Source organism: Engraulis encrasicolus, chromosome 15, assembly GCF_034702125.1.
Source record: "Engraulis encrasicolus isolate BLACKSEA-1 chromosome 15, IST_EnEncr_1.0, whole genome shotgun sequence".
Taxonomy (NCBI): Eukaryota; Metazoa; Chordata; class Actinopteri; order Clupeiformes; family Engraulidae; genus Engraulis; species Engraulis encrasicolus.
The window spans coordinates 20,271,344-20,342,604 of record NC_085871.1 but is presented as its reverse complement, the minus strand read 5'-3'; the positions used below and the strand labels follow the sequence as shown (position 1 = coordinate 20,342,604).

At 43.1% G+C, this 71,261-nt stretch overlaps 4 protein-coding genes and 1 long non-coding RNA gene across 10 annotated transcripts in view; 2 read left to right on the top strand and 3 right to left on the bottom strand.

Moving 5' to 3' along the window:
• Positions 1-6,692: 6,692 nt before the first annotated feature.
• LOC134464492 (uncharacterized) lies at positions 6,693-8,793 on the bottom strand. The gene is made up of 3 exons (XR_010037911.1): positions 8,506-8,793; positions 6,872-6,982; positions 6,693-6,780 (listed from the first exon to the last, which is right to left on the bottom strand). It is a non-coding gene; the product is annotated as an uncharacterized LOC134464492 (long non-coding RNA).
• A 5,004-nt stretch (positions 8,794-13,797) lies between these two features.
• LOC134464491 (uncharacterized) lies at positions 13,798-17,236 on the top strand. 5 transcript variants are annotated; one of them, XM_063217934.1, is made up of 5 exons: positions 13,798-13,884; positions 14,629-14,989; positions 15,357-15,623; positions 16,359-16,508; positions 16,885-17,236. In XM_063217934.1, the coding sequence occupies exons 2-5, from the start codon at positions 14,665-14,667 to the stop codon at positions 17,043-17,045; spliced, it is 903 nt and encodes a 300-aa protein (XP_063074004.1). In that variant the 5' UTR covers positions 13,798-13,884; positions 14,629-14,664; the 3' UTR covers positions 17,046-17,236. The 5 variants fall into 5 exon arrangements, with proteins under 5 accessions (XP_063074004.1, XP_063074000.1, XP_063074005.1 ...); XM_063217930.1 differs by having other exon boundaries at positions 13,804-13,910; XM_063217935.1 differs by having other exon boundaries at positions 13,811-13,910; positions 14,632-14,989.
• A 723-nt stretch (positions 17,237-17,959) lies between these two features.
• Positions 17,960-42,539, top strand: LOC134463876 (protein SON). 2 transcript variants are annotated; one of them, XM_063217204.1, is made up of 13 exons: positions 17,960-18,080; positions 21,864-21,985; positions 22,262-22,424; positions 22,610-24,438; positions 24,991-25,622; positions 25,812-25,946; positions 27,857-28,177; positions 28,580-28,690; positions 31,017-31,133; positions 36,844-36,991; positions 37,414-37,479; positions 38,271-38,386; positions 41,481-42,539. In XM_063217204.1, exons 1-13 carry the CDS (start codon positions 17,998-18,000, stop codon positions 41,637-41,639), a joined length of 4,002 nt encoding a protein of 1,333 aa, XP_063073274.1. In that variant the 5' UTR covers positions 17,960-17,997; the 3' UTR covers positions 41,640-42,539. The 2 variants fall into 2 exon arrangements, with proteins under 2 accessions (XP_063073274.1, XP_063073275.1); XM_063217205.1 differs by lacking the exons at positions 36,844-36,991; positions 37,414-37,479; positions 38,271-38,386; positions 41,481-42,539 and adding an exon at positions 34,829-34,935 and having other exon boundaries at positions 17,968-18,080.
• Positions 42,540-46,761: 4,222 nt separating this feature from the next.
• LOC134463877 (uncharacterized) lies at positions 46,762-60,463 on the bottom strand. The gene is made up of 8 exons (XM_063217206.1): positions 60,395-60,463; positions 59,288-59,454; positions 55,064-55,134; positions 53,409-53,729; positions 51,874-52,230; positions 49,132-49,287; positions 47,563-47,688; positions 46,762-47,360 (listed from the first exon to the last, which is right to left on the bottom strand). The coding sequence occupies exons 3-8, from the start codon at positions 55,107-55,109 to the stop codon at positions 47,239-47,241; spliced, it is 1,128 nt and encodes a 375-aa protein (XP_063073276.1). The 5' UTR covers positions 55,110-55,134; positions 59,288-59,454; positions 60,395-60,463; the 3' UTR covers positions 46,762-47,238.
• Positions 60,464-65,829: 5,366 nt separating this feature from the next.
• Positions 65,830-71,261, bottom strand: part of LOC134464490 (protein downstream neighbor of son homolog) — a 9,164-nt gene continuing 3,732 nt past the window's right edge. The window contains exons 5-10 of the mRNA XM_063217929.1: positions 70,397-70,575; positions 69,983-70,082; positions 69,536-69,682; positions 68,934-69,132; positions 68,029-68,238; positions 65,830-67,106 (exon numbers count right to left, since the gene is read on the bottom strand). Of these exons, the coding sequence (XP_063073999.1) occupies positions 66,954-67,106; positions 68,029-68,238; positions 68,934-69,132; positions 69,536-69,682; positions 69,983-70,082; positions 70,397-70,575 (988 nt within the window). The 3' untranslated portion in view covers positions 65,830-66,953. The remainder of the gene's footprint in view (positions 67,107-68,028; positions 68,239-68,933; positions 69,133-69,535; positions 69,683-69,982; positions 70,083-70,396; positions 70,576-71,261) is intronic.

Sequence of the window (71,261 nt, the reverse complement as noted above, 5' to 3'; positions counted from 1 at the left end):
GCATACAAAATGGCAAATGGCAGGTTTTCTAAGCCAAAAAAAGAAAAGAAACATGGCCCCATGTCCATATTTCACCTACAATGGCCAAAAACTGCACTCTCAACATGTACCATCCATGATAGACTAAAGCTCAGTTTATTTTTAGGCCAGTATGACAAGGGATGATTGCCTAACGCCTGATTCACATACACACACATATCACATAGCCTATCAACAATTTCCAAAGTCACTGTCGCCCACCGTGCTGTCTCTTTCCATGCATGCATTCATAACTTTTCCACGCATATGGCAGACAAAAACGCTTCTGAACCAGCACAGAACTTCGGTGTGAATTTCCCGTAAGGGTTGCAGTTTGATGTTCAGTTACACTCTACAGCAGTGTTTCTCAAACTTGTTCAGACCGAAGACCACTTTGTCCCCCCAAAAATGAATTGACAGCTGAGCTGATTTGACACTGCTAATTTGGATACAGACCACTTCAAATAACAAGCCTGTCTTATTGTGGTGAAAATAAGACTTCAGCTATGTTTAGCTTTGTAATAATGTTACAAATATAGCATACAGCTAGCTTGTCTTGGAAAAGTAGAAATCCGCTCGCAGACCACAAGTGATCCTCGGACCACACTTTGAGAACCACTGCTCTACAGTATGTGCAAGTTAGTTTCATAATGATAATAACATGATCCAGATCAATGAGAATCCTCATCCTCGTACTCTTATTAATCAAGTCATCAATGCTTTTTTTTCATATATGGAAAAGTTTTATCCTTGACTGGCACGTCACCCACCAACATCCTTGAGACCCTTTGATGAAGATGAGTGAAGTTCCACCATCGAGACATGTGTGAGGTAAAGGATAACATTTTTACATGTCTGAAATAAAAGAAAACGAATGACTTGAGAATCCTCAGATGAAAAAACTGGGATAACAGTTCCATAAGCCCCCCACCCCTTCCCCCTGGGTACGCAATAACTGACCTATAGCAGTGTTTATTTTTCAAAATAAACGCCCCCTGGAACTCCCAACGCCACCCCTTTAAAAAATGAAAATGCAAATTACAATGCAGTAGCCCCCGTCACAAAAACGTATGCCTATTTTTACTACAGTGTTTTCTTTTTCCACCTTCTCTTGTCTGTTGTCAGTGAACAGTGGGTATAGCTGAGTGAAACTGAGAAATGTGAACACATATAAAAGCTCTGTGCCTCTGGGTTCTTGTGCTGACCTCTGAGTCAAAAGATTTGTTCTCACCAATCGGTTGGTGTGGAGCCTCCTTAGGACTTCCGCACACCGGCTCCGACAAAGTGCTGAGCACTGCTCAGCTAAAATTCGATTCCATTGTTTTCAATAGAACCACGCACACTGGCGCCGATGTCCGTGGACATTGGCCGATGTCGGATAGCAATTAGAGACAAGTTCTATTTTGTCGGCGCCGCCCATTGACTATCAATGCAATGTTCGTGTGAAATTGGGTTTGGGGGTCCGAATTCTGTCGGAAGCAAAAGTGCGCCGCACTTTGTCGGAGCCGGTGTGCAGAAGCCCTTAAAGTGTTGGTGTCCATGGGGAGCTCCACTCTCTCACCTGCATCTATTTCAGTCTGTCTTTTCTGTATCACCCATCTACATGTATCTAAAATAATATGGACATTAACATAGGCCTACAACTTTTAAACATATAGCCTACTGTATGAATGTACACTCTTAAAAAGGCTGGGTCAAAAACAACCCAAATTGGGTTATTTTCTGACCCAGGCCCTGGTTCAGTATTGGGCCTACCCTTTGCCTGGGTTAAAATATTTTAACCCTCAGATTGGGTCATTCCTCTAAACCAACTAAATGGGTCATTCTGACCAAATTGCTGTGTTAAAAGAACCCATTACATGGGTCAGACCTACTACCACATTATTGGGTCATATTGACTTCTTTGTTGGGTTCATACTTTAACCCAATATTGGGTATTTAAATTGCAAGGAGATTTACAAAAAACAATTATGACTTTACATTAGTACATTAAGGTGAAATATACCAGAATTGTTTACCAATACAATTGAGATCAATTTAAAAAACAAAATACAAGAATGCATAATATTTCAGATCTCTTTTTTATTGCTGAACAATGTAGATAATTAACAATACATTTCATAAAAGTATACTATAAAGATGCAAATCACAGCAGTGTAGCATTAACACATCATAGCATTGAAGCAATAAAACCTTAATTGAATTTACATGCATCTTTGTAGCCTCTTTGCAAAGATGGGTTATCAGCAAGACTGATCACTCATGACCGAAAAGACTCAACTACATCACAGCAACATTGCTACGACATTACCAAGAGCCTTAAGTAACAGGTTAAAACTCAGTCACTACAATATTGGTGACAGTAAAGTTAAAACATAGGCTCTGCTAAAGGGGTTAAAAGGACTACTGAAGCAGATCATGATATTCTCCATAGGATTGCATTCAAATCTCACACCAATCTATTTAAGCCAGATGCAGACTCAAAATTTAAAAGTTCAATGCAAAGAAAGGTTGAAACGCACACTGATGACCTCCCTTGTCATCCCTTTTCATTTCGAGACGATTCGAGCCAACATAGCCCCTTCTCTACCGGATTTTAATCTGGGGTGTACTCACTTTTGTGAGTACATGTTCAAACATTAATGGCTGTATTTTGCTTTTTTCTGAGTGAACAAGAAATTTAAGCGGTTAAATATGTTGTTAAAAGGTCACTAATCATTGTGTCAAAGTTAAATTTCTGTAATGCTTTCCTATGAAAAGATATACTCAAAAATCTGCAAAACGGTGAGGGGTGTATTCACTTTCGTGATATACTGTGTATATATATATATATATATATATATATATATATATATATATAGCAGGAAGGCAGAGGAGGAAGAGATAGATAGAGATTGTAGAGTCATAAGGTCAACGTAGGTTAGGACCAGGGGCCTCATTTATCAAGCGTTCTTAGGCACAGATCTGTGCGTAAAGCGTGCGTGCGATCATTCCTGAGCAAAGTGTGGGATTTATGAACATGTACTTGAACGTAGAAATGTGCCTAAATCTACGCACACCTCAGACCATGCGTGTGAGTGGAAGAAACACGAAATTGCAAATAATATTGACCGTGCAAGCTACAGTTTGCTTTGAATGACAATGGAGTATGACAGTGTGCTATTTTACAGTGTTTTCGTCCATGTGTGTCTCCTTCTTTTACTTATTTTGAAACACTGTCCTCCTCCTGTCGAAAGCACCTCCACTTCTGCTGCGGAAATGTTTCTATCTCCACACTTCCCGCCAGCGCTTCGACTGGCGCGTGTGTCGGCGTGTGTTCATGTGTGTCCAAACAGGGTGGCGCCTTCGAATTCACATGGCATTTGAATATATATTAATACCATATATGGTTACTTGGAGGCGTTTCGGGATGCAAATTACCCCGAATGCGCGCGTGCACAGTGATTTGGAAGGTGTGGGATTTATCATGCAGACGTGTGCGTAGGAACAGCCAACGCACGTTTCATAAATCCCGATTTTTCTGTACTTGCGAACATTCTAAATTTCACTCGTAAGACACAATTTAGAAGACATTCTACGAACTGATGATAAATGAGGCCCCAGGATTCTTAGATGCGTAAGGTCTATAGTAGCTGGGCCTAGCATAAGTCATAGATAGTCACACAGAGATTGGGCGCTCAGGTGCGGCCCCTGGTGGCATCCGGGGTGAGGAAAAACTCCCTTTCGCTTGATTCATAGTTTGTAAGGGGGAAAAAAAAGCTGAGTGAGGTCTGAGAAAAAAGACCCCCTATAGTCAGGAAGAAACCTCAGGCAGAGACCAGCGGCCACCTAGGGGAGCCCCCCTGTCAGGGCTGGTTGCGAGTAGTAAGGGCGCTGCGGCAGCTGGGACACTATGACGCCTTGGCAGCTAGGAGTTGGCAAGGATGAAGAGGTGGGTCTTCAGCTGCTTCTTGAAGGAGTCGACGGAGGTGGCTGATCGGATCTCGATGGGGAGGGCGTTCCATCTCTTGGGCGCATAGCAGGCAAACGCGGCGTCGCCGATCTTCTTCTGCGGGGGGATGGGGGTCCTTAGCAGCTTGGCATCAGTGGACCTGAGAGCTCGAGCAGGGGCATACAAAGAGAGCATGTCTGAGATATAACTAGGGGCAAGTCCATTTAATGCTTTAAATACTGTGAGCAGAATCTTAAAGTCGATTCTGTATGAGACAGGTAACCAGTGCAGGTCTGCCAAGACAGGAGAGATGTGCTCTCTCATTCTGGTTCTTGTTAGGATTCTTGCCGCAGAATTTTGAATGAGTTGCAATTTGTCAATTAATTTTTTTGGGAGACCAGAGAAGAGAGCATTGCAGTAGTCTATCCTACTGGTGAAAAAGGCATGAATAAGTTTCTCAGCGTCTTGTCGGGGGGCCAAGCCGCGCACTTTGTTGACATTTCTAAGATGGAAAAAAGCAGATTTTGTTATCTTGTTGATGTGAGGCTCAAAGCTCAAATCCGAGTCTATGACCACACCTAGGCTAGTAACCTTATCTTTAATGTGTATGCTTAGGTCACCTAGGCTTGAGTGGAGTTTTGCACGTTTTTTTCTTAGGCCCAATGAGCAACACTTCGGTTTTATCCTCATTTAATTTTAGGAAGTTACTGTTCATCCAATCTGTGATGGCAGACATGCATTTAGTCAAGGCATGAATGCCAGTGGTTTGGCTAGGCTCGACAGAGATATATAGTTGAGTGTCATCGGCATAGCTATGAAAATCAACATTGTGCTCTCTGATGATGGAGCCCAGGGGCAACATATATAGAGAGAAGAGGAGAGGGCCCAAGCAACTACCCTGAGCAACTCCAAAAGGCACATCATACTTGTTTAAGACGTATTCTCCGATGGTGACAAAAAACTGCCTTCCTGTAATATATGTTTTGAACCACTCTAAGACGTGACCGGACAAGCCTACCCAAGATTCAAGGCGGTCAATTAGTATGTTGTGGTCTATCGTGTCAAAGGCGGCACTGAGGTCGAGGAGGATAAGTGCTGAAACTTTGTTTGCGGCAGTGCTGAGCCTAAGATCACACACACACACACTGGTATATAAAATGTTATTTCTGACTTGACTGCACCGGAATGACTGTGCCTACCGGTGCCCAAAGAGGAAGACAAAAAAAAAGACAACAAGTTTGAGAGTTTGGCAAACAAATAGACAGAACAAACAGTAAACCGTAGCAAAATTGTCTTAAGTGACACCACACAGTAGGCATTCCATACACATTCACAGAACCAAAGAACAATATCAGGCCTCATTGTGTGTGTGTGTGAGTGTGTGTGTGCATTAACGCCTGCTGTTGTGCATTGATATAAAAAAACTTACTTCATACATGCCGATGATATCCAAGAGCTTCTTGAATAAGTAGTGTGGCCGCCGACCCAGCTGAACAGCATTCTTCTCCTTTTACTTGTGTCCTACAGCCAAAAAATAAGCAGTTATTGTGATTTTATTGTTAAAGTAATAGGCCTACAATACAGCTGACATACACATTTATCCTGAACTGCGTTGTTGGGTCCTGACAAGCCAGTGGTAGTGAGAACAATGTAATTGGATGTTGAAACTAGTAGGGATTTTCCTTTAAAGGGACACTGTGCAGGAAATGGTCAAAAAAGGTACTGCAACTATGCTGCTCGTTGAAACTGGGCTGCCTATTGCCAAATTTGATCTTTGCATGAAAGTTTACTAAGTAATAAACAAATATTTTCTAGCATGGTCCAAGTAGTCATTTTTGCAGCTAAAAATGGCTATTTTTGGAAATTCAAAATGGCGGACCATGGAGAAGATCCCCCTTTTCATGTATGAAAAGTGCAATTTTTCAAGTCATAATGAATGCTTAGAATTTGATGGTGGTGGTAAGCATTAATGAAAAAGGTAACATAAGTGAATGGGCAGCATGAATTCTGGAAATAAACAACTAAAAATCTCACACAGTGTCCCTTTAAGGTTGTGTGTGTTTATCTGTGTGTGGTGTAGAGTGGGGCTGTGCATGCGCATGTGTCCGCATGTGTGTATGAGCATATGTGTGGTGTGTGTGTGTGTGTGTGTGTGTGCACGCATGGGCTGTTATGCATGACATAAAAAGATCTTACTTCCTACATCCTGATGTTTGAGGACTCCTCGGATAAGTAGTGTCACAGACCCAGTAGAGCAGTAGTCCTCTTGTCCTACAGCAGAAAAAGAACTATGAGTAATTGGGATTTTACTTTGAAATATATAGTACAACTGGTACACATGTTTACAATTCTTGGATCATACACTCACATTTCAGTGCAGTTCTTTCCTCGATGCAGACACAGCTCCATACACTTTAAGCGGTTTTGGTGCCAGGTCATCACGTCCATCGAGGAACGGACTACCGGAATGACTGTGCCTGCCGGTGCCCAAAGAGGAAGACAAAAAGACAGACAACAAGTTAGAGAGTTTGGCAGACAGATAGACAGAACATACAGTAAACCGTAGCAAAATTGTCTGAAGTGACACCAGACAGTAGTCATTCCATACACATTCACAGCATCAAAGAACAATATCAGGCCAGCTCTCATTGTTTGTGTGTGTGTGTGTGTGCGTGCGCGCGCGTGCGAGCGCATTCACGCCTGCTGTTGTGCATGACATTAAAAACTTACTTCATACATGCCAATGATATCCAAGGGCTTCTTGAATAAGTAGTGTGGCCGACGCCGACCCAGCTGAGCAGCATTCTTCTCCTCTTACTTGTGTCCTACAGCTGAAAAATAAGCAGTTGTTGTGATTTTATTGTTCAAGTAATAAGCCTACAATACAGTTGATACACATTTATCCTGAACTCACTGACTTACATCTCTCAGACAATCCAAATCGGTTTTCATCGGTTTACTTCTTCAGTGACTTAGTTCCAGTTTCCTACACACCCAGCTGTCTTGGTAACAGGTCAGAGGAGAGAAGTCCACCTTATCCAGAGCAGAAGAGACAAAAATGACAAAACGTTTCAGAGCTTTGCAGACACACCTTCAAACAGACAACAGACAACCTTAAATAAATGTATGAAAGGCTTTTGTCTCACTACTACACACAACTTTACATTTTTCATTTACATAAACAAAACTATAAACCAACCAGTCTCTTCGTAAATACTGCAGAGTACAATATCACACACTCACACTAGAACTAAGTTACACACGCACGATTTCATGCAAAGCTTGTTGAAGTAGCTGTTGCCTATAGCCACAACTTTCTTTAAACCAGGAAACTTCCCTGTAGCGTCAACAAAGCAACACATCCCTGCTCGTGAATGAAAGAAATTGGATAACTATTCCCTCCGTAATTTTGGAACACAACGACTGGTGAATGTAAACACGTTTTCCACGCGTAGCCTTCATCCGCATTTATCAAACAGCTACGTAGTAGAGCCACAGTCTCTTACAGAATCTGTGGTAGAGCTACGACTCTAACCAAGCAAGCAAAGCACATACGAGATAAGAAACGCCAGTTGACACACAAACAATAAACAATTGTCGCGACAACATTTTCTTGCACAAGCAAGCTGACCAAGCACATGATGCGACTTACCACACCTAACATACCGGTAATATTTCATGCGCGAGCTATCCCCCCCTCTGCCTTTATCATCATAGTTCGGACTTGTGAAAGACAAGTGCAAGTCGCAGTGAGCTCGGAAGAACATCGCAGGAGTCAGGAGAAGTCACACAACACAAGCACTTGCTCTCATAAAACTAGTTCTAGTTGACACAGAAAAAGAAGAAAGCCCGTCGACTCCCCTACAGTATGTAGAACTAACATGACACTTACAGTGGAAACCGAAGACAATCTCCAGATGCCAGCTTGCGGACCCCAAACGAAAATGCTGTCGTTATGAACTGAATTCTAGGTTGAGTGGAGCCAGGTAGCGGCTATATATAGTTAGCTAATTTCTCAGATTTGTGTCAGTTGCGTCCTGCATTAGGCTAGTAGCATCACAGCCCGTATAGAAAGTATATCGCCTCATTGTGTACTGAACCTCAATTTATCGTTGAGTAGACACACTTAGCCCTCTACCTAAAAGAATCTGCCCAACCACTGACAGCCAACCAGCCGTTATAAGCTATGCGAAATAGCAACCAAATGAATCCCAGAGGGGCTAACATTATGACTTACCGTAGTGTCTTGGTTATTAGCTAACTGACAGAACCTGGACGAAGGCTGGACGAACATACTACTTTCCAATGAAATGTAGCAAATATATTCCCAAATCCACCACAGGATAGCAAACCGCTGCAGTTATGACAAAGTGCTTATTCATTTGCTCCTTGCCCTTAAAAGAGTAGTTACCGTTTCCTCCTATTCGAAATGGGTATAGCTTTCTATGAAATGTGCCTTAATATACTCGCCACAAACAGGAACTCACGGCTGACGCATATTTACACCGCGAAAAGCAATATGGCAAGTTTATATGTAATAAAAGGCGCACACTTACCGAAACAATGCTTTCACATGCCATCCGGTGTCCTTTCTTCTGGACGTTGGTAGTCTACTGGTAGCCGTTTTGGCAATGGCGACCGGGCGGTAAAATTCAAAATTCAAATATCTTGACAAGATAACTTAGATTACAGGGTTGAAATGACCCAGGGCCTGGGTGCTGATGTGGGTCTAGCGAATAACCCAGGTAATGGGTACGGAAAATGACCCAATATGGGTTATATTTAACCCATTTTTCATAGAAAAGCAATTGACCCAGGGGTTTAGTCAAAGTAATAACCCAGCTCTTTTTAGAGTGTAGTGTGTGTGTGTGTGTGTGTGTGTGTGTGTGTGTGTGTGTGTGTGTGTGTGTGTGTGTGTGTGTGTGTGTGTGTGTGTGTGTGTTTCTGTTTAGGTGTGCCAACATCAGGGCTTTTGTCCAAAGTGTCAGTTTCTATATCTATATCTAGCCCATCGTTAAATAAATGCTCGCGCTTGTCTCATACTCTCTAGTATGGTTCCAACCTTGTTGGTGTGAGCTTCAACTGGATCTGGATAACATACACAGGCCATTCTGAGCTCAAGGGGGCAATTAATCAGCAATCTCCCAAACTGACCTGGAAGTGGATCTATTGTACGTGTTTGTGCTGGAGAACACCATACACTATCTATATTCCCCAGTCTGCCTTAGTTTGAAAGTGTCTCGTTATGTGAGGTCATTTCTGTGTGAGCACTGTGAGCACAGTAAAATGCTTAACTTTTCTGAGACCAAACCCTAACTTGATTTGACTGGGGAACAAAGGACCTGGGGAACGCGCATGTATACGTGTATGTGTGTGCGTGTGCGTGCATGTATAAGAGTGTGTGGGTGTGTAGGCTACATTAACCCCTTAATGCGCGCCGTACCTCCAGTGGCACGCTGTAATAGTAGTAGAAATGTACTTACCATAGCACTATATTACTATGACACAACACAGGCCCTTTAGTAATGCACCACGACTTGGTCATTACCATACTGGTAACAACAAATGTATAAAACCGCGTCTTAAGGGGCTAAAGGAAGGGGAAGGGATCTTCAGTCCTCTGTTCCAGTGGTTCCCAAACTTTTCCATGACAAGGCCCCCCACATTCCAGTAAATTTCAGCCAAGGCCCCCCTGACATGGGCCGTGCAAAACATTTTTTTTTCTGCGCACCGCCTTTCACAACTTGATTCTGCATCCTTACATCCATGCAACTACAGCATGAAACATAATAAATACAACAGTCTTGAGTAAAGTATGAAATGAGTACATTAGTTCTTAACTAATGAGAGTAGTGTTTGTCTTATTTTTGGTTTATTTTGGTTTATTTTACATATAATTCATTCAATTATGTTGTTTTTCTTTTCCCTCCAACCTGCTGCGGCCTCCCTATAGTACCCTCTAGCGGCCCCCCAGGGGTCCTCGGCCCCCACTTTGAAAACCACTGCTCTGTTCACATGGCCTACCCCCAGCCCCCGCCCACCCCCAGTCCCTTACCCCCTCCTTGGAGGGTTGTAATGCCCACTCATATCCACTGGCATCCCCACAGGGCACAGCATTATGCACGGACGGACGGCGAGTTATTTATGAACATACGCCAAGGTGGTGTTGCTTGTCCCTGATTGTCTTGCTTTTAGGCTACTTATGTATTCAAGGTCCGAACGGTGTCCCGATTACAGGGAATTCACACTACAGTTTTCCTCTCCAAAGGGTCAATATATGTGGCATGTTTACCAACATGACATATTTAGTGGGGAAAAGCTGTAATTACTATATTTGTGTACTCAAGGGTTTGATGGGAAAAACACAAGAATATTATTATATTTGTTATGCTTATTTAGGACAAAATAGGCTGTACCTAACGTTGTGTTCAAAATATGTCAAACACTAGTTGATTCTTAGTAGCATGATTATTAAACCAAAGATGAAGTCACCTTTGTATGTAGAGTAGAGCCAATATAAGTGAGGGTGTGCATCCTATTCCAAGCTCAGTGTGGCACACACGCACGCACGCATGCACGCACGCGCGCACACAAACATCCAAACACACACACACGCACGCACGCACGCACGCACGCACGCACGCACGCACGCACGCACGCACGCACGCACGCACGCACGCACGCACGCACGCACACACACACACACACACACACACACACACACACACATTCAGCATTCATGCATGACCTCTCTCACACGCAGTGCTGCACTGACCCTTGAATTACACCATCCTACGGCAAACATAACATCAGCCTCACTTATAAAGACGTCAACATAATCTGATAGTTAGGTTTGCACAGGCAGACTCTTTTGTTGGCTCACCATGGAAGATCGCAGGTCGGCTACTGATGAACTGGGCATTTTAGACTTTCTGTACAGAAGCGCCCGCTCCTCAGTGAGCAAGATTTTCTAAAGGGCAACAGAGACACCTGCTGGTCACTACTAGACACAACTCTCCCAAACCTCAAGATGCAAGACGGCATTAATAAATGAGGATAAAGATGACTGATGATAATGACCAGTTGATCACTGGGTGAGTCGGTCACAATGCCGAGTTATTTTAAAAGAATAAAACATTTAATGACACACTGTTTCACAGTTCTCAGGCACCATCATGTAAGGTAGTAACCATGTTTTCAGAGGTGGACAGAGTACAGAGAATTATACTCAAGTAAAAGTATCCTTTCTTTGTCTAAATCCTACTCAAGAAAAACTAAAAGTTGTACCTATCTAAAATCTACTCAAGTAAAAGTAAAAAGTGCTTCACTTAAAATGTAATTTGAGCCCATCCCAGAGAACTCCTTAGGGAGTCACTCTGCATCTCAAATGGCTCCATTCTTTCTTTCCTTCTCTCTCCTTCCTTCCAGACATTCTAACATCTCTCTCTCTCTGTGTCTCTCTCTGTCTCTCTCTCTCTATCTCTCTCTCTCTCTCTCTCTCTCTCTCTCTCTCTCTCTCTCTCTCTCATGTTTATCTCTTGCTCTCCCAAATATTCTGAGTTTATTTCAGCAAATTTGTCTTTGATTTGGCTGTATTCATCCTGTATAACTTATAGTAGTCTTGGGTAACACTTTACAATAACGTCCTATTCACAGGTTTATAAACACCTTATAAATAATTGACTAATTACTGTATCAACAAAATGTTTACAAATGTTTATAGGGCAAGAAATATATGCTAACACAGCAGACACAGCACAGACACAGCGCAGTCGCAGCGGTCCTGGAAGTTTTTCCTCCAAAGACCAGAAGGCATGAGACCACATAAAACGCACACAGTAGAAGTTGATTCCCACTCCACTGTGCAGTCAGTTTGGTTATTACTCATTTACAAACATTTGTAAATGCTTTGTTAAATGTTAATTGTTATTAAATGTTAATAAAGTGTTTATAATGCTGTGAATAGGATGTTATTGTAAGGTGTTACCTAAGTGTAATGTTTGACTTGCATTTGGTCATTAAATTGTCATTTATCGTTCATTAATTTGTATCTCCTCATCATGATTCATTTGTCCTGAGTTATTAATACTTCTGTTGATATGATAATCACTTCCCTCCGTTGCTGGTTGAAGAATAAGTGGATTAAGTAACTCTTTAGTCAAAAGTCCATATATATCCAAAAACTGTTTACATAGTCCTCCCTCATTATATATATAGGCCTAAAAGCTGAAAAGAGCCTTATGAATTCCTTTGACTAATTTGTCATACGTGACTCTTTTATTTTACCAAGCAATAGGCCTATAAAATAACCGTAAAACACAAAGAGAATCACAATAACACATTCTTTCATGTTTCATGATGTGCACCTGACATATTTGTGACATATTTTCTTTATATACTTGTATTGTTTTTTGGACTTTTACGACTTAATTGATAGTTTGGACAGTTTGAGAGGTGGACAGGAAGCGAATGGGGAGAGAGATGAGAGATGAGAGATGAGATAACCAACCGCTTGGCCATGGCAGGGCCAAGACATATTTTCTTTAAGAATGTGTGTTTATTTCTGTTTCATTTAGCATTTTCTACGCCAATCTCTGTTATTCATCATGCCCTAAGACCATTTTCACGAATGTCTGGCCAACCACCAATAGACCTACCTACGTAAAACTGTGTGACCCAAAAATGGTGGTATTACTGCAGATTCTTTTAGTGTAGCTTTTAGTCTTTAGGATTGTTTTCATAGGCTACTCCTTACGTGTATTTGTGTGTAGTTCTTTTAAATCAGTGGGTGTTTCGGCCTTTCATCAACACTATACACCCTCATCAAAGGTGGCCAGCTGGGTGATCATGCCTGAGCCTGTGCCCATGCCCAATCACAAGTCCGTGGGACTATGCACTACAGGGGTGTCCAATCCCCTGAGTCAGACCTGGAGCTGACCACATACCTCGGTGGGATAGAGGGCGTGGGTGGTGCTAGTGGCTGGAACCAGATGTTATATGAGCCCAGCAAGGGTCTTTCCTCTCTGCCCAGATTCACTGGCTGCCTCTTTCGGCCGCTTCAGAGACAGAGACAGATTAATCTGTCGCAGAGCCAGTCGGATACCAATGTCTTTAAGCAGTCTGATCGTACATGCAGCCACAAAACCTCAGCACCCCACCTCCACTGGGTAGACTTGCGCATTCCACCCTTGTTGCCTTGCGTCTGCAGTCAGCTCTGTGTAGCGCAGCTTCTTGCATTCATAGGCCACCTCTGTAGAATCCTCCCATGCCTGCACCCCCGATGATGGGCTATGGCAGGCGTGGGGATTTTCATTCGAAAGCTCACTTAAATGTTTACTAAGTCCTCCGAGGGCCGTAAAATTAACACAAACCAGGAGTTGCCCTTGCACTTCAGGACTATATTGGCGGCCACCTTGACAACAGGCCCTAGAGACATTATTTCCCCACCTCTGGGCTAAGCAAAGCAACTGGGCTGCCAAATCTGTGGGCCAATATAATATCTTGCCAATATTAATGTCTTAACTTTTTTTTGGTTGCCTGGGGAAAATGGTACAGGTAGGGATCACCAGAAATATAGGCTATGAAAATTGGGTCACAGGTCAAAAATGTTTGCGAACCACTTACTGCACCCTATTTACACAAAGAAAAACAATTACCTGCCCCCATTCAAAAATCAATTAGCTGGTATATATCGAGGCCTAGCCCTACCTAATGCTTACATACAGTTTTTCTAGCAAGTAGGCTATAATTGGTGAAAGTGAGGCATGCTTTTTCTCAGTAGGGGGCAGCAGTGGAACATCCTACACTTGTACGTGATCTATGGTCATTTAGCCAATCCCAAACATCAGAGCAGTTCCAGCCAATAGGCATCTGGCTTTCTCACCACAACAGGAACTGTCAGCATGTGGAAAGAAGACCTTTCTGTAGCAAGAAGGGTAGACCAAGTTCTATATCTTTTAAAGTATGTTTTTGAATTCTTATTTTCATGAAAATATGAATAGACCGTGAAACCGGGTATGTTTTGTCGGATGCATTATTTTTCCGATTGTTTCGTGTTGTTGTTGTTGTTGCGCCGACTAAAGACACAACGTCGTGGTTGCTGCTTGCTTGCATGTCTTGACAGCTGACAGACAGACCCTAAAATTAGCCATTGTGCCTCAGCTTACTCGGGCAGTCGTGCGTTTCTACGTTTCTAACTATTGCGACGAGGGAGTTAATATATCACGTCAGATTCAATGGGATGTTGAAGTGGTTAAGTAATGGATTAGCCGCTAACATTTTCTCCCATTGTAGGCCTATGTTTGTCTGTTCTAGATCTGTGGTCTGTCCTGTTGTCTATGTGGTTGTAGTAGGCTACCATACAGTCACGACACAAATCAAATATCTGTGGCACTCAACCCTGTTTCTGTCTTCTTATTTACTTGTTTGAATTATCACTCATAGACTTGTCACAACCACAAGTGTACGTACGTTGTGGAAACACTTTATGTCTCTTCCTTCCCCAGTGTAGGCTATTGTGATAGGCTACCTATTGCAAAAGTTATACATGAAGTAGTTCAACATTCGTTCTTTTCATATCAATAAAGAGCCAAGTCCATGTTATTGTATGTAATGTAGCCTATGTGCAACACTAGGCTACCATCAAAATTCTAAATGGAACTGTCTCCGTCCTTTACTAGCAGCCTCAGTGAATCAGTGAGTCTGTCTTCGTAACCATGGAGCGTGGGACAGGAGACAGTGTTATCTCGGCACAGCCGCGGTCACAGGGAGGCCACCAGTCTGCCTCCAGTAGCACAGAGGCCGAATCAAAGGCGGAATTCGGCACAGACATGGCCATGGTGTGGTCTATCCAGGAGGCAGTGGCGTGCCAAACCCAGCAGATTGGCGTGTCGTCGTGTGGTGCCACCGCGGTGGTGGATGTGTTGAAGGCACTGGGCGTCACTGGGGCGGGACCTGAGCTGGTGGACGGATGCGTCAGAACGCGGCTACGGCGGAACGACTCCCCACTGCCAGACTACCTGCATTCACGGAGTGAGGCTGGTACGAGCACTTAGTTGGTTTCAGTTACGTCGTTGACTTAGTTTCCAGTCGTACATGGTTTTTGTCCCCGCGTCCATGCATACTGTGCATCCACTCAACCCGTCAATCAGCCCCCTCATTTAAATAGTGACCGCAGTTGTAAATTAATGAAGTAGTAAATGTCAGTCTTGGGAGTTATCTGTCCATCATCCATCCATCCATCATCCACCCATCTGTCCATCCGTCCATCCATCCCTCCATCCATGTACATGCATCCATATCTATCGATATCCCTTAATCTCCTTTGAGAAGTAACTATATTATTTCTGCCCTTCTCTGTCCACCTGGCCTGTCTGTCCATATCCATGTACTGTAACACTCCTCCCAGGTGCCACCCACCAGCAGCTGATTGGCGGTGCGGAGCAGGCGAGCGAGGGCCGCGTGGTAGGCCGTTTCTTCCACCTGCACCCCCGGCGCCAGGTGCAGCTGGTACCCTGGCTGGCCGGCTGGATCCGCAGAGGCGCCGTGCCCGTGGCCACCATGAACATGCAGAGGGCGGTGCCCGCCGGGGAGGAGATTCCGGACGCCTGGCACCACCAGCTGATCTTTGGTGTGGGACCCAACGCCGTGTTCATGACCAACCCTCTGGACGTGGGTCAGTAGTATATTGGGGCAGTGTGTCCCCCAGCACTTTATATTTAAAGGTGCACTGTGTAATATTTTTAGTAGTTTATTTCCAGAATTCATGCTGCCCATTCACAAATGTTACCCTTTTCATGAATACTTACCACCATCATCAAATTCTAAATATTCATTATGACTGGGAACATTTTTCATACATGAAAAGGGGGATCTTCTCCATAGTCCGCCATTTTGAATTTCCAGAAATTCACATTTCTGCATTTCTAGCTGCAAAACTTAGTGTTCTTTGGTCATACTAGTAATTATTTGTTTATTACTCAGTAAATATTTGTGAAAAGATCAAATTTGGCAACAGGCAGCACATTTTCAATGAGCAGTATAATTGTAATTGTCCTTGCTAACCAGTTAGCAACTTAATGCCAATGGGATATTGCATTGCAACCAATAAGTTGCTAACTTAGTTAGCAATGACACTCTTGAGGAATGGGTCCTTGTTTCTGTGACTGTGTGTGTGTGTGTGTGTGTGTGTTTCACCAGGGCACAGTGCATGTGTCTGTTTCAGACTGCGTGTGAGTGTGTGTGTGTGTGTGTGTGTGTGTGTGTGTGTGTGTGTGTGTGTGTGTGTGTGTGTGTGTGTGTGTGTGTGTGTGTGTGTGTGTGTGTGTGTGTGTGTGTTTGTTTCACCAGAGCACATGTGTCTGTTTTTGACTCTGTGGGTGTGTGTGTGTGTGTGTGAATATATTCTCAGTAAGCGAGGGGGAGGTCCATGAACGCCTCTGCAGTGAGTCTGTTCTCCTGATTCGTCGAGACGATGTTCTGCAGAGATTGACCAATGACGTCCCCTTTTCCACCGTCTCAGAGCACCCTGATGCTCGATGGAAGACGCTAGATGTAGAAGGTGTGTGAAATCTGTTACTTTTCATGATGCCAACACACATACTGTATACATTTAATGGTGTTAACATAGTCATAAACACACCTTAATGAATTGATTATTACAGATATTAAAGTTACTCATACACAGTATTATGTTTACATGTTTGTCGTAAAATGTAGTATAAAAATAGAAATTTTTGTAGTTTACATGTTAATATATACAGTATGTATATACTCACAACGTGAACAGCACTTGTCCACAAGACAAAAGAAAACAACAACCAAAAAAACGAAAGTAAAGGAAGGTGGTAGAGAAAAAGCTTCATATTGATACCACACAGATCAATCAGCTGAGTCACAAAGGCCTCCGGTTTTCCCTATTTCTACTGTTTTCGCAGGTCAAGTAAGGCAGATGATTGCTACGGAAAATGAAGACCAGCCGAAGATGACACACATTGTTATCCCAGCAGCCTATAAGTCTGGGGTGACCCTTTTTGCCCTCAGGGACTCTGACATTGCACACAATCTGCTTGAAGCTCCGGAACTCCCCTTGCTTTGATTGGACGGCGTCGGCCATCTGACAATGGTGTGGCCTTTTCTGTGACATGACATAAAAAAATTGGGACTTTATTTAATAATGGACGATGATTGGAAGTTGGTTTGCTAGATGTGATTTGTATGTGTTTGGAGTCATTAAAAAGCACAGTGATGAACCTTTCTGCACAAACCTGCTGTACAATCTATTTCATTTTTTAGGGGTTAGAGAAGCACATTCTCTTTGAATCAGGAACATGTGATTGAGGAGAACTGCTAAGGCAATCTTGCACCTCAACTTAACTCCAGAGACCCATTGAACGTGTTCTGAGTGTTCAATAAATTGTTTTGATTGGGTAGCGTGTGTGTGTGTGTGTGTGTGTGTGTGTGTGTGTGTGTGTGTGTGAGAGAGTGTGTGAGTGTGTGAGTGAGTGAGTGAGTGGGTGAGTGGGTGAGAGAGAGAGAGCGAGAGAGAGAGAGCGAGAGAGAGAGAGCAGTTTCTCACATACCAGCAGAATTGGTGCCTTTTTGCAGGCTCCGAATATGAGAATGTGTATGTGTGTATAGTGTAATTTATTTGGAAGGACTGGAGTGGACTGGAGTCAACTGTAATTGTGATATTGTGCTATATAATGTTGATTGATTTATACATGTATATGGCCTATTGAGTGGCTTGTAATTTTCTAATGAATGAATGAATGAATAAATGTTATTGTCATTTTACAGGCACAACGAAATCAGTTTTAAAAAAAACACGTCTGAAAATAATCTAGCCTTTCACATTTAGACATACATTTCCTTATTGTTAAAATGTTGTCTTACAGTTTAAAACAAAAAAGAAATAAAGTGTTATAACTGGTTCAGTTGTCCCCATTGAGAGACAATCGACGAGAACTCGATACTGTCACTTTAAATTTCAAAGGATGTTGTCGCAATGGATTGTGGGAACATGGGATGACGCTCGAGCTGGGGTTGTAATGGCGACGAATATTGAGCAAATTTTTCGTGATTTTGTAATGAATAAAATAAAAGAAATAGAAGATGAAGGTGACGAGAACAGGTAATCCTTGTGATAACACAAAGAGCCAACTTGAATCACTACAAATACGCTGCTTTGGGGTAGTACTGTGCACAACGTATTGTTCGTTGCGTTGTATTGCTTGCAATTGATAGGCTAACGTGTCGGTTGATAATGTATGCAAGCTAGGACGAACTAGCTCACTGATCACAGGGATCCGAATCCCTTTTTGTAATACTCAATTCATTCATCCAACATTTTCTCTGCAGTCTTCTACGCGTAACCAACAACGATGGCGAAGTTAATGTTGGCAGTCATCTGCCACTGAGTATTATGTCGCCAAGGTTAGCTAGTATGTTAGCTGCATTGCACTGGGCAAGCACGAGAGGCTGTAGGCCATCTCGCGGATATCTAGAGCTGGCTTTATCAAACATCAGGTTTTGATAGCATTTTGCGTCTGCATAGATAGACCTTCAATTAGGCCATCGTCTACTTAGAGAGTTACAGATTATCTACAGATGGTGTATTATGTCATATATTAACCCTTTCATGCAGACACCATGAAAAAAATGTGCAAGATTTTTTATATATTGATTTTCTCACTCATAATGGAGCTAATATGAAGAATCTTTTGGAATTTTTCAAAAATCTCTTTTGATGTGGAAGTTATTTTACTGTCCACATATGTGGACACTGTGCATCAAAGGAGTGAAAAGTTATATAGGCCTATACTGTATTTCAAGTTCAAATTAAGCAGTTTTATTCATTTTTATGGTGTTTTATGCTATATAACAACACAATATAACACTTTAACACCATATATCACTGTAATTAACCAACAACAAAAACATATATATAAAAATAGCATTGTTTATATAGGCGGTCATAGAAAAATATGTGGGAAATTCTTATTGCAATGCAAGAAGACAGCCAATTCTGGTGAACAAAAAGCTCAGTTTTGATTCAGCATGTACTCTAGCTCAATCTTACATCATTTATGTTTGTCCCTGTAATAAAAGGTAATGTGAAATTTGCCTCCAGACACATGCGTTCTGTAGTCATTCATCAGCATTTTCAAGTATTTTCTGTAAAAAAATAGTGTTAAATAGACCCACTATTATAAATGTAAGTTAAATTTACTTACTTTCCATGTTACCTTGTGTCATATTACAACATTATATGACACTTATGCATTATACATTACACTATTTAAGGAACAAAGATGAAACAAAGAGGAAAAAAAACTGTCAATTTAGCAATATTTACATACACAGCTATGGCAAGATTTGTGGGGAAACCTTGTTGCATGTGGAAAAAAAACCTTAAAGTCTGATGAAGACACATCTGTATTTGATTCAGCATGGATTCTAGCTCAATCCTACATCATTTATGTTGTCCCTATATGAAAGGTAATGTGAAATTTTGCCTCCAGACACATGCGTTCTGTAGTCATTCATCAGCATTTTCAAGTATTTTCTGTAAAAAATAGTGTTAAATAGACCCCCTATTATAAATGTAAGTTAATTTACTTACTTTCCATGTTACCTTGTGTCATATTACAACATTATATGACACTTATGCATTATACATTACACTATTTAAGGAACAAAGATGAAACAAAGAGCAAAAAAAACCTGTCAATTTAGCAATATTTACATACACAGCTATGGCAAGATTTGTGGGAAACCCTTGTTGTATGTGGAAAAAACCTTAAATTCTGATGAAGACACATCTGTATTTGATTCAGCATGGAATCTAGCTAAATCCTACATCATTTATGTTGTCCCTATATGAAAGGTAATATGAAATTTGCCTCCAGACACATGCGTTTTGTAGTCATTCATCAGCATGTTTCAAGTATTTTCTGTGAAAAAATAGTGTTAAATAGACTCCTATTATAAATGCAAGTTATTTTAACTTACTTTCCATGTTACTATATGTAATATTACAACATTATATGACACTTACACATTATATATTACAGTATTTAACGAACAAAGATGAAAAAAGAGAAAAAAAACTGTCAATTTAGCAATATTTACATACACAGCTATGGCAAGATTCTGTGGGGAAACCTTGTTGCATGTGGAAAAAAAAACTTCAATTCTGATGAAGACAGATCTGTATTTGATTCAGCATGTATTTCTAGCTCATTCCTACATCATTTGTGTCATTTTGTGGTGAAAGAAACCCGAAATATGCCTATAGACACGTGCGTGAAACACTAATTTTAGGTAGTTTTTATTCTTGAATTTATTAAATTAAAAGTGTTTAAAATGTGTTAAATATGTTAAAAATAAATTATTTTCACACTATTAATCATTATAAATGCTCATAACATTAAGTATTTGCCCAAAATGAGCCAGAATATTGTCACGGTAATCATAAATAATATGTTTATCATTAGACTCCCTTGATGCGCAACGTCCACATACGTGGACAGTAGCTTTATATTGTATAAAAACCTACCTTTATTGTAAATTTGGATTTTAACAACATAGACTTCTCAAGTGAACTGTACTAAACATCATAATATTTTTTAAAACCTGAAATTGCCCTTTGGTGTGGTTGATTTTCAGATATAAACATGCTTGTTATGGTCATAATTCACATCGGTGGATTTCTTAGATTGATGATGTCATCAAACACTTAATATTTAGTGCAAAAAGTTATAACTGCTGTTAAAGTATTGTAATGAACCTCATGGTACTTCCCATATACAATTTGGAAAAAAATAACCACTATTTACCTATCTAAAGTGGGGTTAGAATTACTGTCCACGTATGTGGACACCGTGCATGAAAGGGTTAAGAATTGCGCATACGACCAGAGCACATTACAGCGCAAAGGTGAAGCTTAAAACCCAGTGCCATAGTTCTACCTGTATAAGCTGAGCTAATGGCACCACTGGGACGTAAACTTGTACAATTTGTTCCTGGGTTGATGGGAGTGGTGTTCTCTAAATTTGTAAGAAATGACAATCACCCTGCTAGTAAACATGCCGTTGTCGGTAAACACTGCCATCATTATGTAACATACGAACGTTATTATCCAAGCTGTCCACTTCCAAAATATTGCAACTCAAACCTGCGCTCAACCAGTATGATAGGCTACTCGTACTTAACAGTTTGATCTCATTTGGATTTTATTCACCGATACCGAAAAAAATGTGCTATTGCAGATAGTATTAATGTGTTATAACGTTGAGCCAAGCATATCATCATATTCAGTTGCTATGGAAAGTTGTTCCCTTTCCAATGGAGTGGTGTATTACCCTATACGTTAATTCATTGTCTTTCTATTCACGTTTGTGTCGACGAGATCTGTCTTGTGTTTGGTGGGTAACACAACACCTCTAGCCTGTCTTTTGTAGTAGGTGAACAAAGCATGTGTCAACAGTAAAGGCAGAACTTTTTAGTCCCCTCTCTTTCTTTCAGATACCTTTTGTAATGATGATCACTAACTTTTTTTTTTGGATTTTAGAAAACCCAATCCATTTTTTTTTTTAATTGTTTCAGTAATCAGTTATTTTATTAACAGTACGTTGCTTTATTTTTTTTTACCTCTTCCTGGCATCCACAGTTATTGTTTCGTATATTTCCTATGTATCCTGTAACCTCAGGGCCGCCTCCGGACTATCCATAAGTGCCAGCGGCATCAACCATTTTTTTTTTTTTTTTTTTTACCAGTGAGGGGGCACCACAAGACACAAACTCAACAAATATTGTTTATAAAGGGGTTACAAGTGAGGTACAGTGCCTGTGGGCACCACATTGGCTTAATATGGTCCTGTGTAATCTAATGTATTCTGTTTGTCCCATACAGTGTAACAGGTGACCAAGAGCATTCCAAACCAGTAGAGGGTCTCCCCAGCTGTGCTGCAGGAACGGAAGGCGCCGGCCGGCTCCCGGAAGCAGGACCCGCAGAGGCTGCTGGCACACACACCGGTGAGTTGCTCAGATATGTTTTGTGGCCAGGGGGCTCTGTTTCACTGTCTTTTGTATGCAAACTAGGGGTGTACTAGCCTGGTGTTTCCATAGCCTCATCGACGTTCAAATCTCTTCGAGACTTGGTCTGACCAAGAGCATAACAATTAACATTTCCCATACGGCATGGTTGACCCGCCTCCCATTATTTAGTGTTTTCTCAGAGCTGTTTGAATCTGCAACAATGACAGTGTGTCAAACCAGGTCAATGACGAGCCAATCGATTTCATTCCCTAGATGCAAATAAGGACGAGGTCAGCCGGGAAGCAAGCAGCACCCCACACAAGAAAAACAAGAAGCACAAGCGTCACAAGAACAAAAAGAAGAAGAAGAAACGAAAGGAGGGGAAGGAGAGCAACTCGGACTCTGCATCAGAGTCTGATGGAGAGGCACAGTCGAAGTAGGACCTGTTTCTGTCTTTTCATTTAAATCAGTGCATGATGTAAGCATCTTGATGTTTGTTTATATAAAGTGCATGTGACAGATAACCACGGTATTAGTCACAGACTGTTGGTTTCGCTGGCAAATCGTTCTGATGTTTTGTGACATTGCACATCCTAATCAGTTCTCTCTCAATGTTCAAAGCTCAAAGAAGAAAAAGAAAAAGAAGAAACGCCGTAAAGAAGGAAAAGAAGGAAAGAAATCCCGCTCACACTCACATTCAGATAGTTCATCTGCATCAGGGACTGAGTCTGAATCAGAAAACAAAGTGTCTGTGGCTACCTCCAAGAACGACACGGAAAAGTCTCGAGGTGAGGAGGAAGGAAATACACAAACACCTCAAGAATTGCCTGATATCATTCCAAAAGTTGACAGTGCAGCTCCAAAGACCATGGACAGCTCCAGCGAAGACGTGACTGAAAAACCCAAAGACAAAAAGGAGAAGTCCAGGAAGAGCCGCAGTCGTTCACCAAGAACAAAATCGTCTCGAAAAGAAAGTTCCAGAAGGTCCCGTTCTACGTCGAGAAACCGGCGATCAAGGTCAGGGTCGAGAAGCAAAACGTCGAGTCACAGGCCGGGACGACACCGATCCAAGTCGCCCTCTCCGAAACGGTCGTCCCCTAAAAGATCATCTCCGAAACGGTCACAGCGGAAGTCCAGGTCGCGATCTCCCAAGCGACGGAGGTTGACTCCTCCTCGGCACGGTGGCAGGAGGTCGCGGACCAGATCTCCAGTTTCGCGGCACAACAGGCGCTCGAGGTCTCCTCCTGCTCGCGATCAGCGGCGGCGCTCGAGATCACGCTCCAGGCGTAGGACTCGATCTCCCATCAGGCGGAGACGGACTCGGTCGAGGTCCGTCGTCATACTGAGGAGCGACAGGCCGAGGAATCAAAGGAGGCGACGGTCCAGGTCCAGGTCACGGTCCAAGTCTAAGTCCTACTCCCCACGGAGGTCAAGGTCTAGGTCACGGTCCAAGTCTTCAGGCAGGTCTCGTTCTCGGTCTCATTCACCTCGTTCCAAGAAACGTACCAAATCCCGATCCAAATCCAGATCAAAATCCCGATCCAGGTCTAGGTCTCGGTCTTCTGATAAGACTGCCGAAAAGCCCAAGACGGACTCCTCTGAGACTAAAGTCTCTTCTGAAACTCCCGAGAAGCCAGCAGCGGACCAGGGTGTCGGTGATGAGAATGCCACCGGCAGTACAGAACAAGGCAGCGCGGGTGCCACTGATGCTCTCCCCAAAGGTGGGTGGAAGCCTGTGCCCCTCCTTGGGGTGCCTGCAACTGGAACATCAGCCAGCACAGAGGAATCTGCCCAGGAGCAAACGACAACCATGGTGCCTTCAAGCGAGGAGGGTTCAGATGAGAAACCCAACTCTGGAGATCCCTCATCATCTCCAATGGACTCCTCTGTGCCTGAAGAGGATGCGGCTGAAAAAACGAACCCCGCTGAGAAAGACGGTGAAGAGACTGTCTCAAGGAAAGGCTCCAAGTCCCCAAGCAGTAAGAGACGTTCAACGTCCGGTTCTCCCGTCAAGAAACGCTCCTCCAGGTCAACCTCAAAGAAACGCAAGTCAAAGTCCAAATCTCCAGCTAAGGAGAAGAAGTCTAGGTCTTCGTCGCGCAGTAGGAAGAAGAAATCCCGAACACCCTCGCGAAAGAAGAAGTCCCGGTCTAAATCCAGGACTCGATCGAAGCGCTCCAAGTCCAGGTCGCCGAAAAGAAAAAGATCCAAGTCCCGTTCGCCCGGGCGCCGTAGTAGGCGGTCCAGGTCTAGGTCCTCTGGCCGAAGGAGGTCGCGGTCTCGCTCGGGCTCCCGGCGAAGGAGGGGGTTCAACGCCCAGCGGTTCAGCGGCCGAGACAGGTGGAAACGGGAGCCGAGCCACTCGCCCGTGCTCATCCTGCGGAAGAAGAGGTCCTCGTCACAGACAAGGCGCAGCTCCAGCAAGACGCCACCACGCCTCACTGATCTGGGTAAGCTCATTATAAGTAATAAGACTGTTCATGCAACCTAGGTTACTTAAGTTCACGCTTAAGCGGCGTACACACACAAAGCTAGCTTTTCGCTTGCTCGCCTACTCGCCACTCTTTCATGGAACGTTCACTGAAAGTTCCCGCGGCTTTAACTGCCAATGAACAGGCGAGAAGTACCGAACTCTGCATTCCAATTGGTTACTCGCTTACTCGCCTCGTTCGAAGATAAAATATTTTCAACTCGGAATCCGCCCACATCGCATCGCTTGTACAGTGCTCGCCTACTCGCCTGCGAGTCTCGCTGGAACACATCGACATTCTATTGACTTCATCCGCTGAGCGAGCAACTAGTAGCGACGTGTGTGTACGGCCCTTTAGTTTACATAGATTTTAAAAAACGTATGAGAATGAGATGAGTAAATCAGTGTTTGGTTTGTCAGGCTCAGTGTTTGGTTTTGTATATTGATCATTCTTAACAAACAATTACATACCACTCAAATAGTGTTTTATTGATTTCGCTTGTTTCTTACCCTGTTTCCCCTCCCCATCCAGACAAGGACCAGCTGCTAGAGATCGCCAAGGCCAATGCCGCAGCTATGTGTGCCAAAGCCGGCATGCCCATCCCCGAGAGCCTTCGACCCAAAGCCATCCAGCTACCCTTGCCGACGCCGCCCAACCAAGGGCCCCTCTCCTTGCCCTTACCCTTGCCGATGCCTGGCATGGGGATGCCAGGCATGGGCATGCCACAGATGCCCGGCATGGGCGGTATGCCCGGTATGGGCGGTGGTATGGGTGGTGGTATGGGTGGTGGCATGGGCGGTGGTATGGGCGGAGGCATGGGAGGAGGCATGGGCGGGATGATGGGCGGCATGGGAGGTGGTGGCATGCCCGGCATGGGCGGGATGCCTGGGATGGGTATGCCAGGTATGCCGCCGGGCATGGGAATGGGCCCCATGAACGCGGCCATGGCCAGCACCTTTGCGGCCACCATGACGGCGGCCATGAACAGCATTGGTGTCCTGGCGCAGGCCATGCAGCAGCCGTGCCAGCCGTACCCGCCGCTGCCCAGCATCACCAACAAGCCGCCGCCGGCGCCCCCGACGCCCAACCTCACCCACATCGAGGAGGCCAAGAAGAAGGTCACCAAGCAGGTCAACAGCATCAGCATCAAGGAGTTCACGGAGGTAAGAAGAGAAGGAAAAATCAGATAAAAGTCAAATTAATCCACCACTTCATGTATGAAAAATCTTCAAGTAATACTTAAAAATGGATGGTCCTGCAACAGAAATGCCAAAAATAAAAAGAAATTCATTTGATTATACTTTTGTAAAGGCTTGATATTACTATGGATTTTCCGCTGTTTTGTACAACAGAAATGCAAGAAGATCTCGGAGAGCAAAGAGGAGATGGCCATTGCCAAGCCTCACGTGTCGGACGATGAGGACGAGACCAAGGTGTTCGCCGGAGGAGGCCTCAAGGAGAGCAAGGGCATCTCCTTCAGCCTCAATGTAAGCACACACACACACACACACACACACACACAGGGAACAAGGGCATCTCCTTCAGCATCTCCTCCTAGGTTTGCCATTTAGAAGCGGTTATCCTTCCATCCCACTCTGAGCGCAAAATGATTCATGTTATGACCTAAGACACCGTGTGATCTGCAAGTTCTATTATGTTTGCCGGTTATAGTACAACTCTGTTTGGACCTAATACGGACAATTCCGGTTGTAATATGAAAACTCCATCCATGTGCATCATTTAATGCATGGAAATGGACGGTGCATGTTGATGGGTTTAAGTAATGGTGATGATCCATTTATTCCTTTACTTCACTAAAAAAAAAACTTTCTAAGCTTTGAAATTGACCGACCATGCCTTGTCCACTCCCTAATCATCGACACTATAGCACCAATTTTGCACATAATTTTCACACACACACACACACACACACACACACACACACACACACACACACACACACACACACACACACACACACACACACACACACACACCTGTCCAAAATGTACTGCATCATATTTTACATACATCTGCAAAACCTGTAGTGTTTGAATCCCCATTCCTATCTGTTACTGCTAAGTTGCATGTTTGGCTGCATGTGGGAATTGTAATTCTTGTTGTTGTTTATTATTATTATTATTTGTATTATTATTATTATTGTGAGCCTGCTGGTTGCCAGCTCCACAGTATCTATTGTCATTGCTATTGGCGTATTGTGAGATGTGCTTGATTTGGCAAATGGTTGAAGTAAGCTCCATGGTTTGTTCACATTTAAAGGAAGAGTGCATATTTCAATAGTTTTGAAGGCATTCAGCCCGGTCTAAATATTTAGGTTGTATCAGTAACAGCGTAGCCTGGGCTAAGTCGACTGTTGACTCCGTTAAACAGTCTCGCGAAGGCCAAGAGGAATCCGTCTCCGTGGAGGGTGGGAGATGGTCTGATCTTACGCTGCCATTTCAATTGGAGTTCCGAATTCAAATTAAAACCCATATTGTGCTTTATTAGCATGACTGTTACAATATAGTGTCGCAAAAGCATTTATAACAAAGCTGTGTGAATATAACAATAGTGTTACCTTAACCAATCAGTAACGCGTGAGTTCTGCGTCACCACTCTCAACTATTTGCTGATTGGCTAAACAGCGAGCGAATCGAGCTAGGAGGATTTTGCCAGACGATGTGCAGAGCCAAAATCTTTGGGTGGAGAGGAGTACATAGGATGGCGTCGCCAGGCTAGTAACAGGGACTGCTTGACAAGACAGTATTGTGATCGACTTGGGCTGTTTGGAGCACTGTCGACAGCGCCTGTTCGCTGTGCATGCATGTTGCTCTTCTGATTAAAATGTGCCACTTCAACCATTTGCCCCGTTGAATGCATCTTTGTTTTTGTTTTGTTTTTTTCTTCTTGATTTTTACAGTAACCCCTACCCCCCTCAACACCCCCTCCCCAAACTACCACTTCCTCCCCCTTTCCCCCCTCCCTCCCCTACTCCCTTCCCTCCTTCCTCCTGTCACGCCTCCTCCGCTTTACTCCACTACACTCTTCTTCTCATGTATTCACTCACTCACTCACACACACACACACACACACACACACACACACACACACACACACACACACACACACACACACACACACACACACACACACACACACACACGTATTGTGCACACACCTCCTTCCCAAAAACGCCCCCCACACACACACATCTTCCCCCCCAAAAAAACACACGAATACATTCCCTTCCCCTTCCCAAAAATCCCTCACTCATACACTCTCTCTGTCTCTCTCTCTCTCTGTCTGTCTCTCTCTCTCTCCAAAACACCCTTCTTCTCTCTCAAACACACACACACACACACAACCCCTCCCTTCCCCTAAAAACACCCTTCTTCAGAACGCCACGGTGAAGCCAGCGGCGCGTTCTGAGGCCTCGTACGCCAAGGAGTTCCCCGTGTCGTCGGGCTCGCAGCACCGCAAGAAGGAGGTGGACGGCGCGTACGGCGAGTGGAAGCCCGTGGAGAAGGGCAGCGAGAAGAACGGCAACGCCGCCAACGGTGCCAACGCTGCCGCAGCGGGCTCCTCTTCTGGCACCGCCGGTGGTGCTGCCGGGGCGGGCGGTGCAGGCGCAGCCAATGGCGCAGGGTCCTCTGCAGCCGCTAGCGCGGAGGAACCGCCCAAAGTCAACGACAGCGTGTTTCCAGAGCCGCCCTCGCAGGTGAGACCAGAGAGCCTTTGAGCATCCATAGAGAGCCTCATGGCCCATATTGATGAAGTCCTTTACAGTGGCAAGTGCATGTTAAGGTCAATATTAGTTGGAATGTGCATATAAATATAGTAATAAAAGTGAAAGCCCTTTGTATTCTTGCATAAACAGAATGCTGGTCACAATCTGTAGCACTGCAGTTGTTCAATGCCTCTAGCCAGGAATGTAGTTCCTCCTTTAAATATTACTTGGCATATTTGTTACTGATAAAATGGAAAATTTTTATTTGGCTTTATGTCTGTTGATTTGCTTATTTTTTGGTAACCTTTTGAATGCTGTCCAGTTTATGTCTTCATTGATTCTTTATTGTTATGTTTTTTAACCATTTTGCACAATGCCTTTGTGTATCTGCAGCCGGTGGACATCACGACGGCCGTGAGCGATCGAGCGGCGGCTCAGAAGCGACTGGCCGAGAACCCTTTCGACATCGAAGCCATGTGCAAGCTAAGCAGAGCACAGGAGCAGGTAAAGTGAAATGGTTATTTTTATTCAACTAAATAAACAAGTTATTTCATCTACAGTGTAAGTAGGTAATAGACAGTTGTCTTTGGAGGAGTCAGCCACACACTGTTGTGTTTTTGTTTGTGGTGCTGGTCACGCATGCTCATAAATGGTGATGCATGCTCATAAATAAGTTGAAGGACACCCAAAGAAAGAAATCAGCAGCTATTTTCTAGTTTTGAGAGCATCTAAATCTGACACTTTTCTATGTTTTGTCAATGGAGATGGATGTTTTTTGTTTTTTTTAAATTAAGCCTCTGTGGACCACTAGGTGACGCCACAGCTTGGCTTTAAGTTGTATCTGTGGTATTTCTTCATTGATCACAATTCAGGCATGAAAATCCCTCACCTTTCGGCAAAATTCGCCGTTTTAAAATCAAAATGGGTAATTTCTGTGAATCGTGTAGATCCGAGGAGAAAAGTGTATCGCCGACTTACTGTATCATTGTGTAGCGCTCTACCGCAGAAAACTTCATACAGTTTCAGGAGAGATTCCACAACAGACAGTGACGTTTGACCAATCACTGCATTTGTTGCTGTCGGCACAGCCAATAACGTGAACGAGCTCAATATAAGTCCCGCCCTTCATACTACTTCTCTTTGAAAGCGCAGGTGCCGCTTTGGTCTGTGGTCCTGGCGTGGTTGTATCAAATATCTTTCTTTATAGCCTAGTTCTAGAACATCTCTGATTATAAGAAAATGTCCAAACGATCTATCACAGATAGTCTACACGTTTCCCAGAGAAGTAGCTATTTGAGATCATGATGATTCTTGTTATGAGAACATCAGGACGCAAGCATTTCGATGAGAAGTGAGTGGATGTAGTTAGCCACAGTGGTTAAGCTGTTTTCCTAATCATTTGAAACCGCATTTGCCCTGCCCACGTGAAAAAAGTGTTTATTCTCAAAAGAGCTCCGTTAATGAAAGCTTGGGTAGGCCTACGGCACTTTTTCCTGACGGCTATTTCAACAGGTCTGTGCGCGACGAAATGGCGAAAGTAGGCGCTACGGGGAAGAAGCGCATGTAGGCTACGCGAGGCATCCAACATCATGCTTCGAATCATATGCTACGGCTTCTTATAGCACGCACGAGAGAGAGGGAGAGGGAGAAAGAGTGACTAACTTAGTCAATCGTTTGACACGGGACAAATTGTTATAGGAATCATGCCAAGTTTTTTGTAATCCCTTGGTAGCCTACATCTAAATGACATAAAAAATCTACCTATTTATATTTAGTGGAACACGGTGAGACAGTTTTTTTCACGGTCAAAGTTGGCGCTTTTCTATTATTTTTTTTATAGGGAAACAGATATACTAGGTGAATGGACTACAATTTGAGTAGTTTGGATAACATTTCAGTAATTTATCCAAACTGTGACAAAGATGTGTTGTATTACAAGTTGTCTGAAATATGATGATTAACTGTTGAAACGAGATCACAACCAGGCAAGCGTTGAGGGGACATTGGATAGTGTTGAGAGGAGGGGGTGCTTAGTTGCCATTGGGGGGCATTAGTCTATTTTATTTTTAAGGGGGGCATTGGTAGGGTTTTGATGAGGTCAATGGAGTGTTGGGAAGCTTATGATGAGGTCAAGGGGGGATTTATTTTTTTTAAAAGGCTGAGAACCTAAACCCATTTTATCTATCTATCTATCTATCTATCTATCTATCTATCGATCTATCTATCTATCTATCTATCTATCTATCTATCTATCTATCTATCTATCTATCTATCTATCTATCTATCTATCTATCTATCTATCTATCTATCTATCTATCTATCTATCTATCTATCTATCTATCTATCTATCTGCCCCCCTCATCAGACATGACAGCATGACAATCATGAAGTAACGAAGATGGTTGGCAGTTCTTCTTATGTTCACTGTCCCTGGGTCGCTACAGTATGCTCAAAATGCATCATTTAAAGACGGTTTTAGCTAAATTGTCTCCCATGGGAGACCATGCCCCCAGACCCCCCTAGTATGACTCTTATACAACGCTATCCCCCAAAACCGCCAGTGCACACCACACATGCGCGCGCACCGCTGCAGCACACGCGCCGCTCCGTGCCACCGCACCACGCCACGTCGCACCTTTCTCACCTTTTTCACCCCTGACCCGTTTTCATGCCTGACAATTGTGCTATGAAATGCCTCATTAAAACAGTTCTAAATGTGACCACATGGCACGATAAGATGACCATTATTATCAGACCACTAGTCGGTTGAGTGTCTGTACACAATGAAGATCCGTGTGTTGACCTTGTTGCCTCTCCTTCCCACGTGCAGGTGGACGCGTGGGCCCAGTCGAACACCATCCCGGGCCTATTCACGGGCTCCACAGGGGCGCAGGTGCTATCCTCGGAGGAGCTGTCCAATAGCGGCCCGCAGGCCTGGATCAAGAAGGTAAAGCCCACGCCAGGGGAACCCCACTGTCCTACCCCCTTACCCACCGTATACCCTCAACCCCTAATCCCCTTTCCACTACCCTCCCCCCCCCACACCCCACACTTGACTCCAGGGATGCCCTTCCTCTGAACCCACATCTGCCCCAAATCCAAAATGAAGTGTAAATGTGTGTGTTTGTGTGAGAGTGTGTGTTTTTGTCTGTGTGTGTGAGGGAGAAAAGGTGTGTATGCAGTCTCTGTTTGGGTGTGTGTGTGTGCAGTCTCTGTTTGGGTGTGTGTGCCATCCTTTGTGTGCGCGTGTGTCGTCCAGACTCGGACATCAACAACTTCAGTCTCAAAAGTCGCCATTTTTCAGACCGTTTTTTTCCACAGTCTATTCGCCATGGTTAAATAAATATAAAGGGGCATAAAATGTGCGGGAAAATACACACATCATTTTGAAATCATAGGTCAACCCACTGCCTCGTCATAAATCTTTCAGCAAAGGACAAGTGAGTCTACTTTTAAAAAATAAATCTACATTGCTCAATAAAATGTGCAGCGTGCGGTGACAGTATGTTCCCTGCCATGCCTCTCTCCTTGAGTGCCTTGCGTCGTTTGGAATCCTCCCCAACACCACCACCTCACCCACCCACTCACTCACCAAGCCACTCCATCCCCTGTCACATTCCCCATCCCTCGCCTTCATCTCAGCCTCATCTCAAGTGACAGGCTAAAAGAAATGGCATCAGTGTTGCCAGGGAAACCCCCAGTGTGTGTACACACAAATGTGCTCCCGCTGTTTGCCGATGTCGTCACGGCTGGCGTCAGCACTGGGGCCTGATTTGAAAAGAGTGAGAGATGTGGCGGAGGTGGGAGCACAAAGGGAGCCGAGGGTTGAGGGCGGGGAGACTGTCCTGTTTGCTGTACATGATGGTTGCTTCTATGTGTGTAGACAAGGTTTTTTTTTTTCCTCCCCAGAAAGGAAAACAAGTGATTTGTAGGATCAGGCTAGTCTTGTTAGCTCTGTTTCATCATCGTTTGAGACGTTGCCAAACCTGCCACTGATCGTGAACAGGCTGTGACGAGGCTTTAAAAGAGTCTTTTCATGTGTTTGATTAACCCATTGATGCCTAAAGCACCTGCAAAAAAGGCCTGCTGAATGCCTAAGCCCTTGTTGGGAAAGTTGCCCTCAGCCTATAAAAATCTAAATATCTTAGGGTTTAAATGCAACGTATTTCATGTTGTTATGCCCAGTAAATGACAAATACCAACAAAGGTCTACGTCTGCACTTCAAAAATGCAACATATTTCATGTTGTTATGCCCAGTAAATGACAAAAGCCAACAAAGGTCTACGTCTGCACTTCAAACCCGTGTGCTGCTTGGTGCGTCCACTCCCAAAAAGTAGTAATCACTCGAGATAATGAAAAAAGGAGGCGCACACAAGGCTTGTGTGAAAAATGTATATTGTAGCCGAAAATGTACAACAGAAGTCAGAGGTTAACTGGAGCAACAGACGTTTCGGACCTAGTCCATTCTCAATGTCTCTAGTAGCATGTTATGCCCATCAGAGGCTAAGACCCTCATCTTGCATTAGAATGTGTTCATTCAGCTGTAACGTACCGACATTTTTATTAAAAAAGCTAAAATCTCAAGAGCCTGAATGCAGCGTACATGTGTCTGCAGGCACTAAAGGTCAAACGACATATACGAGTCATCAAGCTAAAATGTGTAAAGACACATTAGACCACCTCTTCACAATCTACCAATGTGGGAAGGTTAGGATAAAAACGTTATCAAGAACATTGAAAATTGAACAAGCTGTTAAATACTGTTTATGGCAGGTGAAGCTTGTTTGTTGGTATTGCACTAGATATTGCGTAATATGATCAAATAGTTTTGGAAATTCACTAGGTTTTACACTACTATTATTATAACAGTTGTTCTATTATTTGGTAGTGTGGATTCTGAATGAAGCAAGCTCAGGCTTGCCATGTAACAAAATCCACCTCACACGCTCCGACGTGGTAATCTCAGCCGGCTAATATAGACCCCGAATCCTGTCGAGCGGAATCGGAATTCAGAAGGGGGGGAGGTGGGGTGGTGCCGGATGGGATTGGGTTGAAGTCATGTCCTTCTCTCGGACAACAAGAGCGACATTCCGATACCTCTTCACAATCCCGCTGTGCACGTCTGGCCTATGCATCCCCGTAACAACAACCCAACGACAACATTCCAGTGTCCCTCACTCTCGGTTGAAAACATACTCGTACTGTCATCGGCATAAATAATGTCCGCATTTACCTTGTCGTCATGGCCGATCCTGTCTTCAGCCCTCCTTAGGCCCATCAACCATTATTTATACCCGCGCGCTGCTACGTTGGGCACATCTGGGTAGCAGGTGGGAACGGACTATATGTAGTCGACCTTACCCATGGCAGTAGGGTGGCATGGAGGGTGTTGGGCCGGTCAGAATTTTTCACATTACCCACCATAGCCTGCTGGAGAGGCGGGGGGAGGTGGGAGAATGGGGTAATGGTAGTTGGAGGTGATGGTGTGAGGAGGAGGAGGAGGAGGAGGACAGGGGGGCGGAGGGTGGTGTTCTGGATGTTTTAGATGACCCACCGACAAAAAAGCCACCGCATCTTTATTTGGCCGGAATCACACACACACACACACACACACACACACACACACACACACACACACACACACACACACACAAGCACCGTGTGAGTGTGTGGTGGCATGGATGAAGAATGTGCTGGCACTTGCACGCGGTGAGCTCTCCCACAGGGGCTCTGCCAGGGGCTACCGCCAGTCACCACCACACCCCACAGGGGTACAGTTGCTGTCGCCAAGGAGACTAGCACCAAACACTTGTCTCACTAAAACCGTCTCTATACATCGCGGGACATTGTGTCAAGCACATTTGCACATTTTTATTTAAATGTTATGAGTGGAAAATGAGAGGGAAAAAAATGAAAATTTAAAAAAATAGATTTGTGTCAAGGATACTCACTTGACACAGTTGTGTCTCTGTTAACGATGGCGTCGTCCAGATAGAAATAAAGAGAACACATATGGATGGATGGATGAATGGATGGATGTATGCATGGATGGATACAGAGACTGAGTGAGTAAAGAGCATGTGTGTGCGGATGTCTGGGTGGATGGGGGGCAGCTGCCTGGGTTCAAAAGGTGAAGAAGATTGCACACCCTCCTTGCCGATCACAGAGAATTTATTAAACACAACGTTTGCGGCCTTTAATATATATATTTTAAAGGATGCATTTGTGTTTCTATAAATTCTCTGGCATCAGCAAGAAGAGCGTGCAGTTTTCTTCACCTTTTGTTGAACAAGTAACCAGTGCCTTCATAGAAACCATACAGTGTGTGTTGGTATCCTCTTCAAGAATGGCAGCCTCCCTGGATGTATGTATGGATGGATGTATGTACATATGGATGGTTGGCAGCCTCCGTGGATGGATGGATGGATGGATGGATGGATTCAGAGACTGATAAATGAATGAATAAAAGGCCATGCGTGACCAAACGTCCAGGTGGATGGGCAACTTCCAGGGGGCCATTGGTGGGAGAGGAGGGTGTTGGGGGGGGGGGGGGGGAAAGGGTTGGATTGGGGCTGCAGGGGGGCGTGGGTTCACAGGCTTCCCTGTGAACTCTCACCCCTCTGTATGGACACTTGTTGCAGGCTCAGTCCTTGTAGCTGCCTTGTTGCCATGGTGTGTCTGTCAGGGCAGGCCCCCCTCCCCCTCCGTTCTAGTCTCGACTGAGGCCGTGCAAGATGAGCGGGGCCTAGGTACGTACTCTCTCCACCCTGCACCATTACTCTACCTGTGTGTGTGTGTGTGTGTGTGTGTGTGTGTGTGTGTGTGTGTGTGTGTGTGTGTGTGTGTGTGTGTGTGTGTGTGTGTGTGTGTGTGTGTGTGTGTGTGTGTGTGTGTGTGTGTGTGTGTGTGTGTGTGTGTGTGTGAAAGAGACACTAGAAAGAAGAAAGATGGGTGTATGTAAGTTTGAGAGTGTGTGTGTGTGTGTTGGTAGGTAGGAATTATGGAGTAAAGGCAGTCCCTCCAGAATTTTGTGTTTTTTGTATTCTGATTTTTGCGATCAAAATTACTCATTTTCTCAAAATATGCTTTTTTAATTTTGTGCCAGTTGATGTAGGTTTTATGGTTTCTTTGTTGCATGTAAAAACCATCAAATGTCTGAATAGGCCACATCACCCATATTTCATGACTTTGCTAGTAATTTCAGAGGCAAATTCGTGGCTAACATTTGCTGGCTGACTTTCATATTCAAAAGCAATAGGTTCCCATCAACAATCTTCCGATATATAATTTATCGGAGCCAGACTAAATATTCACATTTAATCTCTCATGTAGTCTGGCTTGCCACTGACAGGCTGCACAGGTGGCAGCAAAATGTTCTGTTACGCCGTCCTTGAAATGCATTTGCTGAAATGTAACGAAGAGGAACCTTTGAATCACCACCCTCCAGTGACTTTTAAAACTTGGAATATTGTAGTAGAGCATGACGAGTATTTTGCAATAATTATGTGTCACAGTAGTAAATATGCAACATCCTAAAAAATATTCATTCTTTTATTTGAATTCGAGGGATCACAGAAAACTGGAGGGACTGTAAAGTGTATGTGTGTGTGTGTGTTTTGATGTGCATGAGTGTGTTTTGAGTGCTTTAGTTCTCAACCCTGTTCAAAGATCTGTTTTGTGTGTAACAGGTTGACTTTGTAGGTTGACAAATAATATTGAAAAGTGACCACAATTTGACAATTTTTGGTGTGTTGGCCTATTGCCTTTCAAATAAGTTTTGCAGATTCCACATTCCCAAATACTACCCAAAGTTTGGCTTTAAAGTCAACAAGTCAAACCGTGTAAATGGCCAAGGTCCTCTCACTTACTCTGACCATTTACAAAAGAGTAAAGAGCTTAGAGAATTAACAAAAAGCACAATGAACACTTGAACAAATGCAATTAATCGGTCCATTTTTTTAAGGTAGAAATTGGGTTATATTTATGAATGGGTTTCGTAGCTCAAATGTGTCCTCGCTGGAGTGTTTAAATTGTGTCGCCGATGTTCACAATCTCTCTCTCGGTCTGTGTGCCCCCTCTTTTTTCTCTCTCTCTTCTTCCTCCTGTTATTCTTCCTGCTCCCTTCCTCTTTCTGCTGCTCCTTTTTCTTCTCTTCCTCCTACTTGTCATCTACCTTTTTCCATCTACTCCTCTTCCCCACTCTCTTTTCTACTTCTCCTCTCCCTCTGTATATCTTCATCTATCTACCACACCCACTTCTTTTGCTGCCCTGTCTTGCCCCTACCCCTCCTGCTTTCTCCTCCTCCTCCTCCTCGCTCTCTCTTCCTCTTCCTCCTCCTCGCTCCCTTTCCTCTCTCGTTTCCTTCCTCCTTGCTCGCTCTCCTTTCTCTCCAACTCCTCTCTGTCTCCTCTCTCTCTCCTCCTCCTCCTCTGTCTCCTCTCTCTCTCCTCTTCCTCCTTGCTCCTCCTCTTCTCTGTCTCCTCTTCCTCTTCCTCCTCTGTCTCCTCTCTACTCCTCGCTCCCTTTCCTCTCTCTCCTCCTCTTCCTCCTTGCTCCTCCCCTCTGTCTCCTCTCTCTGCTCCTCTGTCTCCTCCTCCTCCTCTGTCTTCTCCTCCTCCTCCTCCTCCTCTGTCTTCTCCTCCTGGTGCTCCTCAGGACCAGTTCCTGCGTGCGGCTCCGGTGTCTGGTGGCATGGGTGAGCTGCTGATGAGGAAGATGGGCTGGCGCTCGGGCGAGGGCCTGGGCAAGCACCGCGAGGGCACCGTCGAACCCATCATCATCGACTTCAAGATCGACCGCCGAGGTGTGTGTGCTTGTGTGTGTGTGGGTCAGTCAGACATGGTTAGGGAGGGAGTTGGTCTTGGGCAAGAAGGGTTGAAAGTACAAATCCCATTTCATCATTGACATAGACACTGCATTGTACCCTGCACTTAAAATAATTGCAAGTAGCTGTGATGGAAAAAAAAACGTGGATAAAAGAAAGGAAGAAAAACCCTTCATAAAATGGTGTAATAGCACAAGCTCCACCATGTTATCAAAGTCAAAGACAACGGACAACATGTGATTTAAGTGTATGAACCTGCTTTTTATGGTCCTGTTCACTCCATTGTGGTGACGAAGCAAATTAATCCATTCAACTGTTTTCATTACCCCCAAAACTCTGTAAACTCTAAAAGTAACAGACATAAGGAAGTGACATGGATATCATTTATTTTTGATTGCTAGGTCTGGTGGCGGAAGGGGAGAAGACCCAGAAAGGTGGAGGTCTGGTTGTCATGAAGGATCTGATGGGTGAGTCTCCTTCTCACTTTACCCTCCTTTCTCTCACTCACAACCCTCACTCACACCTGCACACTCTAAATATATACAGTAAATCAATCAAAGTAAGAAATATCCTCCACCACTCTCTTTGCTAAGGCAACATGGACAACAAACACCAAACACCATTTTGACTAGGTCTACTGAAAATATAAAGATTTTGTATTGCTAATGTAATTTCTATGTTTTTGAGGGGTTATCGTATTTTTATATGGAGCAGTAGAACATAGCCTTTCCAAAGATGATGGTCACATACAGTGCTGTGCGAAAATATTCACCCCCTTACTGATTTTTTTGTAACGTTTTTGTGCCTTTGTCACACAATGCCATCCAAACCTGTATGAGCCAGTATGGAAAAGTAATTGCCCCCCTTATTAAACTGCTGATAGTCATATTATTATGGACAAAGAGTTATTTTTCACAGCTACCCAGGTCTGACTTGCACAGAGCCCTTAAAATGACATGTGAGGGTAAAAAAAACTTGTTCCAGATTTTTCAAATAAAGGGATTATTTTGATGGAACATGTTTTTGTTTTGATCTGAGGGTCATCTTTATCTACCATGTCAATTTTCTTGATATTAAATGCTTCAGAGTGACAAAGTTGCAATAAAATCTAAGAAATAAGTAAGGGGCTTGATATCCAACCACCAGTTAACCCTCCAACCCCTTTAACCATCAAATGTTCTGCGGGAAACCTAGTACCTGTGTCATCTCAAATAATCCTGTATGAGTAACCAGCAACTCTTTGTCGGTGGTCTTGTAGGCAAGCACCCTGTGTCTGCCCTCATTGAGCTGTGCAATAAGAAGAAGTGGATGGCTCCAGATTTCATCCTGGTGCACCACAGCGGCCCTGACCATCGCAAGAACTTCCTCTTCAAGGTTTGCTATGCTGCCATTTTTTGTCATTCTTATTGCCAGTTTCCTAATTGCCTATTTTCCTTCTCCTTGTTTAATTGATATAGCACATTTAAACACCATGTAGGACCCAAGTGTGTTACAGTAAACATATAAAGAAAAGGACAATACAAATCGACAATGGACCAATAGAAATGGTGGTAAATGATTGAAATGTACAAGCTGGGTGTTTGTTTTTGTTTGTTTGTTTCTTTACTTGTTTGTTTTTTATTTTATTTGAACCCCTGCCAAGGAGATCATATTTTTGCCAGCGCTCAACAGTTTCCCGCTATAACTGGGTGCTTCCTCTTAAAAATGACACCATGTGTAATAGACCGATACAGGTTTTTTAATGGCCGATGCAATACCGGTTTTTTTTTTTTTTTCCATCACCCTTGGCCGATACCCGATTTCCGATACCCGATATTTGGGGTTGATATGGGTTTAAAAAAAAGGTTAAAAAATGACAAATATTCCAGGTCTCAAGTTAAAAATAAACATTCCTTTAACATTATCAAATTGAGGTAGAACTTGTAACATTTAAACACCCACTCTAAAAATCAAGTAATGTCTAACAATCAAGTATTAAAAAAATAAATTAATAAAAAAATAAAGTGTCTTGGTGCTTTTAAAAAAACCTGAATGACATAAAATAATAAATATTGAATATTGGCCAAAACCACACGCGTATCGGCTGATACGATACACTTAAAATATGCAAATATCCGCCCGATATCGAACCGATATATATATCGTCTATCCTTAATGTGTAATGTATTCCTCTTATGGCTGGACTGTTATTGGAAGCTAGCTTTTAGCATGACTTTGCGAATTACCAGCGTAGTTAACATTATATGTAATGGTTTCCTGTTATGGCTTATTTGTAATCCGAAGCTAGGTTTTAGCCTATCTTTGCGAATACCTAGTACAGTTAACGTGACATGGGGCACGTCTGTTTATACAAGTGAGACAGGGGTCTGGTTTCAGCATTTCCCACCCCAGGCATGTGTGCCACACACACGCACGTATATGCACACACGCATTCATGCTGACATGGGTAGCACTTGTCCTGAATAGCTCCCTGACATGCTAACTGTAATGTTAACTGCATCTCTGAGCCAGGGGGGGGCACTAGTCTGGTGGCTTTAAAATGTATTTATTCATGTCTTTTATGTTGTGCATTTGTACCGTGTGTGTGTGTGTGTGTGTGTGTGTGTGTGTGTGTGTGTGTGTGTGTGTGTGTGTGTGTGTGTGTGTGTGTGCGCGCGTGCGTGTGTGTGCGCGTGTGTGTGATGGCATAAACTACAGTAGTTTCATGAGACAATCGCACAGTAGCAAAATCTGTTGTCCTACACACTCAGACGTGTGACTGTATTCCAGACCAAAATTCTTGGAGTAGATGTATATGGTTGTATTATAATAAATTAAAATGTGAAAAGGGGACTTTGGAAGTTTGGGGACCTTTTAAATTTCAAAATGATTTGTATCCATCCAAGTGCAGCACAAACTTGTTTTGATGACTTTGTAAGGCCTTCAGTAACAACGTTGCTAGTGTAATATCAGGCTAAAGTATATCACAAAAGTGAATACACCCCTCTCAGTTTTGCAGATTTGTGAGTATATCTTTTCATAGGAAAGCATTACAGAAATTTCACTTTGACACAATGATTAGTGACCTTTTAACAACTTATTTAGCCACTTAAATTTCTTGTTCACTCAGAAAAAAACACAATACAGCCATTAATGTTTGAACATGTACTCACAAAAGTGAATACACCCCAGATTAAAATCCGGTACAGAAGGGGTTTACCACCACACATGCTTGACACCATCTAAAGCAAATTTGTTTATCTTGGTCTCAAGAGAGATGGACAGACCAAGGATATGGATCACTGGAACCATGTCGTGTGATCTGAAGAGACCAAGATAAACAAATATACTTTAGATGGTGTCAAGCATGTGTGGTGGTAAACAAGTGAGTTTTACAAAAAAGTGTATCCTATCAAAAGCCAAGCATGGTAGTGGGACTGACATGGTTTGGGGATGCATGGATGCTGTCAACATTGGCAATCTGAAATACACCTAAAAGAAACATGCATGTCAACATGCACTGTGACTACTGAAGCAGATCATGATATTCTCCATAGGATTGCATTCAAATCTCACACCAATCTATTTAAGCCAGATGCAGACTCAAAATGTAAAAGTTCAATGCAAAGAAAGGTTGAAACGCACACTGATGACCTCCCTTTTCATCCCTTTTCATTTAGTTTCATTTCGAGACGATTCTAGCAAACACAGCCCCTTCTCTACCGGATTTTCATCTGGGGTGTACTCACTTTTGAGTACATGTTCAAACATTAATGGCTGTATTTTGTTTTTTTTCTGAGTGAACAAGAAATTTAAGCGGTTAAATATGTTGTTAAAAGGTCACTAATCATTGTGTCAAAGTGAAATTTCTGTAATGCTTTCCTATGAAAAGATATACTCACAAATCTGCAAAAACTGTGAGGGGTGTATTCACTTTCGTGATATACTGTATCTGTTGTCTTCATCTTCTAAATAATCAGCTATACTATTGGAATGGGTATTGAAATGGAGCCTTAAGCTGTGTACACCTAGAGCGACCTACTTGACGGAAGTACTTATCTCTGCATGGAGGGTAGGCGAATAAAGCCACGAAAGCGAATTCACCGGGAGCGAAGTGACCAGAGCTAATTTCAGCAAAGTCAAGCTAATATTATGGTAATGAGCTAGGATGATGCGGTTCAGCTAAAACCTTATTGGAATGTTCATATCTCCGAAATGTCCCAGGCCAGAGCCGTGAGGTGATTAGCTAAATCAAACATGTCAATGTCACGTCCAGAGCGAATGAAGCGAATTCATGGTGAAACTTCTTCAGCAACCTTGGCTACCCAGGTTGCATAGGTCGCTTCTGGTGTACATGCAGCTCATCTCTTAAGTGCAGTGTTTAAGGAAAAGATTGTACCTTGGAGTTATTGGGCGTAAGTGTATCTATCTATTGTCTTGTGTACTGTATGTGTGACGTTTTTGTGCTTTCTTATGTCATCTTCCACAGGTGGTGGTGAACGGCAATGAGTACCAGCCCCAGGCGGCGAGCCCCAATAAGAAGCACGCCAAGGCCATGGCGGCCACGGTAGCCCTGCAGGCCATGGGAGAGGTGTCTGGAGACAGCCTGCCCACCGGCCCCGTCTTCACCGCAGCCACCAGCACCTGAGCATACACACACACACACACACACATGCATACATACATGCATACGTGCACATACGGCCACCTCACATACGTGCATACACACATAAGCACATACACATGCACGCACACAGGAATGGCTGTTAGTGCTGTCAATTGGTGTGTGCCTCTGGTACACACACACAGACGCACACATGCCACCCGCACTGCGTAGCACCGCGTACACACAAACACACGATATGTTAATACTATCTTAGCAGCTGCCCCCTTACCACTTTCCATATACACTCACACACAACTTGAAATGCTCGGTTAGCAGCTGCACACACACACACACACACACACACACACACACACACACACACACACACACACACACACACACACACACACACACACACACACACAGCATGCAGGTACACAACGGTGTACACTGAGTGAGGTGTGAAGGAAAATCTTCCCTAAACAGTACCCCACTTCCCCACTCCTCAATCATACAGGACATGAAAAACACACATGGACAGTTGTTTGACTATTAAAAGGATCACACCAGGGCAGAGCTGACTGTGACAATGCTAAGTTAAGGCCCAAACCTCCAGAAGAGTCATTTCAAAACAGCAAATCATATTTGCATTCTGGCAAGCTTGTGTATTTTCTTTTTTTTTTTACAGAATTGTGAGTATGTATCCTTTTTGTTAAGCCTAGAGTTGTTTTTTTTGTCCTTTTTTTCCCCTCTACGCAACCCGGTCTCTGCCCCCCTTCCTCTCTCCTCCTCCTCCTCCTCCTCTTCGTTACCTTTTAAAGGCCTCATTGTTGTTTTAAGGGAAGCAAATTGTAATTTTAGATGCACATAGCCATTCTTTGAGGAGGCCAAGGCCTTTGTGTGAATAAATGGCAGGAAAAAAATAAAATCCCCATGGTTCTATGTTCTCCTGGTTGTGACTTTTAAGACTGGAGGTATATGAAAGGGGGGGGACCATCTGATTTCATCACATTCCTTGCTCCCTTTTTTATAACTGTTTGAAGCAGCCCTATCCCCCTTTACGTGTGTCTTTATTCATTTATTTTGGTCCTGGGACTGGAAAATAAGAAGAAGGTACAGGCTTTAAAGATGCACTGTGTAGGAGGGTGGCCAGAGTAGGTATCGCCACTATGCTACTCATTGAAACTGTGCTGCCTATTGCCAAATTCAAACATGTTGTGTTTTGCAGCGAAAAATATTTCTGGAAATTCAAAATGGCGGACATGGGAGAAGATCCCCATTTTCATGTATGAGAAGTGCAATTTTCCCAGTCACACTCAATACTTAGAATTTGATGGTGGTGGTATTCACACACAAAAAAGATAACATTTGTGAATGGGCAGAATGAATTCTGGAAATAAACTTCTAAAAGTATTACACAGTGCACTTTTTAATAAGTCTCGGTAATGAAGTTTGCGTAAAAAGAAAACAAAACCAAACAAAAAAAAAGATGGCGTACCCTTATCCATATCCATGGGCTTACACTGCCGTGCCACTTTTCTGTCCTCAAGGTCACCATTGCTGCATGTTGTGTCCTCTGCAGATGCACATTTCTCTATTGTCAAATTTCACCGCACACTCACTCACACACACACTCGCCCTCTCTTATTTCACTGCTCTTCATTATCACCCTTTATTTACAAGAGCTTGAGTTCAGCACATGAAAGACGGAATGATATTTGACAAACACCCACCTAACACCCAGCACCACAGACACACCCGCCACACACACACACACACATAGTATGCACTTGCATATAAACACCCACACAGTCTTATAGAGCATTTGTGGACACACACACACACATGAACACACATTCCCATATGCATTCACACACACATAGGTTACACACACACACACACACATACGGGCCAAGGATACTATGTGGGGGGCAGAGGCGATTCCTCTTTGAGTACAAGGGAGGCGCAGCCTCCTGTCCAAAATCACGGAGAATAGTATGTAAACTAATGCTTTACACGACTTAATAACATTGCTATTTCAGACCCAGCTTCATAGAAAATGCATGTGCTCAACTTAGAGATGAAACCAATCTGTAATAGGATCCCGAGACTCGCACGAGTTTTTTTTTCGCTCATGACAACGCAAGCGAGTCGAGTCTCAATGGACTTCAATGGCATGTGGAATTGTACGCTTTTCCAATGGCAAAATGCTTAACGGTTATTGGCTATTGCCGTGAATTTTTTTTTATTTTGAGACTGAGCCTCACTGGGAGTGAATGGAGAAGAGAGAGGAGGGGGGAGGTACCGGAGACTGAAGCTCCGACTTGTGATTGGGTGAACCCCGTGTCAGTAGGCTACAGTAGTTGATTTCATTTTGAAATGCGGATATGTTATTAATTTGAATGAGATGTTGCGTCGTGGTAAGCAGTGAGGAAGCTATTTATTGCAGTGTACTCCAGTTTTGCGTACATATTTTTGTATTCTAGTGTTGCAAATAAAGTCTTAATACTGGCATTGCTTATCCTTTTCAATCTCCCAATTCAAAAGTTGAGGTTAACTTGCCTACTTTTCGTTAGGGCTAGCTTGCAAGAAAGCTAAGAGAGCTATGCAAAATGCCAAGCATTGTGGATTAAATTCTGGCGAATTCCAGTCGTCCTTATGAGGAGAAAATGAATATCAAGGAGCAGAGCAGAGCACTGCCTAATATTGACTTGGTGAAAAAGGTAGGGAAGAACAACCGTTTCTTTTGAGCTTTCGTGGTGTCTGATCAACTGGTTAACTGTCCCGTGATAGGCGAGTCCTTGTTTCCTACTGTGTTGGCAATGTCTGGTAAATAATTAAAGATTTTGCGACCTCTTAAGCCGTGCACCCAGTAATGAACAAAGACATAGGCAAAATCAATCACATCAATTATGTGGCGGAGGTAGGCCTAATGATAATAATAATAATAATAATAATAATAATAATAAAAACATTTCCCTATGAGGCTACAAGGGGGATAATGATTAACAAATTTGTTTCAACAAGAGTCCTTTAGTGTGTGAGGCCATATGTGGCTCAGGACCAATGTAAGATGTGTGTCAAAATTGACCCCCCCCCCCCCCCCCCTTTTTTTTTTTTTTTTTTTCTGGACATATTGTAATTGAACAGCCTCCCCTGTTTGATAGACTACCAGCCGCCACTGGTGGGGGGTAACTGGTGCAGAGATCCTGTCACAGGAGATGGCAGGTTTGCATTTCTGCCCCTCTGTCTGTTTTTTTCTGCTGCAGCAGGATCCTGTCAGGATGAGCTATGCTCAGCACATTATCTCACCAACCAATGCCAACAGCATACAGACTTTTACAAGTTTTTAATTAACATTTTGCACAGCAGAGATCAAAAATGTACATTATTCAAAAAAGAAAGGGTTGGGATGTTAAATAAATACATTGAATATAGGGTGCATTGCCTATTTCAGCTATTACAAAGCACTTACAATGTATACATGGTGGGTCCAACATTTAGAAATACAGATATTTGTAGATGGACGTCACAATTTTTAATGCACGTTTCCAACAGCAGAGAACACACAGGTTGCATTCTCCAAACGGAAGAAAGTGGACCGGCTAAAAGCCTTGAATATACGTAGTATGCATTGTCCATTGCAATGATTCCAAAGCAGTTAAAATATATTCTACTACGCTGTGCATTCAGCAATGCACGGCTTATTTTTAGTTAGACTGACACTCGCTCCCTCTATATCTGTTTCCCCTACATGATGAGCCCCCCTCTAACGTAAATAATCTTGATGGGTTTTACATAAGGCTCAGCGCCCAAGGGAAAGACTACACCGCAGTGGCGTCATGCAAGCTCCTGTTTGGAGGCTGACACCAGCTACAAGTCCTAATTGCTGAGCAGTAGCCTACAAAAACATTGTCAATGATTCATCTGTCCTTGAAAAGCATGAATACAAAATTATTATGCAATTATTTGAGGAGAAGAAAGCGAACATAATGACAAAGGCCAGTGAGGTAGCAACTTTAGACAAACATTACAACTGAAACCACTTGGAAATGTTTATTTTCTAAAGTGGTCCAGAAAAGTACCTACAGTTCAAAGTGGATGACCTACCTCAAGTTCACTTCTAAAGCTCTTTATGATTGCACACTGTTACTTACAAAGCACCAAGCGTGGCATAAAATTGCTTACATACAGTATACAAACCCTGTAATCGTATAGCACCATAAGAAAGGGCTGATTCAGACACAGACCCCGAACAGCACATTTGGTTTGTGATGAGTCAGGCTGACTGACTAAAGACCTTCACCTGGCCACCATGACTGCAAATCTCTTTAGGACTTTGGTCTGGCTTACTAGCCTTGTCAATCCATTTATCAGAGGGAGATGTGTTTCCCAAGGGCGCGTTTGCTCATATTCATCAAATACCTCTATATGGGTAATTCCGTCGAATCGATACATATTCCCTCTCCTTCACAGTAAAAAGTTATCTTTCAATGTGTCTTTTATTTGTTAATTATAGATAAAATCACATTATTTTCACATGTTGTTCTAGGAGCAGTTTAGTAGTTAAGCAGTGTTGATCACTTACTGTGAGGGACAGGCCAAATCGGCGGAATGACCCATATGCTACTGGTTAAAGCTTCAACCAATCAGACCACCCATTCTTGCACTCAGCTGTTAACTTAACTGGCGTGTCATTGTCTTCAACACACCTCTAGAAACATTTTAAATGCTAGCTTTCCATTGGCTCTCATTCCTGACGGAGGTGTTTTATATTGCTTGGTTTGCCAGACCAAAATTCTCAAGAGACTTTCAGACCTGATAGCCATGCTGAGGAAGACCAGAATGCTGAGAAAGACCAGAACGTGCTGGTCCCGGATAACCACAATGGTAGGATACTTACATGGAGCATCGCAGGTTTTGACAACTTCGAAAACACTATTGGAAGTTGAACAGTTGATCCCAGGAATATGATCTCAGCCATTTTGTCCATTCAAGTCACGTTTTGCTTAAAACATATGCTGCAAGTAAGTGGACTTATTATGGATCTTCAAAATTACAGTACATCCAGTTGTTACAACTTAATTCTTAGGGTGGATTCCAACATGCAGACTCCCCTGCTCGACCTGTGCTTCTGACCTCACGTTTCACTGACGCCCCGCCTCCATGGAGAATATTAAGTTTACCTGCTGTTAGCCTAGCTTGTGGTAGACTATTCTTCATTCACCATACCGACTGCAAATGAGAGAATTACATTAGAATTGCGCTTTTGCAAGGTATTGAAATACATTTCTGTTGTTCTTGATGTCATCGCGAGGCCACCAGCATGCAAGGGAGGACGGGAGTCTGCATATTAGAATGCACCCTTAGACTTACTCCCAGGCAGTATTTCCCTGTCAGGTTCGAACCAGTCAAGTCTCAAAACGGCAACAGCAATTTTTGGGGGTATGGCATTCAAGACTTTATCTTTTCTGACTTTTAAGGGGGAAAAAAAGGCCACATTTATATTGTCCTGATCTACAAATTGGGCAGAAGGAAAAAACTGATAAAGATCACAGGGTTTCCTGGGCACATTCTCAGCATGATGTGTGATTTTTGCATAACTTTGATCATCTTATCGCCTCACAATCGTTCATATGAATTAAATCTTGCCCATGGCTACTAGTGGTCCCAGAATGAGAACAGTTAGAATCAGAACTCCACTGATGATTCCAATGAGAACCCACGGCACAACAGGGCCAGTCTCTTCTTCCGCAATCACATCTAGGAAGACAAGTAAGGACAATGGAATAATGGATTACCGTACAGTACAAGGAAATTGGAGACCAATATCGTAGTAATTGTAGCCATAATTTGGTGCATTGTAAGTCAATGTCAGTCAATAGACTTTTTAAATTATGTTTGTTTCAAATGCTGTTAGTTACTGTACAACAAAACTCTTGCACAACCATGGTGCTTCTCTTACCATCGCTGGTTTCTGGAGGAAATGTGCCCCAAGCTTCTGGAGGTAATGTGTTCCAATCTTCATAAGCTTCTTCAAACGTCTGTCGCTGAGGGGCTGCAGTGGTTGATGCCTGGAGTGTCGCTAGGGCTGTAAAAAAAGTACAAAACAAAGTTGGCATGGGGGGTTAAGCCACCAGAGGCGTCTCTTCCATGACAGCTTTTACCCATTGATGCTGGATGCTGCGTATACACAGCATGAACCCCCATAGACGCAGCATTCAGGCTCATGAGATTTGAGGGTTTTAGATGCTAAAGCTGAATGAAACTCACCAAGAAGAGGGTCCTAGCTTTTAAATGCAACTTATTTCATGTTTTGATGTGCTTCGGGGGCTGAGATATTTAGGTTTTTATAGGCTGAGGGCACCTTTTCCCAAGAAGGGCTTAGGCATTCAGCAGTCATTTTTTGAAGGTGCCTTAGGCTTAAATAGGTAAATACACTGTAAATCAAGCAAGCAATCAACACAAGCAATCAATCATGCACAGACTCACACACACACAGACTCTCACACACACACACACACACACACACACACACACACACACACACACACACACAGCCACACACAGCCACTGACAGCTTTGAGACAGTTGACCACTTTGTTCTCCCAACTACTCACACACAATCTGCATGAACCTGGGCCTGTATTTTCTGTAAAACACTTTGGACACTTTTACACATGGACCACACTATGTTGGAAAAAATGACATTAAGTAGTCAGAGCACAGAGTCCCTGTGCACATTCAGTGTCCAAGTACTGGTGGGTAAGTATAAGGTTTGACCCACAAAACAGTGATACAAAAGGTTTGGTCATGGATTCCTATACTATTGGACCTGCTAAATGAAATACTAAAAAAAGACCATTACTTTGTGCTTTCAACCACATGCAGTAATAACCAAAGGCATAGAGAGTATTAACCTGAAAAGTTGCAAAACATGTTATATTGCCATTTACTGAGATGTCATTGTTATGTTTGGCTACTGCTGACATACCATCAGATTTTCACATCTATAAATATGGCATGGTCTGTATAGAGTATAGTTGTGCTTATGGCATGCAGCAGTCCTTGAATTGTCCAACTAGACAGTAAGTGCAACCATGTGTGTACTCTATTAAGTATGTCCGAGTGTGTGTATTAATGTATGTGTAACTGTGTCAGGGTGCAAACAGTAAGTGTGTTCGATTGTGTGAATACTGAAAGTGTCTGAGTGTGTGTTTATGAAATTGTGTACTGTATTAGTGTGTTATGATTGTAGTGTGTCTGTGAGTAACGGTGTTATGATGGTGTGTTAGCCTATTGTTGTAGTATTTTGTGTGCGTGTAGAAATATGTTATTATTATTGTGTGTGTGTGTGTGTGTGCATGTGACATGTCTGTGTGTGTATGTGTGTGTTATGACTGTAGTGCGACAGTGCATGCGTGTGTGCGTGCGTACGTGCATGTGTGTGTGTGTGTGTGTGTGCATGCATGTGTGTGTGTGTGTAAATGAGTTATGATCGTGTATGAGGATGTATGTCTGTGTATGAGTTCACCTGGCCAGAGCTCCTTTTCAGGTAGACTAGTGGTGACTTCAGTAGGGCTTTCAGGTTCAGCAGTGGTAGGCTCGACAGTGGTAGGCTCAGCAGTGGTGTCTGGATACCAAGTCTCCTTAGCAGTAGTGCCTGAACTGTCTTCAACTATTGAAGAGTCTGCAAATAAGTGTCACAATCAAAGATTAACCCTTAGCGCAGAGCCTTATTGTCAACAAAATGGAATTGACCAAGTTTTAATCAGTTACTTAAGCCTTTTTCAGTGTAATAGCGACGTTGTTATGATGTAGTGTCAGTGTTTTCAGCAAAGAGTGAATAGGCCTGTTGACCGGCCCATTTGCAAGAGGCTAGCGGTCCAATGACATATCACAGTCTGTGACCTCGTTTTTGGAAGCATTTTTTTACAGGCATAGCAGTGTTTTTGCAAACTATGGTCATAATACTGCAAGTACATATGTAAATGTTGATGACATACACTACCGGTCAAAAGTTTGGGGTCACCACATTTTCCTCCCACAATGCTTCTTCCTGACAGTTAAGCTTATTCATTTTCAATTTCAGTTCTGGTATAAAATCAGTGTATAGAGTAATTGTTCCTTGAAAATAATGCATGCAACAAATAAGCAATTTGATATTGGAAAAAGTAACTGTTGAATCGATTTATTGTATAGACAAACCAAAATGTATCACTAACTTTTGACTAATCAAAGTGTACCTTTACTAAGGTAGTGTCTAGTTTGGTGTACTAATCAAAGTGTAGACTCCTTTGGCATTAATAATAGCCAGTTGCGGTTCTACAAATTCATTCCTTGGATGAGATGAGGTCCAGAATTGCCCATGAGTTCTATGAGCCCCATGCATGCAAAAGTTGATGTCTGGTCTGATGATATACACATCATTTGAAAGAGGAGAATCTACACTTTCCAACGATGTATGGCACTGGCTTGCACACTAAAACAACGCTGAGACAATGGATCGTGCATTCATAAGTAGGTTCATTCTGAGAAAATCATACAGCTACTTTGACTTGAATTTGTGGACGAGGTGGCAACTCAACAAATGTCATACACCTACCATTGGAAAGGGCAGACACTGAGCTTTCCAATAGTTCCATGCATTCTCTGATAAACCAAAGAAATGTCTGTAGAAAAATGGACTAAAACACGTATTTCTATGTAATAAATGGGTGAAAAAGCTTGGTTAGATTTCACTCTTCTGTCCAGTTTAACCAATTTTATGGGTAATCAAACCTTTTTTCACCTGTGGCTGTTCAGTACTTTCCATTATTCCATTTCAAACTATTCAAAAGATGTTTGCGACTTGAATTGCAAAGAGATAACTGGAAAAATTAAGGTGACCCCAAACTTTTGAACGGTAGTGTATGTGTTCATGGTATGTGATGTAAATATGCATGTGATGGGATATGATGAATGAGTTTAACACACATTGTCCAAAGTAGGGATGCAAATTATCGATTAATTCATTAATCATTAGTTCATAGCCTTATCGATCGACTTACGATTAATTGATAAGCGGCATTTTCCCCTGAAATTTCAATGTTTTTTTAAAAAAAACTACTAAATTTAAAAATATTTATTAAAAATTGAGATAAAATACCACATTAAAAATGAATTCTACTTCAATTCTTTAATCCAAAGGTGATTTAAATATTCCCACTATTCACACCCCTCTTCACACACAATCTTCACATGCCCATTTCTCCTGGGTCTCTTGTCAGTTGAATTGTCGATTAAATGCGATTAATGTTTTTTAATCGATTAATGCATTGATCGATTAAAGTTGATTAATCGATTAATCATTTACATCCCTAGTCCAAACTGACATAAATGAACAGTGCACCATTTTGGAAAGATGCTCGTTATAAACCTCCCCTCTGTTTAAGTAATTGACTTCAATCTTTCCCCGGTTGTTCCAGATGTTCTCTTGAGTCTGATGATATTACTCCTTAGCATGTATCTTTGAATCGGATGGCACCAAAACTGAATGGTACCAACTGGTCCTATTCAGTTTGGTGATGCAAGGTAAGAAGCAGGGCCGCTGACAGCTTCATCTCAAGACAAATTCATCTGAAAGGGCCCCCTATCCAATACAGACAATGTAATGGGGACCCAATTCTGGGCCCCCTATCTCCCTGGGCCCGGGACAACATACCGCTTTGTCACCCCCTGTCGGCAGGCATGGTAAGAAGTAACATCATCAGAGTCATAGAACAGCTGGGTGAGCAGGAGAAAGGGAAAACTCAGTTATTTTCCTTGAGGGCAAGTGTAAAACCAGCATGTTTCCAACAATAGTGAACTGTTCCTTTAAAAGGAACCTTTTTTTGGTTTTGCTTTTTTTATTATTGTTGTTGTTTTTTCAGAGGAAGCTAGGAGACAAATAGGTTCTTGGAAAAACCCCAATATATTCTTGAAGGCTCCTCAGGGAATCCAAGAAGCCAAAGGTTTTTCAGGGAACCTTGATGATTCTGTTTGCCACAACAACCGTAAGTCCTGTAAGGAACCCTGAAAATTCTTCCCAGGACTTTTGGGTTCTCGGTTCCTCCACAGGGGCAAATGAAGGTTCTTTGGGAAATGTTGACAGTGTCGCTTACATGAATATATGAAGGATGGACCGCAACAGACTATCTCCTGCATACTGTACATTGTAACCTAAACTAATAGGCCAAGCCAATAGCACCTAACCTTTAAAGTTACTGAAGTATTATCCTGTGATTAATGGTCTTACCTCTCACAAAAAAGAAGACTTTGGCCGCATCCTCTTCGGCAAAAAAGTTTTTGTTGTTGTACGAGCATGTATAGATCCCTGAATCTTCAACAGACGCATTAAAAATGCGTAGGGAGAGGTCACCATATGTATGAACTCTGCTTTCATCCAGGAATAGGTTCTTGTACCAGAAGCTTGGCGGATTTGGCGGGATTCCATCAATGGCACTGTAGATGACCTCTCTTTCTTTCCTCCAGTAAATGCTGACTTTATCCAGTGCTGAAGACTTGGAAATCTTACCGTAACAGTTCAACGTGACATTAGCATTCTTGTTAATGGCCAGAACGGTGTCCAATTCCAATCCTCCACTTTTTTCTCCTTTGGAAAATGTCCAGTGAGCAGTGAGGTAAGGACACAAAAAAGAACAGACACAAATATAGTTACAAATGACTTTTGACATTTACATGTGTCCCATTCACTACCCACATTATACTGTACACATTCGTTCAAGGTCCCATACTGTACCATTTTTTGGAAATAAGCTTATTGTACACCTCTCCTTGAGTTAAATGATTGAGTCTAACCTTTCTCCTGTACTTTCAATCGTTTTCTGAGTATGGCAGTGCAAATTTTACCTCCATGCTTGCAGTTAACATTGAGTCCTATGAGACCAGCTAGCCGCCAGGTGGTCTCATAGGACTCCATGTTAATTGCAGGCTTGGAGGTAAAATTTGCATTGCCATACTCAGGGAATGGTTGAAAGTACACGAGAAAGGTAAAACCCAATCATTTAACTCAAGGAAAGGTGTAAAATAAGCTTATTTCCAAAAATGGGACAGTATCACTTTAAGGTCTACTAATTAACTATCGTGATGATGGACATTGCAACTATACTACCCTCAACCCAAATAAATACCTCACAATACCTTACAGACATGAAAACTCCAAATTGCAATTGAAGAGTTTCGTTGCAAAACAGTGTTTTGGACAATTTTGGGATTTTTTTTTTTTTGTATTGGGCATTCCATTGCATTGCATTAAAAAAATCCATGATATATAGGTATAAAAAGTACGTTCTCAAAATATTTGAATGGCAAGAATCCACACATAGATGATAGGACTTCTGAACAGTCATGTCCAAAAATAAAATGTGAAAGTAAAAAAAGGTGGATACACCGCGTTGCAACGAAACTCTTCAATTATTGTCTCAACTCAACGAGAAGTAAAATACGGTTAGGAAGAGTGAAGAGGGAGAAGGATGTATTGGGAGACAGAGATGCATGGGGAGGGGCTGTAAAATGGTCCTGGCCGGACTTAAAACCTGGTCTGCACAGGCAATGCTACGGGGGTCACTGGCAGCTTTGACTGGGCCCAGAACAAAATCATCTGAAAAGGCCCCCTTCTAAATTAATACAGTATAATGGGGTCCCAGTCCTTGGAACAACTTGGCCGGAAAATGGTCCATGCCAGGACTTGAACCCAGGTCTCTGGATCAACACATTGCGCCACAGCACAACCAGGAAGACGCATACAAAACGCAATAAAGGCCTACTTACTTTCAACTGTGATGAGGACCGTAGAGAGGCTCTTCTTGCCATCCACCAGGCACTCATAGACATCTGAATCACTCAACACCACGGGGCTCAGGACTGCAGAAAAATTCCCTGAAGAGTCCCAGAAGGCAGACACCCTGTCTGCAAACAGGGGGCCATAGCGGAAACTGCTACCATTATAGCTGACCACATCCTTGCCCATGGCCTCCCAACTAATGTTTATCTGTCCCTGGTCCACCAGCTGGCCATACTCCGAAACGTCACAGTCAAGCCGGAGGGTGCTGAACTGGTCCACCGTCTCCGACCTCAGAACTTTAGAGTTAACTTGAGTAGATCAATGAGGGAAGAGAAGAGAAGAGAAGAGAAGAGTATAGATATAATAATAGATTGCAGCATTGAAGGATGCTACCACAGTAGGCAAAAAATCTCAAATCAGTAGCATGGGTTCAAATGTCAATCTCATCCATTGCAATTCATTCGAAACTATCTGAAAACTGAAACTGAAACTGAAAAGTGTAAAATGAACTTCCCATTTATTGGAAGGCTGGAATTAATTTCATAAATTTGAAATCAATCTGTTGCTTATAAGTTGATGTACTGAAACAGTTCTGGAAACATCTAATTGCCTGTAAAAATTCAAGGTCAAAGTGTCAAGGTCAAAAGTCTACTTAGTGTGTCGTTTATACCAACCAATCAAAAGGGAGTGATGCTATCACAGATTCTATAAGTCCAGATACGCCACTGGTTGGTTTCACGGTGTATTTCCAGTTTCCGAAACGAGGCAGGTTTGTATTAGTTCTATGCCAGATTTAGAGCTGTAGGGGCAGTTCCACCCTTATCCACGTGGCGGCCCGGAGACCAGAATGAAAGGAGTCCTATGGATCAAAACCCCTCATGGTGCCTTTATCTCAGTATATGTTTTTTTCTCGTGTTAATTTCGGATGTTGCTTTCGAAAGACTATATGAAGAGCTCAGATGCAAAACCCCCTAAGTGCCTTTTCAGAAAATAATTTTAAATCATTTTTATTGAATACAAAGCTTACAGAATTTGCATTTTTTACATTTTATTTATGAAATATAACTATTTATATGTATTATCAAGTACATGAATGTAAACCAAACCAACAACAGGGTTCTCTAAAAATACAGAAGTGCAGGTCCTCAGAAATGGAGTTAGGGGTTTTTGCATCTGAACTCTTCATATATAGAAAATACCCACGGCTGAGTTTTAGATCTTTTGAGCCACACATATGCTTAAAAAGTGATTTTAAGTGTCTATGACGTCACATCCTTAGCAAAATGCTAGCGAGTAGTGAGCAACAAAAACGCCTTCTGTAACAAATGAAACGGACATATGTGTTTTTTTATTAAACTGTTGAGTGAAACCCTTATTGAAGTCTCCAGAACGACATTTAAACCTGAGCTTTGTTGATGAGACCTGGGTGAAAATTAAGATTTTTAGCATCTAGCTCCATTGGGTCCCATTCATTCTGGTCTCCGATGCACGACTAGTGGAGAACTCATTGGAACTGCAGCCAAAAACCATAGAACTAATACAAACAACTGGTACAATGGGGCTTAATAGCGAGTGGCAAGGCTGTTCTATAAGGGCTGTGATGCTATAAAGTAAACATCAGATGCTAGACTCAAATTCTTACCAGTTGTAAGTAACGTGACTGCTAGCGACAACCAAAAAACCCTCATCTTGATGCGGATTGCAGATCCTCCCCTAAAGAAGAAAATATATGTAGTCAAAAAGTCCACATTCAAGGATATAGTATAGAGTCTAGACCTCCAATGATACTGTTGTTGTCTTCATGAAAAAAGGCTGTCATTTTATATTATGCATGTCATCATCTTCTTTAGTAATGGCTGTGTTTTATGTAAATGCATTTTCATTATCATGTGTTAATGTGTTTGTCTGTGTCTGTAACTATTTGTTTGTCATTTTGACCTGGACTCCCTGACAGAGGAGCTGTTCGGTCTCAATGGAACAATCCTGGCTAAATAAAGGTCAAATAAAATAATCATGATGCAATACAGTCAATCTGGAAAGTATTCACAGCGCTTCATTTTTTTCACATTTTATTATTTTACAGCCTTATTCCAAATGCTACAAATGAATCTCTGTTGTCAAAATCCTACACAAATTATTCCATTATGACCATGTGAAAAACAAGTTGTCTTGACAGTTTTGAAAATTTATACAAATAAAAAACAAAGAAATCATATTTACAAAAGTATTCACAGCCTTTGCTTAATACTTTGTAAAACCACCTTTGGCAGCAACTACATTCATTTTTTCATTTCGAAATGAAAAGGAATTAAAAGGGAGGTCATCGGTGTGTGTTTCAACCTTTCAGTACATTGAAATTGTACATTTTGAGTCTGCACCAGGCTACAATAGATGGGTGTGAGTTTTTAATGAAATCCTATGGAGAGTATCATGATCTGCTTCTGTAGTCACAGTGCATGTTGACATGCATGCTTCTTTAGGTGTAATTCAGATTTCCAATGTTGACTACATTCATACATCCCCAAACCATGTCAGTCCCACTACCATGCTTGACTAGCCAGATGATGCACTTAAAAAAAAAAACTCACTTGTTTACCACCACACATGCTTAACACCATCTAAAGCAAATTTGTTTATCTTGGTCTCATCAGACCACATGACATGGTTCCAGTGTCCATATCCTTGGTCTGTTCATCTCTCTTGAGACCAAGATAAACAAATTTGCTTTAGATGGCGTCAAGCATGTGTGGTGGTAAACAAGTGAGTTTTACACAAAAAGTGCATCATCTGGCTAGTCAAGCATGGTAGTGGGACTGACATGGTTTGGGGATGTATGGATGCCGTCAACATTGGAAATCTGAATTACACCTAAAGAGCCATGCATGTCAACATGCACTGTGACTACAGAAGCAGATCATGATACTCTCCATAGGATATCATTCAAAACTCACACCCATCTATTTTAGCCTGGTGCACACTCAAAATGTACAATTTCAATGTACTGAAAGGTTGAAACACACACCGATGACCTCCCTTTTAATTCCTTTTTTTTTTCTAAATGAAAAAAATGAATGTAGTTGCTGCCAAAGGTGGTTCTACAAAGTATTAAGCAAAGGCTGTGAATACTTTTGTAAATATGATTTCTTTGTTTTTTATTTTTATAAATTTTCAAAACTGTCAAGACAACTTGTTTTTCACATGGTCATAATGGAATAATTTGTGTAAGATTTTGACAACAGAGATTCATTTGTAGCATTTGGAATAAGGCTGTAAGATAATAAAATGTGAAAAAAGTGAAGCGCTGTGAATAGGCCTACTTTCCGGATTGACTGTATTTGCAAACCAATTAACCCGATTATATAAAATGACTAATGGTGTGTTGCATGGTATTGCATGTGTAAGAACAGATAATATCACAATATAGTAAATTGGGTACTATGGGAAAACATTTGTGAAGTCATGAGAGCGAAAGTTCCAATGTCAGACTTGCGCTAGGTCCAAATCATTTACTACTACCACGCTTCCTAAAATGTAACAGTGGTGGTGTCAGCCGTGGGCCGGTGCCAACCGAGTGGCTCTAGTGTGCCCACACGGAGTTGGACTGCGCGCACGCGCCAGTACGGTGTGTGTGTGTGTGTGTGTGTGTGTGTGAGTGAGTGAGTGAGTGACAGCGGCGTGGAACAGGGGGGGAAAAACCCTGACTCATTCTTAGGGCCCAGACCACCTGGGGGGCCCACCGGGGGCCCTCCCATGGAAAATATTTTTCTTCTTTCATTTTTTTAAACATTATTTTAAAAATAATGTCAATACATGTTGGTAATTTATGTAATTCAAATGTTCTCTGGAAATACATCTGTTGAATTGGATATACTAGCCTGCAAATCGGCTATATTCTATATCAGACACCCCCCATTATCACGCATTGGTTAAGTCCGCCCTCTCGCGGACTTTTGATTGTACAATATGCGGAATCAACACTCACTCACGTCATTATTAGGCATTAAACGCAGCAGCCGGTTAGCAATGAAAGACTTCTAAAACACCAGGCTTTCACAAAAAGAATAGAAAGGCAAGAGAGACAGGGGAAACAAAATGAAGGAAAGCAACTGCAGCTGATTTCTTGCAAGAAAGGTGAGCCCAAATGTCAAAATTACAGCCTACAAAGTAGGATACCTAACTATCCCATTCCCATTCCGTGTGGCCTTCTGTGATAGCCGATGTCAAATGAAAAAAATAATCTCATTTTGTTGGCTATCATTGTGAACCCATATTTGTCTTTGATAGGCCTATATTCATAACAAGTGTCCCAAAAGACCAACATAGGGTCGATGTTGGTTCAAATATCCAAATGATAGCAAAGCTAGGCTATTTGTAAAATGAATCCCACTCAATTTCAGAGAACGTCACGAATGTGAAGATGCCTCTTGTCACAGCAAGTGCAAATGGTGTGAACTTGAGAGAAGGTGAGCCTATTTTGGCTAATATCCTAGTCTTGAAGAAAAGCGGTTTCTCAACCGGGTGCAATGCTGCCCGCCCTGGTCATCAAATTTGCAGATTGATTCTGTCGATATTAATCAACGTCACGTTCATCAGTTGCCAATGTCAAGGTGGCGGTGCGAACAGCTGTCAGTCTTGAACCTTCATTCTGCTTTTATTTTGCGGTCTCAAAGCTCTGGTTACTTGGCCATGTCTCTGACCATCTGACAACGCCCGTTATAGCTGAAGTGTGGTAAAATAATGACGAGATTTTGACGGGGCACCAGTCTGCGTTTTGAATGTTGCTGACGCCATTCTAATCTGCGCAAAGCGCAAGAGATGACCCTGTTTGCATAGCGCAAGAAAAGAGGCAGAGTAGCCTACCTACCTCCGTGCTGAGCAGGTAGCCTATCTGCATTGAGTGCTCATGAAAATTACAAGATAGGCTACTGTGAAATAGTTACTGGCCCATTTAAATCTGAAAGTAGCCTATATGTAGTAGCCTAATAAATAATGATTTCAAAGAAATAAATAGCCTAGGCTATAGCCTAACTAGGTTCGGGGTGCCCTGACTTTCAAAGGTTGAGCGACATCAAATCCAAACAGCGATACTTTTGTTCTATTTAGGCTACTCTGCTTTACCGCAGGTTTTAAGCGACATTTCGAAGTCAGCTTCTACCAGTAGCCTAGGCACAGCTGATTCTCTTTTCCTTGCTCTCCCAAACACTGATACGGGCAAACGTGACGTGCGTGCGGGGCAGTGCAAGTGAACGAATGTGCGCACGAGCGCCTGTGTTTCTGTTCAGCGATGCACATTGAAGAAAGTACAGTTCAACATATCAATGTCTCGTGCATAGTGCACGAAACAGTAGGCTGGAAGCATTGTGAAAAGAGATTTATCAGTCTCTCTCCTCCCCCTCACACCATAGTGATGAAGTGATTAAATGTCATCCCTATGAATATGATAGCCTACTTTTCATAACTGGTAATGTGAAAGATAAAGACATTTTATATTTTTAGTATGTCTATTATGTCATATGATTGAAGATGAGAATGATTCAAGTGAAGGAGAGGAAAGCATAGAGGGGTATTCTGAGGAAGGCAAGAAGGATGACAATATCAGGCGGTAGGCGCGCGCACGGGGGGGTGGAGGGTTGGGTAGGTTGGGGTGTGTGTAGGGGGGCCCATGGAAGAGGTTGTTCCTAGGGCCCCAAATTTGGTGCTACGCCCCTGGTGAGTGAGTGAGTGAGTGTATGTGTCAGTACGTTGAGGATGAGTAGGGGGAGCTGTGTGTGTGTGTGTGTGTGTGTGTGTGTGTGTGTGTGTGTGTGTGTGTGTGTGTGTGTGTGTGTGTGTGTGTGTGTGTGTGTGTGTGTGTGTGTGTCAGTACGTTGAGGATGGGGCGCGGCGTGAAGAAACGTCAGGTGATGAGTAACCCAATCCAGCTGCTGCAGAATCCTCTGGCTCACAAGCGCGCAACTCTGTCTGGCACAGCGCCAAACGCACGGCGGCACGGCCGCGGCGAACTCTCTGGGATCCCAAACAGATGAATCCCACCTGTCCACACACCAAACTGAAGTGTTAACTGCGTGCCATGTTAAAAGCACTGTTGCATGTTCACTCAAAATGTTTGACTAAAAGGACGAAGGGAAGATTCTAAACAATAAAGGTGCGGTTGGTTAATAGATGAAAATAATTGCATGAACGCATACTGGTTAAGCATTAGCTGGAAATGTGCCATCCACAATGTTTGTGAATTAATTAACGTTTATTTCATGTGATTTCAGAGCCCACCTAGACGTTTACATATGAAAGGGCTATAAAAACAAGTTTTGAGAGTCTGTAGGCCTATGCGCAATGTGTGCATTCATTGCAGCGGATAGGGTAGGTCCTATTCCTACAATTTGAGACACCCACAGCCAAATAAACAAAGTACAAAGTACTTACTTTTTTTAAATGCAAAAAGTCAAATCTAAAAACAACGGAAATCACGTTTACAACAAGTCTCCTAACAGTCTAGAAGTAGGAATAGTCTACCAAAATAGGCTAACAGTGAGATTATTAGCCTAGTTGAATTTGAAATTGTGGTCATGCTTTGCCACCCGCCGAGCAGACGACCCACATGTAAGACAGAGATTGAATCTGAAACCAGAGGTGTAGCCTACTCACCAATTCGCAGGTTACCTGGCTGAACGCGCTAAACGAATCAACGAGGAGAGATGTGTTGTACGCTTCACTTGCAAGTTTCAACCGTTGGCTTTTTTTAGCCGATGCTTTCCTCATCTCTCATGTTTCAATATATTGCATTAAATTTCAACGAAGTTACCCAATAGTGGCGATAAATGCTTAGTTGGTCAGCCAACATTGAAGCACGTGTACCCATACCATCATAGTTGGTAAAGTGCCCGACAGTGCACCCCACATGCCTCCAAGCCACACCGTAGCCTAATGTAAACGGGCTCAATGAAACACAGTGCGCGTGATAGCGGTGGCTTACCGTTAGGGTCTTGGCTGTACATAACCTTCACAAGTCCAGTAAAGTTCATGTAATTCCATCGTATCCAGTGTGTCGTTTCTCCTAAACATAATTCCGAAAAAGAAAACCATTGCAACGTCTACACGCCCTGTGCTCTGATAGATATGATAGAGTCTATCCGTGCCCCATCTGTCGGTATGAAGATATGTCTCTGTCTCATATCTGTCTGACGCGAAATAGTGGATGGCAACGGAGCAGAGGGCGCGTGCGAATTCTGCAGAGGAGCAAGAATCAGAGTGCAGCAAATGGACGCGCTCAGTACGCATAAAAAATTTAGATCAAATAGGCCTATAGGCCTACTCAATACGGGTTTTTTAACACAAGTGACTATGGATGTTCTTTTTTTAAGAAAAAAAAAGTTTAAAAAAATATATATTGAGGGACAGAGAAATGCAATAGCAATCAATCTGGTGGATAGTATAGACACACATTAGAATTAGAATATGGACCAGCTGATTACAAAATCACTCACTTTATTCTTCTGGGTGTGAGGTTTGCATTTGATATCTGGATGTTATGATGATGTGTATGACAGATCTTTTCCAGGTATGAAGTGCTGCAGTGGTGTTTCCCATGTCACACTGTGATCACAGAGAGAGCACCCACTGCCCACAACAGTCTTTGCAGGGGGCAAGATGACAGGCTCCTCAGGGAGCACCATGTGGACACCATGGGTACCCTGGAGAGACGCACCCGAGCGGAAGATCCATCCATCCATCTATCCATCCATCCATCCCATCCCAATTCATTCATTCATTCATTCATTCATTCATTCATTCATTCATTCATTCATTCATTCAGTCAGTCAGTCAGTCATTACCAAGAATTACATTTTGTAGAGTTGTTGGAAATGACAAAAGAAACAAGTGATTAGGGTGTAACATAGTCAAATGTTCCAAACAGCTTCCTTGGTGGACGTCTGCACTCTAAGTATTTCTAGTTCATTCATTCATTCATCCATCCATCCATCCATCCAGTCATTCAGTCCCTGCAGGTTAGTCACACCATTGGGCAACTCCTGGCTCAGACATGGGTATGGCAAACCCTCTCAAATTGATGACCTCCGACCCCTCCTGGTGGCAGGGTGGTACCCTGCATGGCAGCCACTGCCACCGGTGTGTGAATGTGAATGTGAGTGTGAATGGGTGAATGTGAGGCATATCATGTAGCCTAAAGTGCTTTGAGTGCTGGAAGGAGTGGAAAGGTGCTATATAAATGCAGTCCATTTACCATTTGGGGACTGTCGGCCCACCGGGAAATTGTCTGGTATGTCAGATTAGCAGTCCAGCCCTTTGTCCAACCTTGCCTGGTTACCACCAGAATAGCAAGTGAGAGCTTTTCAGATCGAAACGATTGTGTCAGAGTATGGGCAGAGTAAAGGCCGTATGGGAGTTCCCAGGCTATGTCCAACCCACATAAAACATATTCTAACTCCCAACTTTCTACCCAAAGACAGGGTGCCAGGCACAGCCTTTCAGCACCAGGAGGAGGCTGCTCTGCGTCTATATTACTCACTGCTGTCAGAGACAAGCAAGTGATGAATGTCTCTGATAGGAATGAGAGAAGGGTGGACCCTCAAGCCAGAACACACAAGTAGAGAACAGAACAGAACGGTAAAGAACATGTGCACACAATTCCTGAAGAAACAAGATCAGTAAAATGTAATTTGTGATCTACAAAACAAGCAAATCATCGTGTTTCAGAGTACATTTTTGATTTCCCTCCTCTTTACTGTAACTTCATTTGGTAAATAATTTCAACATTCATTATTTGGGATTTGTGTGTTAGATGAGGCAGTGTTTCACAATTCACCCCATGACATATGACAGAGGCGCCTGGTTAATGGCAGTGTTAGATACAGAGATTGAACTCTAACCTGGAAGAAATATGGCTGTTCAGTTAGTATTCAAAGTATTCAGTTAGTATTCAAGTAGCAATGTGGTAAGACATTTTCATAGGGCCCTATGTGCCTGTAGATCACATCTTAATTAACCAGTGTTCTTCCCCAATCCTCCTCCATGACTGTGGTTCCCTGAGCATGGTACCGTCCCACCGCACTGCTCCTTTTCGGGCGCCTTGCATGGGTGAGGCATAAATGCAATTTTCTTTGTCTGCAGTGTTCACTTGTGTGCTGTGGAGTGCTGCATCACAATGACAATGGGAGTTGGAGTTTCCCAGTTGAGCTTTCACTTTCACTCCCCAAAGGGTCAGTTTTATTGAGAGGACTTTCAGATGAATCATTGTCATAAAGCTGGCCAAAACTGTCAGCGGCCCTGCTCATTTCTCATTGAAGACTTGTAGATTTAATGAGAATGAGAATGAGATTGAGAACGAGAAATCGGTTGTTCCTTTTGTTATTTCCAACAACTCCACAAAATGTTATCCAAATCCATGCACGACTTTTTGAGTTATCCTGCTGACAGACAGACAGACAAACAAACAGACAAATCAACGCGAGGCAACCGAAAACATTAACCTCCTTGGCGGAGGTAATAAGAACAAAAACAGGATAAAAAAGGGATAAAAATGAGAATCTCATCATGGAGAGTATTCCAGTGCAGGTCCAATCTTGTTGAACAGGAAAGCGATCTAAAGAGGGATGATAACAAGTCTTGAGTCTGTTCAAAGCACTTTCCCTGCTGGCCTTTTACTGTACCATATTGATGCCATATCCATTAGTGCCGGCTGCCTGGCAGCGTGCCGTCACACTGTGATTGGATGCAGAGGTTGGGACCACCCAGGGCCGTTTCAAAGTAGCCTTTTTTGGGGCCCTTGGCAAAGAGGGAGTTGGGGGCCCTTTGTTCTTTTCAAACAACTGGGCAGAGCTGTCCTCAATACTGGTTTCAATCACTGTTCTCGCTGTCATTTGAATATAAACACATAACCAGTCATCACCAAATGATCCCTTTAAGTTGGTAGGCCCTTGGCAATTGCCTACTTTGCTTGCCTGGTTGTAGCAGGTCTGGCACCACCTCAACAGTCAAATGCCAGTATACTTGCCTACGCCCGCATGGCTTGGTCTTGCGTCTCCAATCTCTTCCATAATGATGGCAATCATAAACCGTCGTCTGGGGTGGTTAAGGACGAAGGAAACAGAGACTTATTGTCAAATTCAAGAGTAATAACTAATCAAGTACCCAGGACCCTCAACCAAATACAACTGGGAGCACCAGGGCTGGTGCTAGAGCAGCCAGTCACTGACACTGGGCATGGATGTCCACCGACACCCGATACCAGTCAACCAAAGAAAGGTGTGTGACATTTGTTATTATATTGACGACTGTTTACATAATGTTAGTGTTTAGAACAATATTTGATGAAAGCACATGGAAGTAAGTAGTATATAGTTTTGATTTGGTAAATCCCTTTTACTGTCATTCATTGGTTTTGGGGTTAGTCTCCCACAATAGGAAATACTTCACAATTCACTCCATGATAACAAGTAATGTACACTCACCGACCACTTCATTAGGAACAATCTTCCAATCTTCTAGTGTCGTTTATGGTGAACCTGTGCAAATTGTTGCCTCATTTTCCTGTTCTTAGCTGAGAGGAGTGGCACCAAATGTTGTTTTCTGCTGCTGTAGTCCATTTGCCTTAAGATTTGATGTGCTGTGCAATCAGAGATTCTCTTATGCATATCTCGGTTGTAATGAGTGGTTATTTGACTAAATGTTGCCTTTGTATCAGCTCAAACCAGTCTGGCCATTCTCCTCTGATCTCTGCCATGAGCGAGGCATTTTTTCCCACAAAATCGCAGCTCACGGTATTTTTTTTCTTTTTCGGATCATTCTTTGTAAACCCTAGAGATGGTTGTGTGTGAATATCCCAGTAGATCAGTCTTTTCTGAAATACTCAAATCAAGCACTTTCGGCCATGCCATGTTCAAAGTCATTAAATTAGCCTTTCTTCCTCAATTTATAGCAGTGTTAGTCACCGAATGCTAAACTGAAAGAAAAGAAAAAAGTTACAAAGCATTTTCAAGCAGCAATTGTGCTGAGTCATATTACAGGGATGCCCGTACGCCAATATTAAATTATTTATAAAAAATAATAATGTGGCTTATTTTATTGTATTAGTAATGTTATTTTACTTCATTATTATCACATAGATTTTTATGATTGAGTCAGTGTTTACTTTATTTGCAGGAGACCCAGAATCGAATCTTACTGCCTTGATAACAAAAATGCTGAAAGAGTGTCAAGCCGGACAGAAGCCATCTATGAAAATGGCAAGAGAGATTGAAGAAGAGAGTAATGAATTTGCAAAAGAGATGCTCCTTGCCATTACACCCCAATGTCACTACGAATCCCTGAAAAGGAGCACTGGGACATCTGCAAAGGGTGAACATGTCTTTAACCTTAACATTTTCAAGATTTACTCAAAGGTGGAAGAGAAATGCAAAGTTGGTCAGGACATAGACCCATTGCTTCAAAATGCTCTAGATTACCTCAGACAGCTCCAAGGCCACGACAAAACAACTGTGCAAGCCATAAGCGAGATGGTAGTGCATTTTCATGGGGATGAGGTCTATGTTAATTACAATGCTGTTGTTTATGGCAGATACATAGAGGAACTCATTAAAACCCTTGTTGACTTGCTAATGATCAAAACACATTACAGAGAAGCAATTACCCCAGAGGAAGAAATCCTGAGAGTCCGCCTAAAAATGATAGCTGAGAAGATGATTAAACGTCAGCTGTATGTGGATCTTTTTGCCAAACTAAAATGGATCACGACCCATAAAGTAGACAGGGGAGAAGTTGACATGAAGTCTAATCAGGCTAAATTTGATGAAATACAATCAGAAATTGCAAAGATGCTGTCAGAGATGGTGTCACGAGTCACTACACAGCAAAATCAGGGATGTTTGCCCTGGTATGCTTGCAATTAGATATTACATTCAATATTACTAAGGCTAAATACTATACATTACATACCATACAAGATCTGACTTCATTTAACTACATTTTCCACTGAAAATTTCAGTAGCCTACAGTACATATATTTTACTCCTTATCTCCATAATAAACAAATGACTTGAAATAGTTATTAGATTGTGGAGACCTGATTAAACTAAACCTACACATCTGGCATAATCTGACGTCATTGATTCCTGCCATTGCATGAATTGCGACTTGACCTTACATTATGTGAAATGCTATTTCAAAGAATAACCAGGACATTCTATCATACTATTCACCATTTAAGATGAAACAGCCAAGCATGTTTTTTTTTAAACGAAATAGCCCCATGGGGGAGCCAGGTTTGAGTCCGGCCTGGGTCATGTCCCCCCAACCTGCCACATCTCTCTCTCTCCCACTGTCACTGTCGCCACACTCTCGACTGTCCTGTAATCTCTACTTGACATTAAAAATAAAAAAAGGACATCATGAGATGATACAAACACCTGATATTTTAATCACTCAACATACAAAGCACAATCACAAATTCATAAAAGATAATACACATTAGGCAGTGACGTGGTATTTGGACATTAGCAGTGGCAAAAGCAATTCCCCAATTCAATGACGCCAAAACGCCCCAAAATAAATACAGGCCTGCTGAGTATGGACAGATGTAAACTGTGGTAATTCTATACACCTTTCTGCGTTACACCGCACATCTCATGAATCTCATTCTTTTGCATGGAGATGTCTAACTACTTAAATTCTCCCTTACTCTTCAGACACCAACGTTAGTCCGCTTGTGCGCACTGTGATATCCGGGTGTTAATTTAAAAAATAAAAAAATAAAATAAGAACTAAAACATTAATAATATACTTCTCTAAAATACCCTGAGACATGGAGAAAGCATTGCTCCAACTGAGATGTCTCGTTCTTCACAACCCAGTGCACTATCTATAGAACAGAATAAGGCCAGTCAGTCACACCCTCTGCAGAGAGAGAGAAAACAAAGATATCAGAGGTGCCATCCTGTGAAGCTGAGGTCAGAGTTCACTGAAAGGTCAATTAGAGATCAGTGATAAAATGGCACGACACACATGGTTAGTCTGTCTGGCACGGTGTCCCGCTGTGCCCCTGGTACAGACATTTAAGCTTAACAGTAAAATTTGCAGCCACAGCTCAATTTCATGGAATGGTCTTCAGAATGGTACTACATCTGGTGCTACTCCCCCAAGTGTTGAATATGCACAGTAAACTTTGCAGCATTCAAAAAAAAAGCCACAAGATGGGCACAGAGATTACAAAAACAGGCAGCAGACTGGCACAGCAGCACTGCTCTCCACAGCCACCATACTCCGTCACCAGGCTGGAGCAGGATGGCATGAATTGGGCTGGGCTGGACCAGGATGGGATGAACTGGGCTGGGCTGGACCAGGATGGGATAAATTGGGCTGGACCAGGATGGGATGAATTGGGATGGGCTGGGCTGGACCAGGATGGGTGAATTGGGCTGGAGCAGGATGGGATGAACTGGGCTGGGCTGGACCAGGATGGGATGAATTGGGCTGGGCTGGGCTGGACCAGGATGGGATGAATTGGCTGGGCTGTGCTCTCAGCTCTTCCAGGTGTAGGCGTAGCTCCTCATGTGCAGCTGGCGGAGGGCCGCCTTGCCCAGGGAGGCGGGCTCCAGGGCCTGCTGCAGAGTGGCGGGGGACAGGCCGCATCCACTCAGCGCTCCTGATGCTGCCGATGGTGGTGGCGCCGTCTGGAGAAAACGCACACAAGAGGGAAGAGAGAGAGAGAGAGGTGAGTAAGAGAGACATATAGAAGCGTATAACACAGGCAGGCAGGCAGGCAGGCAGGCAGGCAGGCAGGCAGGCAGGCAGGCAGGCAGGCAGACAGACAGACAGACAGACAGACAGACAGACAGACAGACAGACAGACAGACAGACAGACAGACACACACACACACACATGACTGGATGAGGGAGCAACAGATGACTGAAAGCACAACACACATAGAAGCATGCTATACAGACAGACAGACAGACACACACACATGGAGGTGAGTAAGGGAGACATACAGAAGCATATACACAGGCAGACATGCACACGCAGGCACACAGAAGACTGAACGAGGAAGCGAGAGGTGTTGCCCTGGCCGGCATCAAACCCGAGTCACCGGGGTACAAAACGTGCGCTACACAGGGGAACTAGAGGCCCAGGATTAAGACCGAACCAGGGGAATTCTCCTCTAGGGCTGTCCTAAACGATTATTTTTCCCCGATTAATCTATCAACTATTTTTTTCAAATAGTCGATTAGTCAAACAAATAATTTTTCAAGTATTCTGGCACTTTAATCTTCAAGGAAATTGGGAAAAAAAGGAAGAAACTGTTAAAATTAGGTCCCTGAGCAATTTTAGGTTTCAATAAAGTAATAAAGCATTAGTAAAGTAAGTAAAAAAGCATTGAATTAAATGAAACGATTAGTCGACTATGAAAATTCTTGTTGACTAATTTCAATAGTCGATTAGTCACGATTAGTCGATTAATCGTCCCAGCCCTATTCTCCTCCCCTTCATAACCACACATGCACACACGTACGGGTGCACACCCACGCGCGCATATAAATCAGCCTTCTACAGACAGGATATGCACACAGCACCATGCCAAGCCAGTCTCTCACCTGCTCCTTGGCCTCTTTGCAGACGGGCACGTTGAGGACGGCGGTGGGCTCGTGCGTGTAGAGCACGGTGCTGAAGGAGCCCTTCTGGGCGGCGCGCAGCAGCTGCGTCAGCATGTGCAGGGAGTGGGGCATGACGGGGCCCATCACCTCCAGGCTGCACATGTCCTGGTAGCCCGAGTGCACCTGCGTCTTGATGTTGACACTGCGCGCCTGCGGAGGAGGAATAAGAAGGAAGAAGATGGAGGAGGAAGGACATCATCGTCGGTGAGTACACACACATGTATTAAATGTCAGAGAGAGCGAGAGAGATAGAGACAATATCTGTCCAGAGTGTGCATGCTTATTCGGTCAGATCCGCGTTGGAACCTGTGTGTGTGCGTGTTTTGTCACCTTAAGCAGTCTGTGGCCCCTCTGAATTTACTGGGGGCCACAAAAACAGAGGACAGACCTGCCTGTGATCCTGTACAGAGCCCTTGTGGATGTGCTCGCCCATGTGTTCCTCACCTTAAGAGTCTGTAGTGTGGCTCCTCTAAAAGTGCTAGGAGACAATAGAGTATCCCTAGCCAGCTTGCCTCTTAGTCTGTGTGTGTGTGTGTGTGTGTGTGTGTGTGTGTGTGTGTGTGTGTGTGTGTGTACTTTTTGTTATAGCGTATTGTTATTATACTTCTATGAAAGTGCACCATGATTATATTGTTTAAAAGTATTTAAAAGTAATCACTGATAATATGCGCACTTCCCCGTGTCTGCAGTGTGGCTCCTTTGAAAGCGATGGGAGCCAATAGAGTATCCCTAGCAAGCTCGTCTCTGAGCCTGTGTGTGTGTGTGTTTGCGTGTGTGTGTGTGTGTGTGTGTGTGTATGTGAGTGTGTGTGTGTTTGGGTGCATACGCTTCCCCATGTTCCTCACCTTCAGTGTCTGCAGCGTGGCCCCTCTGAAGGCGTTTGGTGCCAGCAGGGTCGGGGGCAGACCTGCCTGCGATCCGGTGGCGGCCACCAGGCTCTTGCAGTTGATGAGGAAGTTGATGAGTGTGTGCGTGTGCGGCCCCTCCACCAGCACCACCGACTCCGGCCGGTGGTCCAGAGACACCGTGCTCCTCTCCTTACGACTGAGCGCTCAAGGTCAGGGAACATTACGGTTCACCCACACATGCTAGTAGGCGCACACAGGCATGCACACACGCAAGTACCAAGATCTTCTTCCTGTTCTAATTGATAACCACTTCAAAATAATCCTTTCTGATCTGCTACCCTCCCTTTTGTAGTATTCTGTGCATACATACTCAGAGGGCAAGACATAAAAAGTGACAGAGAGGGTGTGAATACCCAATATTCCTCTTTTTTGTCTTTGACTCCGAAGGTCAACTTTAGACACACAGACACACAGAAACACACACACTTGAAGCCTCAGCGTTTGGTTTCACAAGCCTTCAGGAACACCTTATTCTTACAGTACAGACGTGCGCATGTGCACGCGCACGCGCACACGCACACGTGCCGGTGTAAGGATACAGTTTGATGGAGATGGAGTCTGGCTTCTTGATCTGATCCTGCACGCCCATCTCTTTCAGCCAGGAGAAGCCTCCGTCCTCATCATCGTCCTCCTCATCCTCGTCCTCCTCTTCTTTGCCCACCTCTTGGTCACTGTGCTCACCAGCCCTGTGGGAAGTTACAGGTAGAAATAAGAAAAATAATTCACACACAACAACATCGGAATATATGAGCCTCCCTCTTCTCTTCATGATTATACTCTACTGTACACTGGAGTCAGTTGATGGTACGTGCGCGCGTGTTTTGTTGTGGTGTGTGTGCGTGCGTGCGTGTGTGTAGGTGTGAATGATTTTGGATTTTGGTTGTGGGGAGATGGTGACCTGTGTGTGTGCGTGTGTGTGAGTGTGTGTGTGTGCGCGCGAGTGTGTGTGTGTGTCTGTGTCTGTGTGTGTGTGTGTGGTTACTCACTCTGTGCTGTGTGGCTCCTCTCCGTCAGTGGGCTTAGAGGCCTCGCTGTGTTCCTTGCTCCTCCTCTTATCTTCCACCAAAGGCATGCTGAAGTCAATGCCTACACGCACACACGCGCGCACACACACACAAGCATAGAAATAAATGTTTATGCTGTGTAGAAATTAATATATAAACAAACAAAAATTAAACGTACAGACAGCAACAGAAGTTGCAGACACAGCCAACCATCAATACCTTTTAAAATGATGAAACCATGGCTGATATTGATATAGACATATATGTTCTGTGTGCGTGTCTCACCTTCTGCTTCCATATGTTTGTATGTCTCTCTCTCTCGCTCACCTTCTACTTTAATGGTGTGTGTGTGTGTGTGTGTGTGTGTGTGTGTGTGTGTGTGTCCATGTCTCTCACCTTCTGCCTTCATGGCCTCCCTGAGCCCCCTGGTGGTGGGTGAGAGCAGTGCGGTGAGGCCCTGTGTGCCGCTCAGGCCAGATGCACGGAACAGCACCGTGAACTGGTAGGAGCAGAGGTAGAAGTACGGGCAGAGGCGTGCCTTCAGAAGACTGTACAAGGACGTCAGACTCACCGACCTGCAAGACAATAGAAACATGAGAAACGTCTGAAGCACGAGAAACACTGCCATCATGTTTTTGCCCTCAGCCCCCATTAATACACAATTTCTCAAATACGGGCAAAGACGTGCCTTCAGACACATACTTGTACAGGGGCATCAGGACGACAGAAAAACGGATGGAAGAGAGTTTGTTTTCAGAACTTAAGGCAATGATTTTCTAGGTTCTTGCTTCCTAGGCCTTACCATGGTCTCTGTAAAGGTGTAAAAGGTATGAGAATGTGTGACCAAATGGTATCTGAAATCTCATTGCATGACAACAGCAGGCATGCCTTTGCAACCTTTAACTTAGTTGACTAGTTTCACACAACTGTAAAGAGCTAGTTAGCAGCAGTTGGGTGTTGTTTTCCTACTTTGCTTCGTTTGCTGTGCAACCCCCCCGTCACAATACAAAAATATGCAATTGACTGCGTTCAACTTTCAGTCGATTGGTTGGTTGCTAGCCACAGGAAATTTTAAAACACTTTACATCTGGCCCGTGGGAGCTAGTTGAATAGGCCTTGTTTAGAGCTTGTTGAGGTTTCTTTTCCTGAAGATGCCATTTTGATTACCCATGCCATTCCTTGTGTTGTCTGTTGTCTTGTGTTCAAACTGTCAGTTTACATCGGTCCATTTACACGGTCCATTTACATTATGAATGTGAAA

Bases quoted from the DNA above. Each gene is read 5' to 3' on its own strand.
- LOC134464491 (XM_063217934.1), top strand. From the start codon at position 14,665: ATGGAGCGTGGGACAGGAGACAGTGTTATCTCGGCACAGCCGCGGTCA. The intron at 15,624-16,358 runs GTCAGTAGTATA...ATATATTCTCAG, and splicing joins GACCAACCCTCTGGACGTGG to TAAGCGAGGGGGAGGTCCAT. The intron at 16,509-16,884 runs GTGTGTGAAATC...CTGTTTTCGCAG, and splicing joins GAAGACGCTAGATGTAGAAG to GTCAAGTAAGGCAGATGATT.
- LOC134463876 (XM_063217204.1), top strand. From the start codon at position 17,998: ATGGCGACGAATATTGAGCAAATTTTTCGTGATTTTGTAATGAATAAA. The intron at 18,081-21,863 runs GTAATCCTTGTG...TGTCCCATACAG, and splicing joins GATGAAGGTGACGAGAACAG to TGTAACAGGTGACCAAGAGC. The intron at 28,178-28,579 runs GTGAGACCAGAG...GTGTATCTGCAG, and splicing joins TTCCAGAGCCGCCCTCGCAG to CCGGTGGACATCACGACGGC.
- LOC134463877 (XM_063217206.1), bottom strand. From the start codon at position 55,109: ATGAGGGTTTTTTGGTTGTCGCTAGCAGTCACGTTACTTACAACTG. The intron at 47,689-49,131 runs GTGAACTCATAC...CTTTTTTTACAG, and splicing joins TGAAAAGGAGCTCTGGCCAG to CCCTAGCGACACTCCAGGCA. The intron at 47,361-47,562 runs GTAAGAGAAGCA...TTGTCTTCCTAG, and splicing joins TCCTCCAGAAACCAGCGATG to ATGTGATTGCGGAAGAAGAG.